The 72089-nt window shown below is 34.8% G+C and overlaps 2 protein-coding genes across 2 annotated transcripts in view; both read left to right on the plus strand.

Moving 5' to 3' along the window:
• Positions 1-17062: 17062 nt before the first annotated feature.
• LOC132179014 (UDP-glucose:glycoprotein glucosyltransferase) lies at positions 17063-51691 on the plus strand. Its single transcript, XM_059591627.1, has 37 exons — positions 17063-17381; positions 24387-24827; positions 24921-25074; positions 26397-26568; positions 29181-29254; positions 30066-30162; positions 30257-30369; positions 30470-30585; positions 31607-31664; positions 33721-33873; positions 33974-34072; positions 34181-34336; positions 34549-34617; positions 36555-36643; positions 36776-36938; positions 37179-37313; positions 37409-37508; positions 37597-37691; positions 37842-37954; positions 38074-38284; positions 38404-38472; positions 38592-38737; positions 43045-43146; positions 43375-43522; positions 43939-43995; positions 44078-44208; positions 44376-44464; positions 44579-44925; positions 45048-45122; positions 46241-46305; positions 47940-48042; positions 48182-48340; positions 48458-48598; positions 48713-48756; positions 48850-48964; positions 50661-50813; positions 51110-51691. The coding sequence occupies exons 1-37, from the start codon at positions 17218-17220 to the stop codon at positions 51281-51283; spliced, it is 4890 nt and encodes a 1629-aa protein (XP_059447610.1). The 5' UTR covers positions 17063-17217; the 3' UTR covers positions 51284-51691.
• An 11599-nt stretch (positions 51692-63290) lies between these two features.
• Positions 63291-72089, plus strand: part of LOC132168089 (potassium channel AKT2/3-like) — a gene marked incomplete at its 3' end in the record, with an annotated part of 9198 nt that continues 399 nt past the window's right edge. The window contains exons 1-10 of the mRNA XM_059579165.1: positions 63291-63743; positions 64262-64480; positions 67612-67770; positions 68049-68106; positions 68407-68724; positions 69546-69785; positions 69938-70255; positions 70546-70776; positions 70913-70988; positions 72082-72089. The exon at positions 72082-72089 is cut by the window's right edge and continues 399 nt beyond it. Coding sequence (XP_059435148.1) covers positions 63499-63743; positions 64262-64480; positions 67612-67770; positions 68049-68106; positions 68407-68724; positions 69546-69785; positions 69938-70255; positions 70546-70776; positions 70913-70988; positions 72082-72089 — 1872 coding nt within the window. The remainder of the gene's footprint in view (positions 63744-64261; positions 64481-67611; positions 67771-68048; positions 68107-68406; positions 68725-69545; positions 69786-69937; positions 70256-70545; positions 70777-70912; positions 70989-72081) is intronic.

Consider the following 72089-nt stretch of genomic DNA (forward strand, 5'->3'; position numbering starts at 1 on the left):
TTTTAAAAAAAAAATTTATGGAATTTTTTTTTCAATTAAAAAATTTATTAATTTAAATTATTTTTCAATTAAAATAATATATATTTTTTAATTCAGTTCACCTCTACCGTTTCTCCATTTTCTCCCGACCAGCTCTCTCCCTGCTCTTCTTTTCTCCATTTTCTCACTCTCTCTCTCTTCTTTTCTCCATTTTTTCAAAACTCAAACCCAAAATATCTTCAAAAAATTAAAAACCAAAATCAAAAAATCAACCTTAAAAATCAAAAACCCAAACGTCAAACCCAACAAATCTTCAAAAAATCTTCTTATCTTCTCTTCTTCTTCTTCTCTTCTCCTTTATTTTTTTTTTCTTCTGCTTCTCTTCTTCTTCTTCTTCTACTTCTCTTCTTTTTTTTTTTTTTTTTTTTTCTTCTTATTCTTCTCTTCTTTTTTCTCTCCTTTCTTTTTTTTCTCTTCCCCTCTCAGAGGGAGCTGGCCGGCTGCATGTATGTGCAGAGAGAGAGAAGAGGGAGATTCAGATCGAGAGAGAGCTCATGAGTCTGGAAATAAAAGAAAAGGGATGAAAGAAGTTGAATAAATTAAAAGAATTATAAAGGGAAAGAAGAATAAATAAAGAATAAAAGGGAATAAAGAATAATAAAAGAATAAATTAAGGGAAAAGAAGAGGAAAAAAGTTGAAAATCTCACCCAATTTTTTAGTGACATGCCAACATTTAACACGTTAAAAATTCTTGACGTACTAAAAATAGCACGTCAAGAATTTCTGACGTGCTAAAACTTGCACATCAGAAATAAACCAGATTTAAAAAAAAATAATAATAATAAAAAATAATAATAATAATAATTATTGAGCATAAATAATTTCTGACGTGCTAAAATTTGCACGTCAAAAAAATAAACCAGATTTAAAAAAATAAAAAATAAAAAATTATTGAGCAGAAATAATTTCTGACGTGCTGGATTTAGCACGTCAAAAATAAACCAGATTTTTTTTTTAAAAAAAAATTATTGATCAGAAATAATTTCTGACATGCTGGTTTTAGCAAATCAGAAATGGACTATATATATATATATATATATATAAAATTAAGAAATACTGACCTGCTGGTTTCAGCAGGTAAGAAATTTCTAACGTTCTAAAACCAGCACGTCAGAAATGGACCATGTATAAATATTATTTTTATATATATAATATAAATAGCTACTCACATCATGAACGACCACACAAAGCAACCTGATTTGTTCTAGTGAAAGAGTCCTCACCTGATGCATCAAGAGTTAATTATTAATACAAATTAATTACAATTTTAATTTTTTATTATTTTTTTTAAAAAATTGTTAATTACTTGAAATATTGAAGGGATTGGAAGCAAAATTACCTTTTTGACAATAGTCCACACAACATTTTGTCTACATGGGGGAATTGTGAGAGAGCCAATATATCTGTAATACTTTCTACTCCCTATCTTTATATTCTTTGGGTTCACAATGCCCGCTGCACTCACTGCTTCGCTGGTATCGGTAATAGCTGCTAAATGATCTGTCAACTATGTATTCAAAAACACAACACCCATAAGAGAGAGAAAAAAAGGCGAATTAGGAAAAAAAAAAATTTAAGGAATACTGACGTGTTGGCTTTAGCAGGTCAGAAATTTTTGAGGTGCTAAAACCAACACGTGCTAAACTTGATATAAATAAAAAAAAAATACTGACGTGCTGGTTTTAGCACATCAAAAAAATATAATATAAATATTTAAATATTAATTCCTGACGTGTTGAATGTAACACGTCAATAAATATTGACGTGTCATATTCAACATGTCAAAAAAAAAATTGTTGACGTGTCAAATAATTACTGACGTGGCAAAATTTGTTTACTGTTTGCCACGTCAGTAACCATCCTGTTTTTTGTAGTGAGACGAGCTTGCAGGCGAGACTCGTTGATCTGCATCACCCCCTTCAAGACGAAGCATATATGTTGAGGAGATTCATCTTGGAAGTGATTGTATTAAAAGAAGCAAACCAAGAGGCTTAGTAAAGATATCTGCCAATTGGCGTTTAGACTTGACATGTAATGTCCGAATGGCACCTTTCTGAATCTGATCTTGAACCAAATAAGAGTCAATGTCAATGTGTTTAGTGCGCTGCTTGTGCCAAATACCTATCTAAATTAATAGGCGAATACTCGGTACATTTTACTTGCAAGTGCACAAGATCAAACGATAGTATAGCAGGCAAATACGAGATTATTCCCACGAGGATTAGTAAATAATGCTTAGAATTGATTTCCCATTTAATAACAAATTGTCATGAATAGAATTGAAATAAAGGAATAAAATAAAGATAAACTAAAACTAAAAAGGATTAGGGTTTTGATATCCACCACTAATCAAATTAATTCAGATAACAATACGCCAATATTCCAATCATACGGTATATTTAATGCTTGTCAACCTAAGGGCATGGTATCTACTCCTTAAGCAATGAATTAGGCATGGTATCTACTCTAATTCGTTTCTTCCCCAAAGGATTTAGCATGGTAGCTACTAAGTTTTTTAAGGAAATATAAATCTATGGAAATCGACAAACACATGAAGCCTATGGCATGATATCTACTCCTAGTTCCCCATGTTAATTAAGCCAAGAACCCGTGATGAGGTTCTTTTGTTACTTTATTAAGCCTAAGACTCAGTCATCTAAATTGACTTAATTAAAAAATCCATACCATATGCATATGAGGAGTTCAATACATAAGAAATTAATCAATTAAAATACCAAAATGTGTTTGAAACAAAGGCGTAATTGAAATCCTAAAAAGACATGATTATAGCTTCAATCTAACCCTAATAAAAATATAAACTACATAACAAAATAAAAGGTGGAAGAGAAAAAAAACCCAAACTCTTATTGATCTAGCCTTCAGTTCCTTTCCAGAGCTTGTGCATTTTTCTCCACACTTTTTTCTAAAGGCTTAGAGGTCTATTTATAGGCTTAGGAAAGACCTATAAATCCTAGAAACCTTAATACAATCGTAGGTTAGTCTACCAATCCAACTAGTAGACTGGAAACCTAAGCTGAGGTGAAAAATGACACTTTCTGCATCTGGGCAGGTTAGTGCGCTCAATCGCACGCCTGCGATCAATCCTTGTGTTGGGCGCTCGAACGTATGCTGCACTCGCGCCTGCTTGATATGTGATCGAGCGCTGGTGCACTCGATCCTGGTTGTCTTGCACTTGAGCGCACTAGATTGGCTGCAATCGATCCTATGGCTTTTAGCTTTTTTCCAATTTGTCTTTTAAGTCTGAAACTTGTTTGAAACATTTGCTTTTCTTTAAATACCCTAAAGACATAAGAAAACACAAAAAAGAAGCAAAACATCGAATAATAACAAAACTAAGAGCTTAACATATGTAAATTAAGGGGCTAAAATATCACACTCTCCAAACTTACATATTGCTAGTCTCTTAGCAACACAAAACTGAAAATAAATGAAAATAAGATAAATCTTTCTTTCGTGAGAAGTACGATTGCATTTAGCGTATGCAATAAGCCTTTTAAATCTATAAGCATCCCTTGTAGGACGAGTGAAGTCTCGTGAGGTTTAACAGTAATGTTACCCACAAACATTTTTGCAAAATTTATGTTATCCCAAAGATTGAAGTATCACTTAAAACATTGGTTTTCATTCTTTATCAAGCTTAAAAAGATAAACTCCATCTTCACAATGAATTGGAATTCCAAAGTCTAATCACTTACAAAAGACAAGTTAAGGCATCACAAGTTCAATTTAGTGTAAAGTGAACTAACACATAACTATGAGGCTTCCAAATTATTTCCAATATGCAATGACTCAATACCTTAAAGTTCACTGGGAATCATAATGAATAACCAATGCATAACTTTCTTTTCTTTTCAGGCTCTACAATTTTTAGTTCCTTTAAACTTTCTAATTGAACAATGTAATAAGTGTTAAGCAAATGACTCCCAAACAAGATGGCTTTAGGACATTAAGTGTAAAGGCACACCCCTAAGGACTTACTAACTCGAGAAAAAAGGCTACAAAACTAAACTAGCCATGATATTAACCATATTAAAATTTTCACCTTTTGATGTGAACACTCATTGCTTAATGAAGCAAGATGTCCAGTTACTTAACAAAAATCTCACAATGATCAATTTCTTTTCTTTTCCTTTACTATTTTTCTCTTTATATATATATAAAGAGAAAAAAAAAAAGTAAAGAAAAAGAAAAAAAACAGAAGTTAATCAATTAAAATACCAAAATATGTTTGAAACAAATGTGTAATTAAAATCCTAAAAAGACATGATTAGGGCTTCAAACTAGCTATAATAAAAATATAAACTACATAACAAAATAAAAGGTGGAAGAAAAGAAAAACCCAAACTTCTCTTGATCTAGCCTTTTGTTCATTTCCAGAGCTTGTACCTTTTTCTCCACACATTTTCCTATAGACCTAGAGGTCTATTTATAGGCTTCAAAAAGACCTAGAAACCCTAATACAATCGTAGGTCAGTCTACCAATCCAACTAGGAGACTGGAAACCTAAGCTGAGGTGGAAACGGACACTTTCCGCATCTAGGCCGCGCGAGTGCGCTCAATCGCAGGTTAGTGCGCTCGATCACACACCTATGATCGATCCTTGTATTGGGTGCTTGAACGTATGCTGCGCTCGCCTGCTTGATATGTGATCGAGCACTAGTGTGCTCGAGCCTAGATTTGCTACGATCAATCCTATGGCTTCCAGCTTTTCCAATTTGTCTATTAAGTTTGAAACTTGCTAGAAACACTTGCTTTTCTTCAAAAACCCCAAAAACATTAGAAAACACAAAAAAGAAGCAAAACATCAAATAATAACAAAACTGAGAGCTTAACGTATGTAAATTAAGAGGCTAAAATATGTATATTTTAACACTTATTAGCGCTCATGAAAGATAGGATTAGCAACAATGTGAATGGTAGCCTTGGAATCACAAAATAGTAAAGTTGATTGTGAAAAAATGACTTGTAATTCTTTAAGCAGAGAAGAAAACCACATGATTTCACAACAAGCAACTACCATTGCTTGATATTTAGCCTCTGCTAAAGATCGAGATATGGTCTATTGTTTCTTGTATTTTTCAAGATATTAAAGAATCACGAAGAAACAAACAAAAACCAGTAACAAATTTTCGTGTGTTAGGGTAAGTAGCCCAATCTGCATCAAGAAAGCCTTGAGCTTGAAATTAGAAGAAGTAGGAAAGAACGGGCCTTGGCTAGGTGCTGACTTGATGTAATGAATAATCTTATAAGCTGCATCCAAATGAGGTTGTCAAGGCTGAGCCATAAATTGATTTAAAACCTGAATGAAATAAACCAAATATGGGTGAGTAATAGTGAGATGTAACAATCTGCCAACAATCTTCTATATGAAGTATGATCATCTAACAACAAACCTTCATGTTTAGAAAGCCAAAGATTGGAATCCATAGGGAATTTGGCTGGTTTATAAGCAAGAAAACCAGAATCTTCTAATATTTCAAGAGCATATTTTCATTGACAAAGTTAAATCCCAATAGACTTCTTAGCAATCTCTAAGCCCAATAAAAACTTCAAATCACCTAAATCTTTGAGCTTAAATTGTTGATTAAGAAGTTGTGTAAAACTTGAAAGAGCCAGAACAATGTCATCTACATAGACCAATAAAGCTATGAAAGATGAACCAACCAATCTAATAAACAAAGCTTGTTTTAATCCATAGAGTGATTTTGTCAATCTGCATACTTAAGAACCCCCCCTCCCCCCTTAGCACCAAAACCAAGTGGCAATTCCATAAACACCTCTTCATCCAACTCTCCATGAAGAATAGCATTATTCACATCCAGTTGGTGTAGATGCCAATTCTTGGCTGTAGCCACTATCAACAAACATCTCATTGTGATTAACTTGGGTGAAAAGGTCTCATAGTAGTCAAGCCCTTTACTCTATGTATATCCCTTTGCAAACAACCATGCCTTGTATCTTTCAATTGACCCATCAGTCTTAAGCTTCACTTTATAAACCCACTTACAGCCAATAGCCTACTTATCAGGTGGTAGGGCAGTCAGCTGCAAAGTATCATTAGCTTCAAGAACAGCAATCTCAGCCTTCATAGCATCACACCAGTGAGGAATTTTGACAACTTGATGGTAGAATCGTGGCTCAAAATGTGATGAGATTGAGAGGCTAAAAGATTTTTGAGTAGATGATAGTTTATCATAAGAAAGATAAGATGATAAACTAAAAGGAATACCTGATGTGGAAGGTACTGTCATGGACTTGGGAGATGATGGAATTGGTAATGATGTGGCAACCAGTTGACAGTGATATTCTTGTAGATAACTTGGTTGAGAACGTGATCTAGTGGACCTGCGAAGTAACCTAGGAGGAATGGAAGTAGTAAAAGATGTGTTATCATCATGAGAAGTGTTAGGAGAATGAGTTGGTATGGTATGTAAATTATGTTGGCACTCATTTGGATAAGAGGATGATACTAAATTAGAGAATGAATGTGGGAAGGATGTTCTGGTCTGGAATGGAAGACTGTAAATGAAATTTAGATGAGGAATAAGGAAAGGTATTCTCATGAAAGACAACATCATGGGAGACAAAAAAAAAAAAAAAAATTAATTGAGAGAAATATCATATAATTTGTAACCTTTAACACCATAAGGGTATCCAAGAAAAATGCATACACAAGCACGAAGGTCAAATTTGGATCTATTTCTAGAGATTGTGGAGGCATAGCAGAGATAACCAAAGACACGGAGATGAGTGTAATGAGGAGATGTTGAATATTGACATTCATAAGGAGTTTTATTTGTGAGAATTGGTGTGGGCATACGATTGATAATGTATGCAGTAATGAGTATATATATTCACCCCAAAAATGTAAAGGTAGGGTTAGATTGAAATTTTAGGGCACGAGCAACATTTAATAGATGTTGATATTTTCTTTCTACTACTACATTTTGTTGTGGTGTTTCAACACAAGTAAGTTGATGAATAATACCCTTGAAGAAAAGATATCAGTCATGCTAAATTCACTACCATTACCAGTTCTTAAGCATTTGATTTCGGTGTTGAATTGAGTTTCTACTAAATGAAAGAAAGACTTAATGAGAAATATGGTTTGGGATGTATTATGCATCAAATATACCCAAGTAAACCGACTGTGATCATCTACAATTGTAAGAATAAATAGATCATTCATTTTAATAACTATCTTGGCACAGTTTTGGTTCGTTATGTAGTAGGCAACCCGGAAAAATTTATCCTCAAGAATGTCAATCTGTGTGTTGATCTCGTTAAGTATGCCTATCGCACACTCAACAGGGTCTATCTTTGCGCTAGATGCACATGATATTCTCGATACACTTTCCTTGAAAGTATTAACATTGCCCCACATATCATCTAACTTGATTTTAAAAGCCTCAATGCCTTTGTCTTCCATGGACACATGCTTACTGGCACATGACTCACTATGTGATACTTTTTGCTTTCCTTTGAACATGGACGGTTTGTTTGGTGCCGATGTATCGTCAGCATCTGACAGGTCGGTGATGGGTGTTGGGGAATTAAGGTTGAACCCGTAGTCCCCCTCGGCTAAATCCGGTGGGGTGATAGTACATGCATGGCCAAACTCCCCAGTAGCAAATGATTTACAAAATATACTGCAAAGATAATCATAGTTTGGTGGTCCACCACCTCTAAAATGTGAGTACTTCTCATTGTGTTCCTACAAAATTTTATGTTGATGGTCAATTGCGAATAAGTAAGTAATTGATATTGTTAAGATTTGTATTGGAATACGAGAATTGAGATGAGAGGCTTACATATTTCAGCCGTTCCCAATTCACATCCGAGGCGGATACCACATTGGTCACTGGATCCCAGCCAAAACTAGAGATAAGATCCCCTTTCAAGAGTGTTGTGAAATCTGAATAATTAGCTTTCAATTTTAATTTTTTTTTTTTAATTTTATTCTTCACTTGGAGGAATGTGAATTCGTGTGGATGAATACTAACATTCAGTTGGGTTGTGATCTCAGCAAGCAATTTTTTGCTGTATGGCAATGTCATACCAACAATTGCCTTGTCTAGCAGAATATATTGCAATTGAAGTTCGTGGGCAAGAACCCATTTGGCAACCTTTTTTGGTGCGTGAACATTGACTGAGGTTGGGTGCTCACAGGGTGATTTTCGGGGTGTCCCATGCATGAACATCTATGGGATAGTGATGCAGGAGGAATTTTAGAAAATTGTTATTTTAATTATGCATGTGTGTTTTAGTTTTCCTTTTTCAATAAGGATTGGGTTTTTCTTTTTCTATTAGGATTTGTTTTCCTTTTCCTATTAGGATTTGTTTTCCTTTTCCAATTAGGTTTGCTTTTCCTTTTCCTTGTTAGTTTAGGAGGTGCCTAGCCTATATAAAGGCATCTAGTCTTTGTTGTTTTTCAATCCAGTTTATACTATCAATTAAATTTAAGTCTTTCAGAGTTATTTCTCTGTTTGCTTATTTGGGGCACTTAGGGATTTTCTCTTCCCTACTTGTTATTTTCTCTCTTCCTGAATTCCCTTTTCTATCTTCAAATCTTAGTTTCTGCTGCTTTTATACGCTGTCAGAACAATCCTAGTTCTGCCCGGCGTCAGTTGGTATCAGAGCTTAGCGTCTTCTTGGGATGAATTTTTTCATTAGTTTTTCATGACTAGTGGTCGTGGTCGACGTGGACAGGTTCCGAAGGAGGAAGTCCCTTACCATGAGCGCAGTATACAAGACGTGATGATTGAAGATTTGCAAAGGCAGGTTGCGGAGTTAACCCAGCGTCTAGCGGCGCAAAACTTGGAGATGTATTGCGATATTGACGGTCGCAATTCAAAATCCAATTTCGAGAACCCGTATCACAAGCCTGTTCTATTTCGGGAACAACGTGTTCGGGATGAACGACATGGAGACTTAGATTTTGGAATTAAGTTTGTTGATGAAGAGTTTCAATATGAGGAAGATGTTGAAGATCCTTCTCAATGTTTCGTGGATTGGAATTCTCCACCAACTTATGATACATATGTCGACGATGAAGATTTTATTGAGGTGGAGGAAAATTTTATTTTCAATGAGGAAGAAATAGTTGATCCTTTTTGGGAGGTTTATATGCCGCACGAATGGGAGAAGATAAATGAATACCGTGTGAGGATTGAATTATCTCAATATGATATGAAGAATTTTCAAACTATCATTCACAGTCATGTTGTGATGGGTTGTAAATTGTTTCTCTTCCAGTATCAAGTTGCATTGATATTGAGAAGTACAGGATGGAAGGGATTAATTGGACATCCAAAAGATAGAGGAAAAGATGATTTGAACTCGAGGGCGAGTTCTTTCCAACCTGGAGAGACTGATGCAGGAGGAATTTTAGAAAATTGTTATTTTAATTATGCATGTGTGTTTTAGTTTTCCTTTTTCAATAAGGATTGGTTTTTTCCTTTTCTATTAGGATTTGTTTTCCTTTTCCTATTAGGATTTGTTTTCCTTTTCCAATTAGGTTTGCTTTTCCTTTTCCTTGTTAGTTTAGGAGGTGCCTAGCCTATATAAAGGCATCTAGTCTTTGTTGTTTTTCAATCCAGTTTGTACTATCAATTAAATTTAAGTCTTTCAGAGTTATTTCTCTGTTTGCTTATTTGGGGCACTTAGGGATTTTCTCTTCCCTACTTGTTATTTTCTCTCTTCCTGAATTCCCTTTTCTATCTTCAAATCTTAGTTTCTGCTACTTTTATACGCTGTCAGAACAATCCTAGTTCTGCCCGGCGTCAGATAGTGTGATAGGTGTAAATATATTATAGACAGAGAATGAGATGACATTAAACATTAATTATATGCTACTAAATATTCATAACAGAATACAGTCACATGTAGGTCAGTAAAAGTAAGTAAGACGTACAAATGATGATACAAACGTATAAGTAATGAAGCTTATGGACTAATCAAAATCAAACCTCTGTGATTGATTTTCAAGGTCGTAGAAGACTTGATGCAGATGGTCTTGAGGTGGCTGGTCGGTCCTTCACTAATGATCAAAGGAAATGCCCCCCCATGCTGCACAATGACAACCGTCATTTTTCACATATTTTTTGTAAATAGATAGATGCACTTTATTTGCAGATTTCAGTTTTTTGTTTCTTGTTTTAAATAAGGAATCATAACGTGTTCATGTGAAATATTATGATATCTTGTTTCAAACAAGCAAATGTGGAATTGTAATGTAAACAATAATGAATTATTGAACTTGTTTCAATCCAGCAAGTATAGCCAAACAGAGTAAGTAAATTAAACATCCAAAATCAAGAAAGACCAATTCACATTAACGAAAATATGAATTGACATTAACCAATAACAAACTAAAAAAATAAACAAATTCACATTAATGAATAACAGAAAAAAAAAAAAAAATATACATATATATCAATTGACATTAACGAATAAGAATAAGAAACTAAAAAATACCAACTCACATTAACGAATAACAAAAAAAAAAAAAAAAACCAATTGACAGTAACAAATAACAAACTAAAAAAGACCAATTCACATAAACGAATAACAAATTAAAATATAGCAATTCGCATTAACGAAAAACAGAACAAAAGATTACCAATTCACATTAACCAATATCAAACAAAAAAATATCAATTCACATTAACCAATAACAAACTAAAAATTACCAATTCTCAGTAACCAATAACAAACTAAAACATACGTAATTTGCCAAATTCCATCTTGTGCATTGTTCTTTCTTAGTAAGTTTGCATCTCAAAAAGGAAAAAGAATGCTCTTAAATAATTTTAAAAAAATATTCTCATTTTTAATGCAAATATTTTTATAAGTAATTAAGCCCAAGGGAGAGGGATATTTAATGTGAAATTTTTATAACATTATCAGATTGAAGTTAAAAAAGGATTCATTTAAAATTTCCGCTTTAGGCGCTAATTTATATCAAGTTTTCCCTGAATGCATAGGATCCAACTTTCATGTGATAGAAATAAGTACTGCACCATCTGCTGTTAAACATATAAGTGGTTAAGATTGATTTTTAGCATATGACGTCATCTTTTCTTTCCAACCTACTAGACATTTCAAATGGCGTCGAACTATTATATTTCTCAGTAGCCAAACTTCACACACATTTATCTCTGCAGCTAAAGAGACCACTTAGACCAGAAATCAAATATAGCCTTTAGGATCACTTGTAGAGCAAATCGATGGCAAATGGGTTCCTTCCCACTCATCCACAAAAAAGAAATAAAGAATTTTGGGGAGTGGGTTTAGTTGCTCAGAAATTGATTCTCATAATTCACAAAGCAAAAACCAAAAATAGAAAGAACAAGAATTTTTTTAATTTGGGTTCGGTTTAATTATTTGTTTGCTTTTTTTTACGTAATTAGTTCAGGCGAGAAAAATAAATTTCTTGTAAGCATTTGCTTGCCATTTACCATTACAAGCCTAGTCTTCCTAGCATTGTGCCATTGCATCTCTCCTCCTTGCATGTCGCATTCATTCTGAATTTTTCTTCTCTTTCTTGTTCCGATTATATAAGCTTTCGAAGATATGTAGAAGAAAGGCCTGCTAAATGGTTGAAGCCATCTCTTGTCACTCTTGCGAAAAACGTGAAAGCATCACCTTGATTCTGGTGTAACAGACGGCGTCAAAACGTCTTTTTAAGAATAGACTTCATTGTTTGGTTAAAAAAAATCAAAACTTCATCTACACCATCCATTTTTAACCACGAATGGTGCTGTACTTATTACTACAATATAGAAGCCGGATCTGAATGCATAATAGCAAGATCAATCTTAAATTCTTTCCTTTAGGTTTAATTAATGTTAATATTTTAAACATACAAAAACTATAAACATTTAGACCTCTGAAATACTTTGAATTCAATGTACCAGCTACCTAATTGATCATAATTACCAATCCAAACGACCTTCTCAAAACTGACCCCCATAAATAAGAAACCAATCATATCACTACCATATTTAGCAATCTATTTTATTGTGGGGAAAATGAGCCAACTTTACGTTGATGAATTCTTAGCAACCAAACACAAATTACAAAGAAATAAATAATAAAAAGCTCAATAAAAAACGGGCAAGTGGGTGCTTATACAGAACTCAACAAAACTTACAACTAAACGTGGAAAAAAAAATAAAAAAAGGCCAGTGAAAGGAAATTTATGCCACTAACCTTGGTTGATGATCTGGTCTGAGGAGATTGTATGTCTAGTTTCGTCGAGCCCAAAATGAGGTAGTGCTCTTGAGATTGGGAGTGAGAGGAAGAAAGAATATTTTGTTTGTTGCTAGGTTGAGAGAAATCAAGAAGAAGACAAACACTGTTTTGAAAGACGAAAACTCACTAGCGGCACAAAGGTTCGGAAATGGAACACTTTGCACTTGCCGATGCAAGAAGGCGTTGCAGATCTCGTTGTCAAGATGTTGTAGAAGATAGGAACTTCTGCAACGCACAATTTGAGTTTCGTCTGAAAACAGAGTGGTCCAAGGCTTTGTGTTGGGGAGTAAATTCATTAACTAAGGTCATTAAGGTGGGGGTTAGGGGTTGGGGTTAATGTTAATTTGAGTACGTTGGGGGGGGGGGGGGGGTGCTTTGTTTGAGAATAGATGATGAACCCAACGACGTTGTTGTGGGTTGGTCCGGTAAACTCTCTACCCTAGTTGTAATTTCCCTCTCTCTTGCTTTCTCTGTCTGTTAAATTGGTCATTGCTGTGAAATCTCTACCATAGTTGTATAGGAAAAAGTGAGGAACCTTGCAGTTGAAAAAAAATATGGAAAAAGTGGGGGGGGTTTTGATCCTTCAGCCAAATGGATGTAATATTTCACACATTGGGAACATGCATCTGCTGAAGGCCACCTGCCACATGTCATATTAGCTATAGTGCAAGCCCACATACCTCCAGTCCACTCCTTTGCCAAACACAGCCAATGAGACTTTGAGGAGTTTGCCATCTCAAAGGTAACCTCTTGCCCAATTCCGTAACCCTCATGTTGTTCTTACTGTTTTCATAAGTATTTCAAATTCTAGAGATGCATTGTTGGGGTTATGTGCCTATTTCTTAAAAATATGAAGAAATGTTTTCAAAAAGCTTTAAACACCTCTTTGATTCTTTGTGTTGTATTTTCTTACAAAACATATGTCTAGTATCAGCCTAGGAAGAGATGTATCAATCCAAAGTTCTAGATAGGAGCCTAAAACACATTTTTGGGAGTTTATGGCCAAGCCTTAACCCTCTGGTAGAATGCTCACCCTAGGGAGTGAGCGCTCGCCCAGAAAGCATGGCATACGCCTTTTAGCCCGAAAATGTGATACAAAGGTTTTTAGCAGCCATTTTCGTTAGATGGAACCTCGTAGGGTTCTCTAGTATTGCTTATAATGATGAGTAGTGTTTTGTTATAGCGATTTGTGATGTCAGGACTCGAGCAAGTGCACGAGGTAAGTAAACACTTACGAACGCTTTTCTTAAAAATGTGCGATATGTCAGTTGACTAAGCACGCGTATGATATGGGAATGTCTACATTTTTGTTCAACTTTGTAACTTCTTTAATAACTAGTTGATAAGATGCGTTGTATGACATGGTACACTAGTATGTGCGGTATAATGGCCATGGACTTGCTATATAGATTTGATTCTATGGTCAAACGTGTGTGTGATTATATAGGCCTTGGATCCAATAGTTATTTCATGACCGGCGCAGCCTTAACGGGCGGGTCACTACAGGATGTACATCATTAGTAGTATGGGCCACCCGGGGTCGGACTCGGTTAGGCTACTAGTGTTCAGAACAGTAGCGTACAATGGTTGGGGCACTGGCATTGTATTATAGGTCCCTCAGGACAGCACCAACCTTGTTGAGAATGGGTAATATCTTGAATAGACCATATATGATACTTATGACCTATAAGCATTAGTTTTCTGCATTAAAAATACTTACGCGATTACCGTCGGAAGTACACCACCCCTTTTTATTAAACAAACAATACTTTTACGGTGTATTAACGGAAACAACACCTCTTTTAACTGTTTACCAAAACTACACGTTTATTTCTACTTAATAATAATGGGCTCATGTAATACTCTACCGTGAGGTTTACTTACTAAGTCGTTAGACTTACGCGATTATTACTTTTATGGGGAACCTATTTCTAGAACTCAAGAGTGGCACGGTTGCCACTAAAGACCTTGTTTAAGAAAGATCTTCATGCTGTTATTAGGTTTGCTTTATATTATTGTTAGTTGCTCCATGTTTTTAATTCGAGGATTATGCTTGTCTTTGTAATGATTAATATACTTCTCAGATTTATTTCACCTTCCTATGCATTAACTCTGATGATGCTTAGAGGGACGGTTCCCCATCTAGCCACCAGTTGGTTAAAGTGGGATAATTGCTAGTAACCCTGCCAGATTAGTCAATGCCAATTTTAGGGGCATTATAATGTACCTTCTCGAGTGGCTATAATGTGTTAGAACATGATGTATGGTAAATGAAGATTCTATAAACCCTTTTCCCATAATTTTGCAACCTACCTTTACATAATGAATATATTAATAACTAAAAGCACGTAGTATTCTTTAAAAAGAAAAACACATAAATTGGTTATGAGAAACATACATTTAATTTCCTTTCCCACTAATCATCTTTTGCACCTATTGTTCCTCTAACTATTTCCCATCCAAATTTAATTTCACTTCATTTTTTTTTCCAAGCAATCCAATATTTCTTCAATATGTCCCACTTATTATTGAACTTACGATATGTATATGATTCACCAGATCTTTTTAAATGCTGTTTCAATATTCCTCAAACCTTGTTTTGTAAAGTGGGTTTGGGGTCGATTAACCTGAAACACCCCATTCACATAGACTTTAGAAAAAGATTGTAATAAATTGTGGAGTCAAAAGATCTCTAGCATCTGATGTACTTTGTTTTCAAGGTTGGCATTGCAGATCATATATGTGTGTGTGTGTGTATATATATAGAAGGGAAAATACACTTTACTTCCCAAAGTTTGAGCCCATTTTTAATTCGACCCCAATGTTTCAATTTTTGCAATGTAACTCCCAAAGTTAAATTTTTGCAATTCGACCTATTCGTCAGTCACAGCTGTTTTAAGTGACAAAAAAATGATCATGTGACTCGCAAGTGATCACTGTTGTCATTTTGTTTCCCAAAATTGCCCCACCCTCATCATCATCCCCAAAATGCTCTCAAAATCGTCGTTTGATGGATTGTCTCATTTTTTTTGTTGGTGACACCCTCAGATGTTGTCACCCTGCAGTAGTAGTATCGTGGTGATCAGGAAAAATACTTTATTGCTTGCTTTCTTGGAAACTACTCTACTAATTTTCTCCATTGAAATGGGGTTTTGCCTTTTGAGAGGTAGTTGCGGTGGTGGGTTTATAAGGGAAAAGTACACTTTACTCTCCAAAGTTTGAGCCAATTTTCAATTCGACCCCCAATGTTTCAATTTTTGCAATGCACCCCCTCAAAGTTTAAAATTTTTGCAATTCGACCTATTCGTCAGTCAAAGTCGTTTTGATTGATGGAAAAATGATCACATGACTTGCACGTGATCACTGTTGTCATTTTGTTCCCCAAAATGCCCCACCCTCATCATCATCCCCAAAATGCTCTCAAAATCGTCATTTGATGGATTGTCTCGTTTTTTTCGTCAGCGACACTCTCAGATGTTGTCACTCTGCAATAGTAGCACCGCGGTGATCAGGAAAAAGACTTTTATTGCTTGCTTTCTCTGAAACTACTCTGCTGATTTTCTCCACTGAAATGGGGTTTTGCCTTTTGAGAGGTAGTTGCGGTGGTGGGTTTTTCTTGGGTTCTGCTACTTGAACTGACTTTTTGCCTGAGAAGGGGCATTTTCTTCGGAAAATGGACCATCTTCGACTACTCCCTTCTTTTTCTTCTCATCATGATGATGAGTGTGCACGGAAAGTGGGATTGCGCCGGGAGGATTCAATAAGAGACCACTCCGGCTATTCCAATTGGCTTCCGATGAAGCCGTTGGAGTTCCTCTGTAGTTTGTAACAATATTATTACTATTGTTACTCCCATCCATCCAAGAGCATCTGGTGGAATTGCAGAGAGATCGAATCGGTCGGAATTACGTTTCAGATTGATATATAAATGACGATTGCAACCTAGAAAAATAGACCTATAAACGACGATTTTGAGAGCATTTTGGGGATGAAGATGAAGGTGGGGGGATTTTGGGGAGCAAAATGACAACATTGATCACATGCGAGTCACGTGATCACTTTTCCGCCAGTCAGAATGGCTTTGACTGACGAATAAGTCGAATTGCAAAAATTTTAAACTTTGGTGGGTGCATTTCAAAAATTGAAACATTAGGTGTTGAATTGAAAATCGATTTAAACTTTGGGATGATAAAGTGTACTTTTCCCTATATATAATTTTATCTATTTACAATATTATAATTTTAAAGATCAAGTTGACACCGATTACAAAATTGAAGTTCACAGGTTGTGCCTCCACTCTTTATTTAAAAAAATAGTGCTTTTAATTTTTATCAAATAGATGCTTATGACTTTTTTTGGTTTTTTTTTGACATGTTCACATAAGGGGAGGAAAATAAGAGAGAAAGATTTAAATTAGTAACCTTCACTTTATAAGGGATAATTTTCAGGTGATTGAACTACTCGTTGGAGACAATAGATGCTTATGATTGAATACTAATAAATAAAGAGAAAATTCTAAATAGTATAATTCTATCTCAAATTCATTCAACAAGATTGATATGACATTCTCGATTAACATTTGAATTAATATTTGTTAAATACAAAAAATACATCAATTAATTTAAAATGTCACCTCAATATTATTAAAAAATTAAAAAATAAAAATATAATATCTATATTACGAATTTACAGAAACACCCTCCATATTCCACAGAAACACCCTCCATATTACGAATTAACAGTCTTCTCTCCAAGTCTTCTCGCTCTCTCAGTGCCAAAACCTCTAAAGTTTCGGTCTTTGATCCGTCACTTGCTTCTCGTATTGTCAATGGTGGATCTACTTGAACCTTTACAGTCGTGAAGGATTCGAACCCGGTTTGATTTCTCTGGTGAGCATTCAAATGGGGACCCGTTTAAGATCTGGGTTGTGGGTTCTGATCGTCCTGGTTGGCCTTTTGGGACCCAGTGAGATTGGTTCGGTTTGTGCCCAGAATCGAAGACCCAAAAACGTGCAGGTCGCGGTTCAGGCCAAGTGGTCCGGTACCCCACTTATTCTCGAAGCTGGGTACGTTGCATTTCTTTTCTATTTTGCTTTGTTCTTTCTTTTTTTACTTTTTGTTCTGTTATTATTGGTCGTTGAATTGGTCCGTTACTTTCATTTCTTGTTATCTTTAGCTGAATCCTGAAATGGGTATTTGTTTATATGCCTTTTTACTCATTGTAGTTCCTGGGTTAGATTTCTCTTGTTGAATGATTTTTACGGGTACATTACCTTGTACTTTGAGATGGGTTATGATAGGAGCTGCGTTATTGAAAATAGTTTCTTTCAATGCTGCAAACATGGCTCTGCAAATCAGCAACTACGTTTGGTAATGTCTTTGAGAGCACTTTTCACAAAATCATTAACAATAACTCAAAATGTAAAACACTTTTCAAAAGACTTTTCACACATTCTTGTAACAATATTTTGACAAAACAGGTCGTTATAGGAATATTTTAATAAAACAAGTATTTAATTTTTGCAGTGTTAGGCCTAACTTATTACTCTTTTGTTTTTGATAAGAAATGCTGTATATCAAAAGCGCAAAGGGGCGCAGCCCTACTATAAAGAAGGTATACAAGAGAACGCTAAAAAAATAAAAAGAAAAAAAGAAAAAAATTAAAATTAAAAAAAGCCCAAGGAAGCCCTAAACTCGCAAAACAATCTTGCCTTTACCCCGACTAGAGCCACTACCTCTAGCACCAAAATTAATGGAGCATTCCAAATTTTTAAGTTGCAAAATTAGGACTAACTTATTACTTAAAAAATTATTTATTTTTAAAAAAGAGTGGTGGTATGGCCACCCTCAATGCATGAGAGAGGGATGATTGCAAGGCCACCTTTGTCCTGCTCAAAGGTTGCCACACAGCCACTACAACAGCTACCACAACCAATTCAGGGTGGCACACAGCCACTCTCTCCTCCACTTAAGGTGGCCACATGGTCTTTTATCTTTTATTTTTATTTTTTCTGTAAGTAAGAATTTAGCTCTTCATCAGCTTATGTTTTTGCAAAAGAATCTAACTCATCTAAATTTCATGTAATAAACCCTCTAAAATTAATTTTTTACTCCACCAAAAGATGTTTTTTTTTGTCCCCTCACTTGAAATTCTAGTTCTGCCCCTGGTCCAAACACAATGATTCTAGAATTCTTGTACTCGACTGTACTTTAGAATGCTATCAAAAACCTTCTGAATTGGAGAGTGCATGTTAGTATAGTTCTGAGTTCAGGTTACGGCAAAAGCCCCAATGAGCAGTCTTTATTCCCATTACTTGGAGGCCTCATCCGCAAACAGTTTCTCCTATATTTTCTTTCTTAACACTTCTCTTTCTCTATGTTCTTTCACTAGTACTACTTTTCTGTTGTTCTATTATAGATCACATGCTCTCTTTCTTTGTTTGTGTGTGCATAAGAGTCTATTTTTTTTTCTTGTTCCCCTGCCCTGGGGGAGGGAGGGGAGGGGGGGCGGGGGTATGTGCAGTGGTTCTGATGGAGATCTTCAGAGTACTCCCTATGCAACCAGAAAATGGGAAACAATTCAGAATTTTTCTAGAGATATTATCAATTCTGTTTGAAGGGCTTTTTTAGTGCTGAACTGAGATGTATGGGTGACCACATAGAGTTGCTTGGTTAAATCCTTTGTATTTATGGTTTATGAATTTTTGATAGATTAGATATGGAAACAAAGTGTACAAGAAAATCTGAAGTAACTATGAAGACTTTAAGGGCCATATTGTTCTTTTTGAGTTTTTTTATTTTATTTATTATTTATTATTTATTATTTTTTATTGGCAGATTGATCTTTTTTATTTTTCCCAGTTATGGCTAGGATTTCCTTGAGATTTGTCTTGTATGTGAAATATCAAATTTCTATAAATAATGAAATCAGTAACCATTTGGCAATTGTATGACTTTTGAGTTTAGGCTTACTTGCCATGATTTCACATGTGCATATGTAGTGTTGGAAATTTCAATGCAGCTGTTAGATATGGCAAATTTTGTACCCCTTCTTTTAATTCTCTTTCATTGTTGTTCTTCTAACTTTTCTCTATGGGAGAATTGATTGTGGCCAATATGGGAGAATTGACTGGTGTTTTGGGTTGTGAAATGGAGTCTTTGCCTTTGAAATACCTGGGGCTCCTCTTCGGCGCACGCTTTAAGGCCAAAACCATTTGGGATGATATTTTGGAAAAGATTGATCGTAGGTTGGCAAGTTGGAAAAGATTGTATCTTTCTAAGGGAGGTAGGGTTACTCTTATAAAGAACACTCTTTCTAATCTTCCTACTTATTTTTTGTCCCTATTCCCTGTTCCTGCTTCGGTGGCCAGGTGTATAGAGAAGCTCCAACGAGATTTTCTTTGGGGAGGTTTAAACGATGAGTTCAAGTTTCACTTGGTTAACTGGGACAAGGTTTGCTCTCCTATCTCCGAAGGAGGTCTAGAGATCAGAAAGTTGAGACTGTTCAATCAGGCTTTGCTAGGGAAGTGACTGTGGCATTATGCACATGAGAGGGAGGCTTGGTGGAGAATTGTTGTGGAAGCCAAGTATGGTTCTGAGTGGGGTGGTTGGCAGTCTGCTGACACTTCTGGGCCTCATGGGGTGGGTCTTTGGAGGCATATTAGTATGGGGTGGCAGTTATTTTCCAGCCATACTAGATTTGATCCAGGTGATGGATCCAAAATCAGATTTTGGGATGATGTTTGGTGTGGAGAAGTGTGCCTTAAGGAAGTCTTCCCAGGCCTATACAACATAGTCTGTGCTAAAGACGTGTCTATCACTGACAATATGGACTTCACGGGTGGTGTTCTTCAATGGAATGTTAGCTTTTTTCGGTTGATTCATGATTGAGAATTGGAAGTGTTAGCCTCATTCTACACTCTATTGTATTCCCATAGAATGAATAGGGAAGGAGAGGATAAAATTTGGTGGATTCCGTCTCGTAAGGGGAAGTTCAATGTTAGATCTTACTATAATGTCTTGGCTAGCACAGAGGCTAGTCCGTTCCCCTGGAAGAGCATTTGGTGCACCAAGGCACCCTCGAGAGTGACTTTCTTTACTTGGACAGCGGTGCTAGGGAAGATCCCCACAATTGATAATCTTCGAAGAAGGAATCTTATTGTGATCAATAGATGTTGCTTGTGCAAATCAGACAGGGAGAAGATCGATCATCTTCTTCTCCATTGTGAGATCGCACGCTCTTTATGGTATGCTATTTTTAGCCGGTTTGGGTTGTCATGGGTTATGCCTAGTAAGGTGGTGGATTTGTTTGCTTCTTGGTGGTCAGGTGGGCGTTCTCGGAACGAAGTTGTGTGGAAGATGGTTCCCCTATGCCTAATGTGGTGTTTATGGTTAGAAAGGAATGCGAGATGCTTTGAGGACTTGGAGAGATCTTTGGAGGAATTCAGGGCGTTTTTCTTCTACACGCTTTTCACTTGGACTGCAGCTTGGCTTGCCCCTTTAGTGATTAGCTATCTTGATTTTCTTGTTCTTTTTTCTTCTCATTTTTAGGCGTTTTCTCTTGTATACTCCTTGTGTACTTGGGTTGCGCCTCTCTGCGCTTTTGTTTAATATAAACATTACTTATCAAAAAAAAAAAAACTTTTCTCTAAAAGCTTTATGATGTCGTGGTGGTTAGTGTTAAATGCTGTATGTGGGTGGGAATAATTTATAGATTTTAGGAGAAGGGGATAAAACTTTAGTACTGTTGTTATTTAGTCTAGGATTCTGTGGTTAAAAGAGGGTTGACAAACATACGGATTTTTTTTCATCGGGTGGCCAATTCGAACAGGAGAAACAACTCCATTGAGTCATTGTCTATCAATGGCTCAATATCTTCTGATCAACCAGCAATTAGAGATCACATTGTGCAATTATATGACAATCTTTTCTCAAAACAGTTTAGGTGGTATCTCAAGCTGGATGGCCTTGATTTCAATTCCATTGATGTGGAGGAGGCTGCCTGGCTAGAGAGACCGTTCTAGGAGAGTGAGGTCCTTGATGTGGTGAAAGGTATGAATAGTGAGAAGGCGCCAAGCCCTAATTGTTTTTTCTATTGCGTTCTTTCAAGTATGTTGGGAGGTGATCAAGGCAAATATTTTGGGAGTGTTCTGTGATTTTCATGGTAGTAGCAAGTTTGAGAGAAGCCTCAATGCCACCTTCATTGCCCTCATTTCGAAGAAAATTGGGGCCATTAATCCTATGAATTCTCCCTCTCAGTCTTGTGGGTGGAGTTTACAATATTATTGCTAAAGTCCTTAGCAATAGGTTGAAAAGGGTTGTCAAGAAGATTATTTTGAAGCCCTAGGACGATATTGTCCGAGGTAGGCAAATCCTTGATTTTGTGCTCATTGCTAATGAATGTTTGGATAGTAGGATCAGATCTACTGAGCTAGGCTGCTCTATAAGTTGGATATTGAGAAGGCCTACAATCATGTCAATTGGGATTTCTTACTTGTTGAGGAGGTGTGGCTTTGGGGAGAAATGATGTTCTTGGATAATGCATTGTATTTCTTCTGTGCGCTTTTTGGTTTTGGTGAATGACACTCTGTTCGATTTTTTGGGTAGCTCTCGTGGTTTGAGACAGAGGGATCCTTTGTCACCTTCTCTCTTTGTTATTGTTATGGAGGCCTTAAGTAGAATGTTTTCTACAACTGTTGATGGAGACTTTCTCTTAGACTTTTTTGTGGGGTCTAAACTCTGGTGTGGTTAACATCTCGTATATGTTTGCAGATGATACTTTGGTTTGCTGTGGAGCCAAGTCTGCATCCTTTATTTTTATGCTTCAAAGTTGTTTCCGGTGAAGATTAATCTTGACAAAATCGGGATTGGTTCTTGTGGGTAATGTTTAGAATGTGGATGGGCTGGCTGGCATTCTGGGCTGAGGGGTTTCTTCTTTGCTTATGACGTTTCTTGATCTCCTGTTGTGGGTCTCCTATTAGGCCAAATCTATTTGGGACAGTTTCATTGAAAAGATAGAGCAGCGATTGACTAGTTGGAAAATGATATGCTTGTCTAACGGTGGCAGGATTACCCTTATGAAGAGTACCCTTTTCAATTTGCTTACATATTTCATGTCTCTCATCCTTCTCCCTGTGGGTGTTGCAAACCGCATTGAGAGGCTTCAACAAAATTTCTTATGTGGAGGGCTAGGCCGAATAACCTTCCAAAAAATGGTTATTCGATGTTAGATCTTACTATAGTGTCCTGGTTTGTATTGATGAGTCTCCTTTCCCTTGGAAGAGTATTTGGTGAACAAAGGCTCCTTTGATGGTTGCTTTCTTTGCATGGTCGAAGGCCCTCAAAAAGATCCTTACCACATATAATCTTAGGAAGTGACATGTCATTGTGATTCACAAGGGGTGTATGTGTAAGAGGAATGAGAGTTTTGTGGACAATCTTTTTCTCCATTGTGAGGTTGCTTGCGCCTTATGGACTTTTTATTTTTTGATTTTTGATTTATATTTTTCAGGCGCTTTGGGCTGTGTTTGGTTATGCCTAGCAGAGTAGTCAACTTGCTTACTTGTTGGTGGACTACTAGTAGCACTTGGGTGCTGTTGTGTGGAAGATGTTGCCTCATTGTCTCTTGTGGTGCCTTTAGAAGGAAAATAGTGATAGAAATTTTTAGAATCTGATACGATGTCGGAGGAGCTTGACTCGTTTTTTCTTCTATACTTTTTATCTTTAGACAAATGCATTTATTTCTCTCTTGGTGTTTAGTTATCATGGGGTTGTTTGGTAAAGAATTTTCTTGTGGATTTTTTGTTTGAATAGTAATAAGAAGTGATGATGTGATATAAAGTAAAAATGAGTTCTGATTTTTTTGTGAGAGAAAAGTGAAAGTTGTTTGGTGAAAGGAGGTTGACTTTTTTTTTTTTTTGGGATAATTGAAAATAAGGGAGTGTTGTTTGCCAAACCGTTGATTTTCTTGTTCTTTTTTCTCCTTCTAGCTAGTTAAGTGTTTTCTCTTGTATACTTATGTGTACCTGAGGGCGCGTCACGCTTTTAATGATATTTCTTTTACTTATTAAATGAAAAATTTAGCAACTAGCACTTGGCATCTGTCGATCTTTGCGCCAAACGCTTTATATTCTTTCTTTCTTTTTGTTTTTTTGGTAAAAAAGATGGAGAGAGAAGGAAAAATTGTGGAGGAGAGGGAAGAGTAAGAGCAAAAAAATGTGGAGCAATGGAGAAGTGGTGTGGGTAGTTAAAAAGTAGTTATTGCCGATATTATTTATTATCATCCATAAAAGATTTCATATTTAACATTTTCTTGGAATACATGATTTTGTTGTACAGTGGTACTGAAGAAGGGTGTTTCAGATAGTTTTGTGCAAAAATTTATTGAGAACTGCCAAAGGGTCCTTTTTATTAGAGCATTGACATGTCCTATTTTGTTTGTGATTCTCTTCATTGAATTTTTTTTTTTTTTTTTTTTTGAGATTCTTGTTGTATATTGCATGTGTACGTATGGGGGCTTTACGCTTTTTATAAAATTTTTCATTATTTATAAAAAAAAAAAAAGATTCCTGTTGGGTTTTGGTTGTTGAAATCAGATGGATCTCTTATCAGTGTTGGGGCTTTTGGGGAGCGATTTGAATCATGAAACAGGCTTGCAATTAATCTACCTCTGCAAGGGAGGTGTTGAATAGGCCTGAGGATGCTCTTGGTGAAAGGGGAGTAGTGGGGGAGATTCGCAAGTTGAAACTAGCTTTGTGCTGGAAACGTAGGCATGTTTTTAGAGGCCAATTCTGTACCGGATTTTATGGCTGATGCAAGTAGCATTGGTTAGAAATGAATTCTATTCTCTGGATTGCTTCCTAGGGAAAAATGTAACTGGTTGTATACTTTAAATAATTATGTTATCTTTTCTTTGCATTTTATCTTTTAATTTCGTTTGGGGATTTTAGTGGGCAATTGGAAACAGAAAACAGATGTTTATCTACTGTTTGTACATGCAGTTTAGTTTAGGTAAACAGAATTTCCTTCCCTAAGCCTGTAATAACTTCCATTTTTTTTTTCTTCATAAACAGCGAATTACTATCTAAGGAATGGAAAGACCTTTTTTGGGATTTCATTGAGGTCTGGCTTCATAGTGAGGACGGCCTTGACTCTTATACAGCTAAAGGCTGCCTTAAGAAAATCGTAGAACACGGACGCTCTCTTGTAAGTGAACCATTGGCATCGTTATTTGAATTTTCACTTATGCTGAGATCAGCATCCCCAAGATTGGTGCTTTATCGGCAATTAGCAGAGGAGTCTCTTTCTTCTTTTCCACTGGCTGATGATGTCATCTCAAATAATGAGGAAACTTTAGAAACAAATTCAAAAATGGAGATTAAAAAATCGGATCTCTTGCTTGTTGGTGTAAACCCAAAGAGTCCTGGTGGAAAATGTTGTTGGGTGGATACTGGTGGGTCACTGTTCTTTGATATTGCAGAGGTGCTATTGTGGCTTCAGAATCCTACTGAACTGTAAGTTCTGCCATCATTTTCCTTTTTTCTATCTGATAATTGTCATATATTACAGTCTTCCTAATTTTTATTTGCTCATTTCTTGGTTGTCAGTGCTGGAGATTCATTTCAGCAGCCTGAACTGTTTGATTTTGATCACGTCCATATTGATTCAAGTCTTGAAAGCCCAGTTGCTATCCTCTATGGAGCTCTTGGAACTGATTGCTTTAGGAAGTTTCATGTTACTCTAGTTGAAGCTGCCAAAGAGGTCTATCACTTGTGTTAGAAAAGTTTCTGTCATTACATTTATATTAAAGTAATAATTTGTTAGTTTTGTTGCTTCTGTAATTGGAATGACTGCTTTAAATTGATTCGCAGTATATTATAACATAGGAAATAGTTGAAAATCAGGGGCATGGACAGTTTTCATTGGCCTAAAGATGTCTTAAGTTTGATTTACAGATCCTCATCAGGAGATTCTGTCATTACATTTATATTAAAGTAATAATTTGTTAGTTTTGTTGCTTCTGTAATTGGAATGACTGCTTTAAATTGATTCGCAGTATATTATAACATAGGAAATAGTTGAAAATCAGGGGCATGGACAGTTTTCATTGGCCTAAAGATGTCTTAAGTTTGATTTACAGATCCTCATCAGGAGATTCTGTTATTCTTTGATGACTATTTCCCATTCATCAAGCAATATGTGTTGATTCATTACTTAATACTTTTAGATTTTTGAGGCTCAAAAAATTAGTCCTTCCATCCTAAAATAAGTGTCTTTTGCTTTTGGGATATTCCAAAATAACCATCCACTTTATAAATGTGGAAGCACTCATATCTTCATTTTCCTATGTTAGCCTCTTTATTTTTTTGAAAGGCTAATCAAAGGTTGTGCCCACCTCTAATATAGAGTAAAAAGCATTTTAATAAGATTACATATAGCTGTTTCTACTATGAAGGTCTCAATATATCCCTAGTAAACGAGTAGCACTAGTGCGTCTGGCACTTGCTTTAATGACTAGAATTTTATAACTTTCTTTGCCTTCTTATTAGGTGCTTCTTTTTAAAAGTGGTTTTAAAATTTATCTTTTGCTAATCTTGCTTAGCTTCATGTATGCTTTTTTTTTTTTGTCTTGTTGGTTGTGTGGCAGATGATAAATGGATTTGTTTTCGGTAATGCTATTTCCTTAAATAAATGAAGGCCGATACAGTTCTAGAAAACCACATTTTTTTTGATAGGTAGAAAACCACAATTTAACTTGTGGGTCTAAAGCAATATGCATTTATACTCCCTAATTCTGAAATACTGTTGTTGGGTTCTCTTTTTCTCTGCTGATGTAATTGATGGCTTGAAAACTAGCTATCTGTGTTTTCTTTTAAATGTTTCTATGTATTATTCCCTATGTGTCTGCACCTTCAAGCATTATGGTGCCATTTATACCACCTAGTTATCAATCCAATACTATAATTACTCTCTCCTGTTGCTGGTATAATTAACGGCTTTTGAAGTAATCTGTCTTCTAGATTCTCCGCTTTTATTACATATTTGCAAGATAATTGCTGATGCATTGTCTCAATAACTTCCAGGGAAAAGTTAAGTATGTTGTTAGACCTGTATTACCTTCTGGCTGTGAAGAAAAAATTGGCCACTGTGGTGCCGTTGGTACGAGAGATTCCTTGAACTTGGGTGGTTATGGAGTAGAACTTGCCATGAAGAACATGGAATACAAGGCTATGGATGACAGTACAATAAAGAAAGGTTAGAATGATTGATTCACGGTGTAACCCTCTTTCTTTGTCAAACTTTAAAAGATGAAGCCTTTTGTCTGCTGCAAGCATTTGATTTATTGCATGACTTAACACCTTTACTCCTCCCCCCTGCCCCGGTGCCACGCACCTTTCAATAATGTTGAGCAAGTTTCTGATGCAATTCCATGAGACTTTTTTTTGATAATTAATCGAATATCATTAAAAGTGTTAGGAGCCCCTAGGTACACAAATAGTATGGAAGAGAAAAAACCTAGCTAGGAGAAGAAAAAAAGGGGAAATCATGATAAGTAAGCACCAAAGGAGAAACAAAAGCAGCTGTGAAGAAAAAAATCTTAAGCTCTTCTAATGTTCTCTTACGGTCCTTAAAACTTCAGTCATTTATTTTTCTCCATAAACACCACAAAAGGCATTAAGACACCATCTACAGTCAACCAACAAGTATACAAGTGCACTACTTGTCTAGGCATAACCCAAGACAGCGCAAAGCGCCCCAAAAAAACATTCCATAAGGCACAAGCAGCCTCATAATAGAGAAGAGATGGTCTGTGGACTCTTTACTCTTTTTACACAACAACACCTATCAAACATAATGAGATGTCGCTTCCTAAGATTGTTCATGGTAAGGATTTTTCTTAGTGTTGCCGATCAAGCAAAAACGGCCGCCCTCAAAGGAACCTTAGTCCCCAAGGAAAATGAAAGCCATCGTTACGAACTAGGACACTGTAGAAGGATCTAACATCAAACAACCCTCTTTTTGAGGGGGCCCGCCCAAAACTGTCCTCGCCTTCCCGTCTCTTTAATTGAACACATCAAATTAAAAAAATTAAGTAAAGATATCCACCTCCCAATTATGAGCCACTCTAGCAAAGCTTATGTTTCACTAATTGAAACCTACAGAAAGCTCCAAGTGAGCTGCTACGGAAGCATTCTTCGTGCAAGCAATACCGTATAGATTTGAGAGGGCTTCCTTTAGGGCATATCTCCATACTACAGATCATGCCAGAATTTATCCTTGGAGCCAACTCCCACATCAAATCTGGTATGAGTTGAAAACATCCTTCAACCCCGCCTAATATTCTTCCATAACCCCACTCTGTATGCTCCAAGACATTCATTAGAACACTAACCACCCCACAAACTACCAAATTTAGAGTCCACCACACTCTCTACCAAGCCTCTCTCTTATGCACATAATGCCACATCCATTTTCCCAAGAAAGCCACGATTGAATCCCTGGAAGTTCTAAACCTTCAACCCTCTCTCATAGATCGAAGAAAAAACTTTGGACCGGCTTATCAGGTGATATTTGAACTCTTCACCTAGTTTACCCCATTAGAAATCCTGTTGAAGCTTCTCAATACAATTTGTAATACCCGCAGGGAGAGGGAAGAAAGACCTGAAATACGTAGGCAAATTGGAAAGTGTGCTCTTAATGAGGGTGACCCTAACACCCTTAGAGAAATACATCATTTTCTAACTTCCCGACAACCACTCTATCTTTTCATTAACACTGTCCCAAATAGGCTTGGCCTTATAAGAAGCCTCCAACGGAAGACTAAGATACTTCAAAGGCAAAGAAGCAACCCTACATGCCAGAATGCCAGCCAACCCATCTACATTATGAACATTATCCATAGGAACCAATTTTGACTTAGCCAAATTAATCTTCAAGCCCGACGCAACTTCAAAACAAAAGAACAAGCACCGCAAATGACGTAGCATTCGCCGCTTGAATTAACTGAGGTGCACTTGCGGGAAACTCCTTGCCGAGGGCCTGTGCACCCCTGGGATTAGTCGGAGCGAAGCTTTGGATACCCGGTGCCAAATCAAAAAAAGTTTATAGCAGGTTTCTTGTTGTTTGATTAGATATTTATATGCACATCTTGTCTTTCTTCTCCACCGCTCTACGGATATATCTAACATCTTCCACTTGTGGCCCTTGGACAATTATCTAGTGATGGATTGGACAACTTTGTCATTCTACTGATCATCTGGATTTTAGTTATTCTTCTCTTGGTTTTCTTTTCATGGTTGGTGTTACTATATCTTATTTCTTAGTTTAATTTTAAGTTTAAAAAGATGAGGGAGCCACTTTAGATGGTTTGTTAATATGCAATGGAGACCGGTTAATGCACCGGTGCGAAAGTGAGTTAATACAAGTTCATGGAATTAAAAGAGGTAGAGGGCGGCCTAAATTTATTTTAGTAGAAATAGTGAAAAAAGATATATCAAATAAGGAGGTGAGAGAGAGAGAGTATACAATGATTTTATATAGGGACAGTGGCGGAAATGAACACATGGTCTGTTCTGATTAGTTGAGGAGGATCCATACTTGACCCTAATTTAATTAGGATTAAGATTTAGTTGAGTTAGATATTTTAATCTTAAAATAATTGCCTGCCAATGAATTAATTACTATAAGAGATATAAAATGCTAATCTTGTGTCTATATATATAAAATCCATATAGCCTGTTCAGGGGATATTGATGCTTATAATAGTAACAAATGGTTATATTTTGTATATGTTCTACCATGTTTTAATACTTGTATTTTTTTGGTTAAGAATACATGCATTTAACAATGTAAGGTTTGAGTTGCAGGTGTCACTCTGGAGGATCCTCGTACTGAAGACCTCAGCCAAGAAGTTAGAGGGTTTATTTTCTCTAAAATTCTGGTTGGTTATCCCTTAATGTTACACTATTGTTTAGATTGTTTCTCATGGTAATAATTATAATTGCTTTCAGGACCCTTTGTCTTTATTTTGAATATAATGAGTGCATGTGTGTTTGTGGATGGGAGTGGTGTGAGAACATATGTGAGGATAGTGTATTTATGAATAGTATGCTGTTATTTATTTTTTTGGAGTGTTTCCTTTGCTTTGATTGATGTGGAGCCTAGAAAGTGGTGTGTTCTTATTGTTGATTTTGTTTCGTTGGTGTTCTTATTGTTTACTGTTTTCCCACATGATTTTTAACTTGAATCTTCCCCCCTACTCTTATTCTGGTCCTGCCTACAGGGACCCTATGGGCATTCATGGTTCATTAAATGTTCCATTATTAACACTCGATACATGTAAGGGCGAGATTAGGATATGGCTTTGCCAAAAATAGGGACAATGAGAAAAAACGTTTTAGAAGATCAATTTGATTTAATGCTAAAAATGGTATTTATTAGCATTTTCTATGTCAATTGATGCGAATTTTGTGACATAAAAAAGGACTTTGCAAGGTTCTCATTGACTTTGAAAAACCCTGTGATTCATGTTGAAGGTGGCCCAACTGTTTGGAATTAGTAATTTTATAGAGTAGATTTGAGCTGTGTTTTTCTCTTTTTGACCTGGTGCAATTGGGAACAATTTCTGTTGTGCTAAAATGATTTTTTGTAATATGATTGTCCTTATTAATGTAGTTTAGATGATTTTAAAGATCAAAATGTCCACCCTGTCAATATAGACTCAAACGGCTATTGGGTTTGTTCACTTGCAGGAACGCAAACCTGAGCTGACATCTGAGATAATGGCTTTCAGGGATTCCCTATTGTCATCAACAATATCGGATACTCTTGACGTTTGGGAACTAAAGGGTATTTGCAATTTATAATTTTCTTTTGTCAACTTTAATAAACTGCAATTGCTATAATGGCTCTTTTCTTTATTTTTTTTGGTGTGTTCCAACAGATTTAGGACATCAAACTGCCCAGAGAATAGTTCATGCCTCTGATCCTCTGCAGTCAATGCAAGAAATCAGTCAAAATTTTCCAAGCATAGTTTCTTCCTTATCTCGCATGAAGGTAATGTAATGTTGTTACAGATTATCAGGTTTGATATCTAATATCGAAAGTAGATGTATGCTATTCATTTTCCTGATTAATATCCATTAATGTTTGGCAGCTCAATGATTCTGTTAAGGATGAAATAATTGCAAACCAGCGAATGATCCCTCCTGGCAAGTCCTTAATGGCTCTCAATGGTGCTTTAATCAGTATCGACGATATTGACCTTTATCTGTAATGCTTTTGCTCCCACTGTTACCTTTTTCCCTTTCCATCCTAAAGATCATGGCCATTCCCAAAGTTTTCATATTTATTTAACATTAATACATCATGTGGTCTGGTACTTTAGAACTTTCGAGCCTTGTTTTGTGTTGAGAGAATTGAGGCTGGGCTTTTAATTTCAAAATATGGGCTCATGTTTGTTTTTTTCTCTGAGCTTATATGTTAAAACTTAAATATATGTTGTGATGCTATTGTTATTATTTGCTGGTTTGAAGCATTTATTAGGAGCCTTGTAGTTCTATTTAATTTTGGATAGTTTGTGCTTTGATGTGTGGTTGCCTTAATAAGTAATACACTATATAAGCTATTTTTATTAATATATATGTACATATTAATAAATATATGAGTCAAGCTAACAAGCGGGTTGAGCCTTGTACAAGTTTGTTCATGAATGTTAACGGAGTCGAGTGGAGTAGTATACGAGTATGTATCGTTTAATAATCGAGCCTAGTTTCGTATTCATGAATAACTTGTTTAATAATCGAGTTGGGCTCGAGCCGAGTTTCACTGAGTCGAGCCTGAGCGAGTTCACGAGTAACTTTGTTTATTTACATCCCTACATGCATGACTTGCATTAAACTGCTAAGAAGGCTATACAAGCTTATTATAATACATGATTGTAGTTTGATAAACCCAAAATGACAAACCTAATGTGGGAACTTGTGTTACTTATATTTTTAAATTATTTATACACGAGTTATTTTTTTCACACAATCCAAAGGCAAACATTTGAGACAACAAAACAGTTGATCTAGTACACAGGAAATCTGTCTTATTTTTCCTTGTTTACATTCATTTTGTCTCATTTAAGTGTAATATTTTCAACAGTTTACTCTGCACGTGGAAAAAGAGGATTGGTTTTGTTAAGCTTGCTCAATAATTTTTCAGAGGCTTCATTTTGATGCTGCCAGAATCAAGATTTTATCATTTTTGGCTAACTTTTTGTATGATTTTTTATCTTATCCTTTCTTAGGTTGGTTGACATGGTCCATCAGGATTTATTGTTGGCTGATCAATATTCAAAGTTGAAGGTGAGCGATGTTAAATTTTCTTTGATTAGCTGTATTGGCAACGATGATGAACTAAGGTTGTGGTTAAATTATTCAAATGGCTTAATGGTTGTGGTTGGACAAAAATGCTGATTTTTATCAAATTTCATTGGATAATCTATACTGTATATGAGAAAAGTGTCAACTTATGGTACGAAATAATTCTTGATAAATTGTTATATCCAATATCTGATGGGTCCCACGTGATCAATCTCCTCAATGAATTCTTGGTGGAGTTAGGTTAGCCCATCACATTATTTTTTAAAAACTTTCTGAGCTCATGGATCCCATTTAAATCTTTTATTTCAAATCAGATTGTAGCATCTACATCTTTCGCAACGTGGAGCAATAGATCTTTTTTTGGTTGGATCTATATATTGCATACTTGCTAATGAAAAAGAAAAATTCTCTTCATTTGCAATTAAAATATAGAACCCTCACATTAGATAGTCCTCACTTTGTCTTTCAATTAAATAACTTTATGAAACAAAAGTCTATCCCTAGAGTTGCCCAGTTATTTGGAAGCTTTAATTTTATCTGTGACACAGTCAGTTAAATGCGCGTTAAGTTCCATGGCAAATTGTGATGTTATGGAATTACATGTGAATATAACCATATTTACATGGGCCGAGTAGTTTTAAACTAGGATGTTATAGCAAATCTGGCTAATCCAATAGTTGAACTAGGTTTCTCATTCTCCCCCACTTCATTTAAATTATTTTTAATAGCATTTAAAATCTTATGTAGATAAGATCATTTGAAGAATTTTGCATCCTTTTTGTATACTTCCTATATGCTTAGGGGCGTCTACGCTTTCTATAAAATTTCTTGATTATCTATCAAAAAATAAAAGATCATTTTAAGAATAGAGTTTAATACTTTCACAAATAATAAGGCCTTTTTCAATTTGTAATGTATTAGTTTTGATTCATTTGTTTTGTCAAATCCTCATGAATATTATCATCTTTTTTTTTTTTTTGATAAACAAGTAATTTATTGAAAAGCGCAACCCTAGTACATATGATGTATATAAAGAAATGCCCCACTAAAGGTGAAATGAAGAACAAAAAGCCACAAATTGAGGCATAATAGAAACTGAGGCACATTAAAAGCCCCCACCCAATGGAATAGTCATGATAAACAGCTTTTTGAGCTCGTCTAGCGTCTTTTCTTGATCTTCAAAATGTCTTGCATTCTGCTCTCTCCAAACATCTTATTTTTATTAGAATAGAAATAAGGTCATGTGCAAAGCATGTTCATCTTTCCTAGCATGTATTACATGTACATACTGAGTGGAATAGAAAAGCAAGAAGCTATGCATGAGGGGGTCTAGTCTTAATGAAAATCGAACATTTGCAGCATACTAAGTTCTATTTCTGACATGTGGTTTTTGAATGAGCATCAATTAGTTGCAAAATTGGATGAAAATTGCTACATTTGAAAAAATTGGTGGTTATTTTCCTTTTGAACTGCCTAACAAATAGTAGAGAAGAATAATTTAAGAGCTTTCTGTTACTGTTGTTTGTACGCATGAGATGCCAAGAGCTCAGAGCATAGATAACATAGGATGGTAATATACTAATTTATTCTTGCCCAATTTGACTGAAGTACTGAACTGAGCCTATATTTTAAAAAGAAAATTTAAATAGTTTGTGTCAAAAGGTTGTAGCTCAGCTGAGAATTATGGTCTGTGAATTCTTGGTTTGACTACACCTCTAAGCATTTCATTATGACCTGTTTCCATCAATGGGCGATCTGTGCTGGCCGAACCGTGTTAAATGAAAGGAATGTAACTAAGAGTCTAAAAGGAATGCAGAGTTGCTAATGTTATGTTATTCGGTTCTCTGTTTGCACTTTGTAAGTCTTTCAATGTGATTTTGTAAATTACTAAGACATTACAGAGTGCCAAAAAAAAAAAAAAAAACTTTCCAACCTTGTATATATCAGTTTTAGGCTACGGAAGTAAATATATTGTGTTGGATTATGTTAGCTTCTGACTAAGCTTGAATTGTATTATTGTTGTTGTCGATAATCACAGATTCCTCATACCATCATTCGGAAGCTCCTGTCAACTTTGCCTCCTCCAGAATCCAATATGTTCCGCGTTGATTTTCGTTCAACTCATGTTCATTTTCTCAATAACTTGGAGGAAGATGATATGTATAAGCGATGGAGAAGCAATATAAATGAGGTAGTTGAATCCTTCTTTCTGCCTCATTTTCAATACGAAGACTATTTTTATAAGATTTGGTTGTGGATAACATTACTTCTATTTATTTATTTTTGAGTAGATTTTGATGCCAGTATTCCCTGGACAACTACGCTATATTCGTAAGAACCTTTTCCATGCGGTTTATGTTCTTGATCCGGGTACCATTTGTGGCCTTGAGGCAAGTTTTGTGTCAATGATTTAATTTCCTTATTTTGCAATACCTTGCTGGTGAGATTTTTAATGTTTATTTTATTTTATTTTAATTTTTATAATTGGAATCTTGCAGTCCATTGACATGATTACATCTTTGTACGAGAATAATTTTCCTATGAGATTTGGGGTTATACTGTATTCTTCAAAGTTTGTCAAGCAGATAGAAATAAACAGTGATTCTTCTGCCAAGGAAAATGACAGTCAAAATGAGGAGGATATTTCCAGTTTGGTAATTATTTCTTCAACTATTCATATTGCTGTTTGTCCTACATTTTCTCAGAGTGAGCTACTGTGTATGCGGTCTGCAGATTGCATTGTATATTATTTATATCTTCGAGTAGTAACTCTTATAATGTTGGTAACTATTGTTGAAAAGTGTTTTTGTTCTGCACACCATGAAGGCTAATGAACATCTATAGTGACACCATTCTTTTTTTGCAGATTATACGTCTCTTCATTTATATCAAGGAGAACCATGGAATCAAAACAGCTTTCCATTTTTTGGGCAATGTATGGATTCATCTCTTTAACTATACTTTTCTAACATATTTATTAATGCCATTGAGAACATAAACTTGATCAGTTCTCACTCTGCTGCTTTTTTGTAACTTCAATACCGCACTGCTCTTTTCTAATATATTTTTCTTGCTACCTGATTGGTGTAATTTGAACCCCCTAATGCATTGTAGTTGCACTCCACAGCTCCATTTAGCCACTTTTTTTCTGTTTCTTACTTTTCCTTACGATGTTTGTGCTATACTGCTGTGCTCTTTGTCATTACTTGCCAATTTGGGCACTTTGTTTGTTTGTTATGACTTTCTTTTCCATTAAATTGAGATTCAATTCGATCATTTTCCGATCTTTTTTTCTTTCTCCTGTCCTCACAATGTTGATGCTACGCTGCTATCCTCGTTTACTCTCTTTTCATAGATTTTTGTCCTATTAAAGAGAAAGATCTACATGTAGTCTGTGCTTAAAAATGAAGAGTATATGTTAAGCTGAGAAGCATTGGGATTCAATTATTTTTTTGTGTTGGTGTGCGTATCTATGTTTGCATATCTTAACACTGGACATTAACTCATTGCCACCTAATCCACTGAATACTAAACCTCCTAATTTGGTTGAGTTGCAATCCACGACGTCAATGGCACTTCTTTTTTCTTGTTTTCTCCAAGTGTTGTCTGTCAACTTTTACTTTTGAAATTTGCGGATAGATGCTCTATCACCTGTCTTATGTGAGAGAAGAGGAGGCGCATCACGAACAAAGGAATACTCTTTTTTTGGTTAAATAACCACCTTGTTGTGGATCTATAAATTATTGTTTCTAGGATATTGGGAGCTTTCTAGTGGTTCCCCTCAGTGGAATGATAGCTTCATTACTCACAACTGGGAGGTGGATGTCTTTGCATCGTTCTTCAATTTATTGTATTCCTATAGAGTGAGATGGGAAGGTGGAGACAAGTTTTGGTGGGTGCCATCGAAAAAAGGGGTGTTAGCTGTTAGCTCCTTCTACAATGTCCTTGTCTGTAATGATGGCATTCCTTTTCATTGGAAGTGTATTTGGCGAACCATGGTTCCTTTGAGAGTGACTTTTTTTCACTTGGTCGGCGGCACTAGGGAAGATCCTTACTATAAACAATCTTAGAAAACGGCATATCATTGTGGTCAATGAGTGCTGTATGTGAAAGAAGAATAAGGAATCTCTGGACCATCTTCTACTCTATTGTGAGTTTTCTTGTGCCTTATGAAATGCTTTTTTCAGTCGCTTTGGGTTTTCTTGAGTTATGCCTAGCTGGGTAGTTAACTTGTTCGCTTGTTGGTGGATGGGTGGTAACACTTGGAGTGCTGTAGTGTGGAAGATAGTACCTTCTTGCCTTTTGTGGTGCTGTTGGAGGGAAAAGAATGATCAAATCTTTGAGAGCCTCGAGATGACGTTGGGGGAGCTTAAGTCCTTTTATTTTCTTTATATTTGGACACCTGCGTTTGCAGCTCTTTTGGAGATTAGTTTTCATGATTTCTTTGTTCCTTTTTCTCCTTCTAGCTAATTTTTTTTCTTTTTTGTATACTTCCTGTATACTTGGGTTGTGCTTCGCTTTTAATGATATTTTCAATTCCTTGTAAAAAAAAAAAAAGATATTTTGAAATCCTGTTCTGTCATAAATAGGCTTTGCATAAATTAGCGTGTTGGGGATTGATCAATGAAGGGAGAGTATAGAGAAAGAAGCCTCTCTTTTTTCCTTTCTTTGAATTTTACAATTTATTCGGTTCAGGTCTGTTCCCCTAACCTGCTTCTTGCTTAGTGGCAGCATGACATTATTCATGTTCTTATCATCTTCCTATACTATGTTTTGACTTGTCATATACATATTGCAATTTCAATGCTCTGGCAGTATCATCTGATAAACCTTTATGCATATCTAGATGAGAGTTATTTTGTAATGTGGCAGGTAAATAAATTACGGATTGAGGCAGATGGTTCTGCAGATGATGCACCTGAAATGCACCATGTTGAAGGAGCATTTGTTGAAACAGTATTGTAAGTTCTTAAAGAATTTTTATAGTTGATTGCCACAACTTGTATGCCAATGTGTAATGATTTATTTTCGTTTCTGCTGCTATCCTCAAGCATTCGGTATGTTTATTAAGTGTGGTCATTCTGTATCTGCAGACCAAAGGTAAAATCTCCACCGCAAGATATATTACTAAAGCTGGAGAGGGAGAAAACCTTTATGGAGGAGTCACAGGAGAGCTCCATGTTTGTTTTTAAGCTTGGTGTTGCTAAGCTGCAGTGCTGCCTTTTGATGAATGGACTTGTCTTTGATTCTAATGAGGTATTGCTGAAGTTTCTTTTTGCTTTTAACATATATTTCCCTTATAATCATAATTTTCTTATTTTCCATTGATTTAGGTACATAGGTCATGATTGCTTCCTTGGCATTCAGTTTTTACCTTGGAGCCCCTTTTTATCCATTTGACTTGGATTTGATATGTTGCAGGGACATCATTATTTATGTGTAGCGTATAAGCTTTTTGCCAACACTGTATAATTCTTTTGCGGTTATTTTGAACAGGAGTCTCTCATAAATGCCATGAATGATGAGCTTCCCAGAATACAGGAACAAGTTTATTATGGGCATATACAATCTCGCACTGATGTGCTGGACAAATTCCTTTCAGAAAATGGTATTAGTCGCTATAATCCACAGGTAAAGCATTTTGGTTATATTACATTTTGGGGATATTTTTCTAATAATGTTCTATTACTCATGGTTAAATATGTCTTATTAATGCGTTGATGTAGATCATTGCTAATGGCAAACCAAAGTTCATGTCTCTGGCTACATGTATTCTTGGAGGAGAATCCGTGTTGAATGACATTAATTATTTGCATTCTCCTGAAAGTAAGCTTTATTCAAGTTGAAACCATAAGCTTCATGCTTACAATCTTTTTGATTCACTGTAATCCTGACACGTGATTTCTTTGTCTAGCTATGGATGATTTGAAGCCTGTCACTCATCTCCTTTCTGTTGATGCTGCATCAAAGAAAGGAATGAAGTTGCTACATGAAGGCCTACGCTACCTGGTTATTCTTAATGACCTCAATGCAAATCTATCATATGTTTTCTTCATTTTATATTTACCTTTGCTATGACTATCATCACCATTATTGCTGACACACCATCACCACCATCATCGTTATTGATGTATTTGCAATTTGTGTGCTATGATGCAGATAGAAGGGTCCAAACGTGCTCGAGTAGGCGTGCTATTTAGTGTCAATTCGGATGCTCATTTATCTAGTCTCCTTTTTGTGAAGGTGTTTGAAATCACTGCATCCTCATTCAGGTTTGTTTAGTTTATGAAGGCATATAACTGTTGTAATTTTTTTATGGCTTTGGATGCAAAATTTAAGTCCCAAGTTTCATTTTTAATGTGTATGCCTGGTTTTTTATGGTATCATGCAGTCATAAGAAAAATGCATTAGACTTTTTGGATCAGCTTTGCTCATTCTACGAGCAAAACTACTTCTTTGCATCTCCCAAAGCAGCTGAGAACACTCAAGCTTTTCTGGATAAGGTCTATGAGCTTGCTGAGGCTAATGGGTTACCATCCAAGGCCTTCAAATCTGCCCTTACTGAATTTTCTATTGACCAACTGAAGAAACATGTAAATAAGGTATATGATTTTCCATTCTAGTTTGTGGGCCACCATTTATTTATTTTTTGGTTTCTTAAGGTTATAGATCATTATGTCAAAGGGTTCTTGGAAATTTAATTATTTATGACGGAATGCAGGTGTCAAAATTTGTGTATAGGCAACTTGGGCATGAATCTGGTGTTAATGCAGTCATTACTAATGGAAGGGTGAGTCTATAAGAGTTTTTATTTATTTATTTCTGTATAAGACATTTATAAATTCTATTCAATTTTTTTTTTTTTTTCTATGCAACTGTGTTCTTTAATATTAAATTGGTATGGGACAGGTAATGTTTCCCAGTGATGAAAGCACATTTTTGAGCCATGATCTGCATCTTCTAGAGTCTGTGGAACTTAAGCAGAGAATAAAGCACATTGTGGAAATTATTGAAGAAGTGAGCTGGCAGGACATAGATCCTGACATTGTAACAAGGTAAGTTGGCTTCTGTTACTTGTTCTTTTTTTTTTTTTTTTGGGGGGGGAGGGGATGGGGTGGTGATCATAGATCTGCTCATTTTACATTTATGTATCTACAATAATCTCTCTTTTTTTTCTTCTTTCCTTGAACTTGAATTTTTTGTAAATTTCTGTAACAATCTCTTCTCCCACTCTTGTAATACAACTATCTATCTCAGACCACAACCCATTAGCATCTTTATCTAAGTCCCCTTTAATGTATTTTACCTTTCTATTTTTTAAAAGAACTTCTTTCTCTCCCTTCAAGTTCCAGCCCTTAATTCTGTGTCTCTGTCCTCTATTGTTTCTTTTCTATCTCTTTTTGCAAACATCTAGTACTGCCATGTGTAGTTACGCTTTCTCCTGCTATCAATTAACAACATGATCTACAATCTAACTAACATTTGATCCACTCTTAAAGGTTTCAAGTGTGAACCCCATTTCTTAAACTGAGTGTTTGTCAATATCATCCCATACACTATTGCAAAATCTTAGATAGCATCACCTATCTTGTTCCCTTCTCAATATGACTGACCTCCACATACCCTCTTTAAGTCCTCTACTTTTCCCAACATGATCATTTGGCCTCCTCAAATAAATATCTTTTCTCCGTTTGTATCCTCTGAAAAACTAAGGAATTCATCTCTATCTTCATAAAATCATTGCATAATGGATTCTTCTAAACCTATTTGCGGAGCATAAGCACAAAATTTGTTATCCCTCTCTTCTCCTTACAAGTTTAATCAACAAAATCTTATCTCCTATCCTTCAAACCTCTTTGACTTCATCTTTAAGACTTTAATCTGCAGTTAACGCTTGCTTATCAAATTATGTTGAAGCTTATATACACAGAAGAGATCAAAAGGAATAGCTAAATTATTTCAGTAGTGCACAGACAGGAACAAATGACTATTTGAGGTTGGTGGGGAAGGAGTTCAATGGCAGGAGGGGGAGTAGCTCGGGTGGTGGCCTAGATATCAGTGTAAGAAAGGTTTGGGGGTGAATGGCCGATGGAAGGTGGGGATGTTCTTGGTGAGTGTTTCGGAGCAGAGGTTTGAATTTGTTGTGGGTAACCAAATTCTATATCAGGTGGTAGGTGGACAACAGAGTACAAGACCCATTTTGAACTTATATTTTGGGAATTCTCTGGAGCTTTTGAAGAATGGGGTGAGGGAAGGAGGCTAAGAGGGTGGAATATAAAAGGGATGAAGGTAAACTGTGTGAATGGAGATGGTTTTGATCCACCTTTGGCTGTGGTGTCCTGTTCAGATGAGGAGAGTAAGGGAAGTGAGAGCTCAGGCGATCCTTATGAAAGTCCAGGTGATCCCAGACAGTCTCAAGCGATGATGGAATTTTTAGAATTCATTTACGTTCAAAGCCTAATCGACATTCCTTTTGTAGGGGGAATTTTACTTGGTCTAATAATTGATATTATGAGGCATGGTCTAGAATTGATAGGTTCTTGCTATCTTCGGATTGGGAAGAATATTTTTTGGATGTATCTCAGAGATGCCTTCCTAGATTTTTGTTAGATCATTTTCCGTTGATGCTTGATTATGGTGCGGGGAGTAGGGGTAGTAGGTATTTACGTTTGAGAATATGTGGCTGAAGTTAAGAGGGTTTAGTGGGGCAGGTAAAAACTTGGTTGGTGTCCTATAGTTATACAGGTTCTTCTAGTTATGTGTTGGCAGAAAAATTGAAAGCATTGAAATTGGATTTGAATGGAATGAAGAGGTCTATGGTATGTAGGGAAGCGGGAGGAGATGGTAGATGGTCTTTGTGAGCTAGATATGATTGCCGAGAAAAGACCTTTAACTGAAGATGAAAGGTTGAGGAAGGAAGATATATCTAAAGAGTTGGAGAGGAGTGTCCTTCTTGAAGAAGTGAGCTGGAGACAAAATTCAAGGGCCCTTTGGTTGAGAGAGGAAGATAAATATACTAAATTTTTTCATCGCTTGGCAAATTCGCATAGAAGAAGTTACTTGGTGGAGTCCTTAGTTGTAAATGGAACCATGACTCACGATTCTGCAGAAATAAAGGAGCATATTGTGAACTTTTATAAACAGTTGTATGTTGAATAGTATAATTGGAGACTTTGTTGGATGACCTTTCATACCTTTCAGATGATGCGGATGAAAGAAATTGGATAGATAGAGAATTTGTGGAGTGTGAAGTGTTGGAGGTGGTGAGAAATTACAGATTAGAGGTAGACAAATTACGAATTCAGTACTAGTGGCGAATGAGTGTCTGGATTATTTGATTAGATCTGGGGAAGTGGGAGAATTGTGTAAATTGGATTTGGAGAAGGACTTTGATGATGTTAATTAGGAGTTTCTATTATACTTGTTGAAGAGATGCGCCTTTGGGGAATTATGGCAAGATTGGATAGAGCATTGGATAACTATGGTGTGGTTTCCTGGTTTCCTTAGTAGCTCACATGGATTACGATTGGGGGATCAATTGTCTCCTTTATTGTTTGTGGTCGTTATGGAGGCATTACGTAGGATGTTGCTTGTTGCTGTGGACTGTGGACTCTTATCAGGATTTTTAGTGGGATCGAGGAATCATGAGGAGATGATAATGTTGCATTTATTGTTTGCAGATGATACATTGATTTTTTGTGATGCTAATTGTGAACGACTTTGTAACCTACGGTGTCTCTTATGTTTTGAAGTGGTGTCAGGGTTGAAGGTGAATTTGTCCAAGTCGGAGATAGTTCTTGTAAGCGATGTGGGTGATGTAGAGGTTCTAGCTAGCATTATTGGTGTAGTTTAACTTTGCTGCAGATGAAGTATTTGGGTCTTCCTTTGGAAGCTTCTTACAAGGCTTCTACCATTTAGAATGACATTATTGAGAAAATAGAACATAGGTTGGTGGGTTGGAAGAGGCTTTATGTATCTAAGGGAGACATGTTAACTTTGATAAAAAGTACTGTCTAATTTACCAACATATTTTGTCTCTTTTCCCTATTCCAGAGAAGTGGCTAATAGATTTCAGTTTCATTTACTGAAGTGGTCAAAAATATGTTTGCCGATACTTCAAGGGGTTTGGAGTTGAAAAATCTGATTCAGCTTAACCGAACCCTTTTGGGTAAGTGGTTATGGTAGTATGCTCCGGAGAGAGGCTATGTTGAGATCAGTAGTGGTCACTAAATATGATAGCTTGAGGGGAGGTTGGTGTTCTAAGGAGGTTTTCGGGAGGTTTTCAGGCCCTTATGGTGTGGGGGTGTGGAAATGTATAGTGAGGGGCTGGGAAGGTTTTTTTAAATTTGTTAGGCATGAGGTGGGAGATGGATCTACTTTGCGGTTTTGGCATGATTTATGGTGTGTAGAGCAGCGTTTGAATTTTTCTGATCCGAAACTGTTCAGTATTTCATGTTGTAAGAATGCATGGGTGGTGGATTATATGCCGTTCCAGAGTGGAAATATTTATTGGAATATTTTCTTTACAAGACTTGTGGTCTTTGTTTTCTTTAAGTTGTATTCTCAAAAAGTAAGGCAAGGAGTTGAGGATAAAATTTATTGGATTCATTTTAAAAGGAAATTGTTTGAGGTGAAGACTTACTATAATTTGTTATTTACTTTGGTAAGTTCCCTTATCTTTGGAAGTGTATTTGGAAAGTTAAGGCTCCTTTGAGAGTGGTGTTCTTTGTGTGGACGGCGGCTTTAAGAAAAATCTTGACTTTGGACAATTTTGGAAGATGAATGTTATTGTGCTAGGTTGGTGTTGTATGCGTAAGAAAAGTGGGGACTCTATTGATTACCTTATGCTTCATTTTAAGATTGTAAGAGAATTATGGAGTTCGCTTTTCCAGTTGTTTAGTGTTGCATGGGTTATGTCTTAGAGGGTGACAAAGTTGTTGTTGAGTTGTAGAGGACAAAAGGGACACCATACTGCTTTGAAAGTGTGGCAACCTCCTTTGTGTTTAATATGGTGTATTTAGAGAGAACGGAGCACAAGTAACTTTGAAAATAGTGAGACTGTGATGTTAGAGTTGAAAAAGATGTTCCAATCACTTTACATATGGATAGTAGCTTACAATAGTTTGCCCATTTCTAATTTCTCTGAGTTTTTGGAATTTTGTTCTTTTTGTCTAAATTAGGGATTCTCTTTTTTACTTCCTATGTACTATGGTTGCACACACCCTATGCGCTTTTAATGAATTTGAATTAATTATATATAAAAAAAAGATATTATACTGGATAGAATTTTGTAGTTCTTCAGCATCTAATTTTCTTAAGCACGCACGAGATTCCGTGATGATTTTCTAAATGTTACTTGCAGCAAATTCATTAGTGATGTTATGTTGATTGTGTCATCTTCAATGGCTATGAGGGATCGAAGTTCAGAAACTGCAAATTTCGATATTTTGAATGCACAATATAGGTAAAAAAACTACTGCTTCTTTGAGTAGACAGATTTTTGCTAATGTTTCATTCTCATTACACAAGAGTAATCATACTATGTCCTGTGAGCTATGAAATAAGGACAGAAATTTACAGATGTGGTTTCAGTGGAAATAAGTATTTTTTCTTTGCTATCGATTTTGAGATTCTTAGAATTATTTTTCCGTAAAGCCTTAACTGTTTCTGTTTTGTTCTTTACTGTGCACAGTGCTGTTGTTTTTAGTAATGAACATTCTACTATTCATATCGATGCGGTTGTTGATCCTTTAAGTCCATCCGGTCAGAAGCTGTCCTCAATTCTTCGGGTTGTGCAGAAATACATTCAGCCTAGCATGAGGATTGTACTAAATCCACTGGTTAGTTAATGCTGATAGTTAGGTACATTTTTATATTCATTTTTCATTTATGAAAAAATTGTCTAAAATAAAGGAGCCAAGAGCCAAGTAAATTGATGATTTAACATGTCTTGATGATCTCTTATATTCGTATGTCTCTTCTTTTAAGGTCTTCTTACATTCGTGAAACATGTTGCATAGTCTATTTCCCATTTCCTCTGGGCTTTAGATTTTTCATAGAATAGTCATCCCCATCGAGTGTACTGCAAGAAGGGATAAAGGGGACAATTGTATCTTTTATCAAAAATTAAATAAATTATATTTCTTGCATATTCAGTCAGCTGTGTGGTGTCTCTTCCTGTACTTGTATAAAATAATTGGGTAAAGTTCTATCTACTATTTAGGTGACTGACATTTATTTATTTATTTCCTGCCAGAGCTCCCTTGTTGATCTTCCTCTCAAGAATTACTACAGATATGTAGTACCAACTATGGTATAGCCAAGATGTCCAATTCTTATTAACTCTTGCTTTGAGTTCCAACACTTGGTGTCTTACTTCTGCTATGATTTTGCAGGATGACTTCAGCAACACTAACGATATGATAAATGGCCCTAAAGCATTTTTTGCTAACATGCCATTATCCAAAACCCTCACCATGAATCTTGATGTTCCTGAGCCTTGGCTTGTTGAGCCTGTTCTTGCTATGTATGCTTTCTCCTTATTTAACTTATTTTTCACTGAATACATTCCTTATTGTTATCTTTTCTGTCTCTACAAAATGTAGAAGCCTTGATTTTCATGTATACAACATAAGTTTATCAGTGATGTTTTCTTTGACATTTTCCTCTCTTAATTTGGTTCTGAATTTTCAGCCATGACCTGGATAATATTTTGCTTGAGAACCTTGGCGACACAAGGACATTGCAAGCAGTGTTTGATCTTGAAGCTCTTGTCCTTACTGGTAAGGTTTTGTTTATTTAAGAGAATTGAACTTGGTGCTTTGCATGACAATGCTAAGGTGAGGGATACACGGCCAATTCTGTCATCATTTATATTAATGAACCGCCTTATCCAGGTCATTGTTCTGAGAAAGGCCATGATCCTCCCCGGGGCCTTCAGCTGATTCTTGGAACAAAGAGTACCCCACACTTGGTTGATACTACTGTGATGGCAAATCTGGGTTATTGGCAAATGAAAGTCTCTCCTGGGGTTTGGTATTTGCAACTTGCTTCAGGTAGGAGTACTGAGCTTTATGTTCTGAAGGAAGATGGTGATGGAAGTCAGGAAAAACCATTGTCAAAACGTATAACGATAAATGATTTGCGGGGTAAAGTAGTTCATTTGGAAGTAGTGAAGAAAAAGGGAAAAGAGCATGAGAAATTGCTTGTTTCTGATGATGACGATCATTCTCAAGACAAGCAAGTAAGTGCTTCTTGTTTTGGCCGCAAATTGTTGTCCAAATATCATGTTAGTGAATAAGGTTTTCCAGAGATTTATGCACTACTCTGTAGCCTTATAAATAAATGCCTTTTGTCTTATAATAGGGAAATAGCTGGAACTCAAATCTCTTGAAATGGGCTTCTGGTTTTATTGGTGGTGGTGGTGAAAGCACTTTAGTGGTGAGAAATCTGTCTCTGTTCGACTGATCTCACTGTAGCGTTAGAACTTATTAGTGCCTTGCCATGCCTTCTTATTGCAAACATGACAATGTGATGGTTCTTCTCAATTTCTATTCAGATATCTCAGCTCGCCCATCATCATATGGTGAAATCAACTGTCAATCATGGTCTTAAATTCTATTCCTAATTTTCCAACTGTGCTATGTGAATGTTGTTCTCTTATGAGGGCATACCTTGGTAACTTGAGCAGAAATTTTTTGATAAGTAATTTAATCTCAATGAAAAGCGCAAAGGTGTACAACTCTAGCACAGAAGAATTATACAAGAGAATTTTCTATTCAGTAGAAAAAAAAAAAAGAACAAAGGTTCAAAAAGTTAGAAAAACTAGAAAAAAGCAAACTATTATGAGTTGCTATGCATGTGTAAAGGGAGTTGAACATAATCTTTTTCAGCTCCACCACTGAAGTTTCTCTAACTTCAAAGCTATGTGCATTTTGCTCTCTCCAAGTACACCACATTAAACATAAAGGAGCCAACCTCCAAACTTCTAAAATGTCACGATGCCTCACTTGAACTCCTTAACTCATTAACAACTCTCACCCTTCTAGGGATAACTCAATCAACACGAAACAAATTACATAGCGAGCTCCAGAAATCTCTTGCTACTTTACAATGAAGAAGAAGGTGCTCGATAGGCTCTCCACATATTTGTACTGATATTGTGTTTCACTGTAACGTAGTAACTTCTTGGGAAATTCTATGTTGTTTATCTTGACAGTTGTCACTTGCATCTTGCATCTGATTCATGTTCCCCTTCTGCCATTATGCATTATATAATCTATAATACTTCACATGACCTAGCTTCTCTTTTATTAATTTTGATGAATAAAAGTGCTAATGACGTATCCTCACCAATTTTATACACCAAGATCAAAATAATTTATTTTTAAATGACAAAGATAACTAATGCATCCAATAGGAATGAAGCCCTGATCTCACCCCTTATTAGAAAGGTTGGAGATGCCATTTGGTACAAAGACCATTGACAAATGATATATTGATTACCTGGTCTTTTGTGATTAAGATGGTGATAAAACTAGACCTCTTTTTCCCTTCAGGAGCAAGGAAAGGGTGGGCGAGTTGGGAAAACAATTAATATTTTTTCTATCGCTTCTGGACATCTGTAAGTGTTTATTATTCTTTACCTTTCACCTCTAATTTTATAGAATCCTCGAAGTAATTTTCTGGTATCAGTTTATAATTTTGATCTTCTGTTTAAATTATACTTACATATTGGTCTTCTGTTTAAAATATACTTGCATATGTCTGATGCATACATATACATGAGGTTTCAACTTTAAGTAATGACTTTGCTCTGATTAGTACTTCTGTCATTATCAAGATGTTTTGTAAGACACACCCAAAACAGTAAAATTATTTAACTTAAAATAGATTGTTTAAGTTCATTAACTATGTAGTAATCCAACTATTGATATTTGGTTAGTTTGATTCACTGAGTCACTGTTAATTCAAGGACAGCCTACTGCACCAACCTTAACTTTTCAAACTTTGCATTATAATTGTTAATAAAAATTTCTAAATACAGGAGTATGAGAAGCTAAATGAAAGGAGTATTTAAATAGAGTATGATTGATGGTTTATTGTATCTTAAAATCTATAGAAAGTTCATTTATTTTTAAAATATATTTATTGCTTTTGTTATTGTTATTATTATTATTATTATTATTATTATTATTATTATTATTTATGTATTGTGCTCCTTTTCAAGAGATACTGTGGATATTGGCTGGTAAGTTGTTCTTTAGACTTCTCTTGTTTAAATGAACTTTGTTTGAATTTGAAATTATGTTTGGCTAATATATGAGTGTTACAATAATAATAATTTAGATTTTTTGAAAAGCATGGTAGCACATTGTGTAACTACAGACAGTATTTGTACTGCATAATATTTATTCATATTCTGAAATGCACTCAAACACCTTTAATTTTTTTTTTTTTTTTGAATTAAAATCGAACATCTTTTCGAAATAGTTATGGGTACTTCCATATTTGACCACCTTTGATATCTTTGCTGATATCATCTTCGATGCCTTGTGGGCAATGAGATTGCTGTACATTATTTGGCTAGTGGTAATGGTCAGATTGTGTGTGCATTGTGTGTGTGTGTGTGAGAAAGAGAATTTGGTATCTTTACAAAAAAATGCATTCTAATGGAGTTTGAGGTAGGAGCATGCATTTTGCACTTTTTGGCTTGTTTTGGTATCTGTATTGTGGAACAGGTTCTCAAAATCAATTCCCTGTAATCTCATTGAAAAATTAAAGTGAGATGTTTTGAAATTTGATTCTCATTCTCCACATTTGACGACCCTGGATATCTCCGCTGATACTGTTAGTTAATTCCTTGAGGGGATGCAATTGTTAGACTATTTGGCTTGTGATAATGCTCAGACCATGTGTGTGTCAGAGAGATGGAAACAACAACAATCCACTCATTGCCAATGCTTTTACAATCCACTCATTGCCAGTGCTTTTAGGTGGTAGATAGCAACCCTTTATTTTTTTTGATGAATAGACAGCAACCCATTATTTATTTTTTATTTTTTGATGAATAGACAGCAACCCTTTATCCCACACATAACAGCTGCATATTGAATTGAAATCCATATTTCATTTATTGACAAATTTTTCATGGTTTGACCAAGTGATTCTCTCTCTCTCTCTCTCTCCCCCCCTCTTCCCCCCTTCACAAACTGTGTTTGCTTTTTTGGGTAACGTTCTCATAATATGTTTTGGCAGGTATGAACGTTTTCTGAAAATCATGATTCTAAGCGTCCTAAAGAACACACACCGTCCAGTTAAATTCTGGTTCATTAAGAACTATCTCTCTCCTCAATTTAAGGTTGTATGTCTATCTATGATCATTTTTTTCTGTCAAATCTTCATATTATTTTGCCAATAAACTTAATTGAGAAAAAATAATATAAAAGAAAATCGTCTTAACGTGCATGCACTCTGTTGGTGGTTTATATAACATGCAGAATGTGATTCCACATATGGCACAAGAATATGGTTTTGATTATGAGCTAGTCACCTACAAGTGGCCCACATGGTTGCATAAGCAGAAAGAGAAGCAGCGAATTATTTGGGCCTATAAAATCTTGTTCCTTGATGTTATCTTCCCAATTTCTTTGGAAAAGGTGTTAACATTTCTTGGTTCTACTTAAAATTATTTTGCTTTATTTTTGCTTCTTTATCTTCTCTTGCTTGCCAACTTCACATATACGTTATGCTTAAAAGTCCTCCGTTATCTGCAGGTTATTTTTGTTGATGCAGATCAGATTGTCAGGGCAGACATGGGAGAACTCTATGACATGGATATTAAAGGAAGACCTCTTGCATATACTCCTTTTTGTGACAACAACAAGGATATGGATGGATATCGATTTTGGAGACAAGTAGATTCCACTTTTTGTTTTTATTTTATTCATCTTCTAATTTTTTTAGGTGATCCGTCATACACATGTTAATACACTGCTACCTATTTTTTCCCTTTATTTTCTGTGGAACAGGGTTTCTGGAAAGATCATTTACGTGGCAAACAATACCATATAAGGTACGTAACTGCTTTTGTTCATTGTGTTGCTAAATTAAATAACCCTTTCCAAGAATAGCAGTTGGGCTTGACAAGCAACTTACTTTTGTTCAGTGCTTTATATGTTGTTGATCTGAACAAATTCCGAGAGACTGCAGCAGGAGATAATCTAAGAGTTTTCTACGAAAGTCTTAGCAAGGATCCAAACAGTCTATCTAATCTGGATCAGGTAGGTGGTTTAAGTTCAAGATGTTCAATGTCTTCAGTTAATTTTTTTTACCTTAACAATTCCAGTTCCTCTTATGTTAGCAATATCATGTTTTCCCATTGTTTATTGAACAGTTACTTACTATTAGCATTTCTCTGACTCTGTATGACTTGTGAAAATGATAAGTTCCATTTTTTTCTGTAATTTTGGAGTCATATCGTATTCATCCGATGTTATGAGATTGTGGAGTCTTCAACTTTAGTGTAATCAACATCATGTTATAAGCTATGAATAAATCATATTCATTCCAGCCAAAAAAAAAAAAAACGATCATGCACATGCAACAAATAAGCCTTTTAGGATTGTGAAATGCAAATTAACCAATTTTAAAATACTATGAGAAACTATAGATGTTTAATTTAGTATTAACCTTGCCATTTCCAATTTTTACCCACAAATAGTGAAAAGCTAATTAATGATTTTCACAATTTAGGGAAATGTCAAGAACTTGCCTCCTAAATTTGGAAATTAAACTCTACCCCTCGGTTACTGTAATTTTTTTTTCCCTAATTTTCCTTGTCATCTGACCAATCTGCTTGGTAACCATCACTTGAGGTTACTTTAGATGGGAATATAGTTTGAGAAAGAAATATTTTGTCAGTTGATAATGATGCATGAGTGGTCATAAAGGTGTATTTATCGTATGGATCACAAATCTCAAGGGTTAGAATGTCATTTTTCAGTATAAGAGGCAAATTCCTGACATTTCTTCAAACCTTGAGAGAGGTTTGCACAATTTACCATTATTATCATAAGATTTTTTATTGAATCCTTGGTGGAATGATGGCAGAGATGGCAGAGGAATGAACTACGTTAAGTGTATTGAATTTGTGATTTTTTCTAAGTAATTATCTGAAAATTAGTTGTGCTGAAAAATAATGTCTGGTATTATTCATAAAAATAATAATGATCTGAAGCAAAAGGCAATTATCTGAAACTGAAAAGTAGTTCTGCTAATTGAAAAATCAACTTATTTTTTACAGTAGTTAGAAAAATTACCATTTTTCATATTGCTATAGTTGGAAAAGTCATTTTTTTCCATCTTTAATTTTTCCTTTTTCCTTTTTTTTTTTTTTTTTTTTTATAAAAAAAATAAAAAATAGTCCTTTAATTTTTAAGTGGGCCAAAGTGAGGGCTGGGCACCGGAGATCACAATGTTTTGGGGTGACAGTGTGGGTCGAGTGTCAGAAGAGCAAGAGAGAGAGAGAAGGCTTTGGTTGAAGGAAAAAGAAAAAATAAGAGAGAGAGAGAGAGAGAGATGGGTTGAAGAAAAAAGAAAAGAAATTTTTTATAGCCAATTTAAGTGGTTATTTTGAAGTAGAACTCATTTGAAAATCACTTCTTAGGGGCATGATAAGTGGTTCTGTATGACCACGATTTTTAAGAGTTAGCAAACATGATGGCAAGTTTTAAAACCAGATATTTTGAGTCATAAGCAAATAAGTCCATTAAAGTAGTGATACCAAATGGAGGCTAAACAATGCATTATTAGAGCTATTGTATTTCAGCGGAAACGATTTTTTTTTTTTGGTCAAGTTATGGTCTGTACAAAAATTTTACTTGTGTATATTTCATGAACATTCAAATTCCCCATGATTTTCTTTTTTCATTTATGCTTGTCTTTAAAGTTAGATTGCTGAGTGCCTTCGTATTTCAGGATCTTCCAAACTATGCTCAGCATATGGTACCCATTTTTTCACTGCCGCAAGAATGGCTGTGGTGTGAGTCCTGGTGTGGTAACGCCACAAAATCCAGAGCAAAAACCATTGATCTTTGCAACAATCCCATGACAAAGGAACCCAAGCTTCAGGTAAATGCTTCTTCATTGGAGTTGTGCTCCCTCTTCCTTTAGACAGTTTTTTTTTTTTTTTTTTTTTGATGTTGGGGAACCACTCCAAGGCAGAGCCCTTCAGATCCACCCCTGTAGAGTAAACCCCAGTCCTGTGCACCGCACCCTTGGAAGTTTCCCTACAAATCATTAAACATGGTCCTTTAGATAGTTGAAACCACATAATCATTAAACATGGTCTTTTTTCTTCTTCTTCTTCTTTTTTGTCTTTCACTTTTCCATTTAGCTTTTACTAACTTTAGTTGTGATTTTCACAGGGTGCTAGAAGAATAGTTTCAGAGTGGCCAGATCTCGACTTGGAAGCAAGACGATTCACCGCAAAAATCTTAGGTGATGAAGTGGATCTCCAAGAGCTATCTTCTACTCAATCACAGAGTTCAACAAGAGACAGTTCTTCAGAGGAAGACCTGGAATCAAAGTCAGAGTTGTGAATATAATTTACATACAGTTTCAGCTCAAAGTTTATAGAACCTTCCAAGGAGATCTTGAGGCATCATCTGAGGTAGTGTTCCTTTTCACCAGAATTTATATGCCAAAGGAGGGATTTTAAGCTCAGCAATTCTTTTTTTCTGCAAAACAAGATGTAGAGCTGTGCTGCCCCTATCTAATATAGTTCAGAAAGTAGAACTTCAAGTCATGACTTTTGTAGAACTAGTTAGCTGTTGATGTTATTATCATTTGCCCTGGGGCTTATGATCCCTATACCAGCTACTCTAAAAGCTTTGAAGAAACTTTTTAAAGCTAATTTATATGGAAACACTAGGGAAAACATGAGAAATATTGTTTCCATTTACAAATTTTGAGGCAATTATCTGATTTGAGTTGGGATTTGCTTCTAAGCCAACCCTTTTTCTTTTTCTATTAACAACTGAGACTTGAGTTGTGAGTGGCATGCGTGCTTGGTGCTTAGTGCTTCATGGTATTGGGCATATCCCACAAGTGGGTACGCGAGGGAATGAGGCAATTTAAGCAAAACAATTTTTGACACGAACTTAATATGAAATTAGTGGGTTAGGGTTAAGGGGTCTCATCTAGTTAATTTAAATGGGTTATGTTATGATTGATGTATATAGTATTATGCTCGTCTTGACACTACTTGAACTCGGTACGAACTCAATACGAAATTAGTGAGTTCGAGTTGAGTGGTCTGACCCACTTAATTAAATAAGTCGGGTTATAATTGACTTATATACTTTTTATACTTACGCGTCAACTCAATATGAATTCAATATGTGAATACGAACTGTCACACTTAAGACATCCTAGTGCAATTGATAATCTGTTAGATTGAACTTCGCCTTTTATGAATCTGCAATTCAATTGAGGTTTAAAAGAGGCTGGTGGCCTGCATTGGCTTGGCTGGGTTGTGAGTCTTGTGACCAACGTCAATTTGGAGGTAAAATACCATGCGCCAAATACTTGTCCCTCCTCCCGGCTCCCACACGCCGGGGTGTGGGCCACAAGCGCCGAGTAGATTCCTCTTGACGCCTTCCTCCATCGCAGTGGCTATTTTTTGAGTTTTTCTTGTTATTTTATATGTTTTTCTGTAGTGTTCCGTTGCTTACTATTTAAACCGAACTAGTTTAGCTTTAGACTCTGTGTGAAGTTTATCTTTTTTTCACCTTTTTGGTCTCCATGTAGTTCTTTTTTTCTAATCAATGCGGGAGAGGGGCTCCTTCTAGTTCTTTGAGGTGCTAGTGGTCTGTCTGGATGAGGTTTTTAAAAATAACCCGAACCGGTTGAGCTTCAGACTCGCTATTTGTGAAGGGAACCATTTTTCCTTTGTTCATTTTCATCTAAATCTCCACAAGTTATTTGGAAGCTTCTTTTTTTTTTTTGTTTAATCAAATGCGGGAAAAGGTTACAAGGGTATTATTTGGAAGCTTGTTTAGATGTAATATAGAGGTATTCTTACTCTAGATGGTAGTATCCATCATAGTGCGCCGTAGCTTTCATTGACTGCATTCGCAAGTGACTTTCATTTTTTTGATCTCCTTTCAGTTCCTTGAGGTGCTAGTGGTCTGTCTGGATTGGGTTTTTTTTTGTCTATGCTTGTATTAGTTTTATGTCTGTGCTGTCAAAGTTTGTTTTGTAACTTCCTTTGGTTTAATGAATGCTGGATTGTGACGACTATACATTCATCAAAAAATGTGGGTTGCACACTAAATTATTTCATTAAATAAATAAATAAAATTATTTATTTTGAATATTTTAAATAATTATAAAATGTATTTTCTATCCAAAGTATTAAGTGCATTTATTTGAAAGAGTTACATTATTTATATCAATCCAAAATTTTGAAGTGTATGGAGAAAAATTGCCCCACATTAGCTAGAGATAGTGAAGACAATCATTTCATTATCATTATCATTTTAACTATAACTTGAGTAATAGAGAAGAGAGCTAGCCACTTAGCAGCGACAACGCTACCCACATCATGGGCGCATGCTTGGGCTTTGGGATTATGAAGCACACTTTTTTCACTTCACATTGAAAGTGATAGGCTCTAAATTATTTTAAAAAAAACCAGGCTGAGATGAGTCCAAGACCATTTTAAATATGACCATATGGTCATCTCCATAAACACAACACAATAGCCATCATTCCTTCTCCTATAATCTTTTTCTGCTATTCTCATAAAAAGGGTGTTTTAGGTTACTCTAGAAAGTTCAATTCTAGAGTAACTTCTTGGCTTCATTGTATCTTGTAAACTATTTTGTCCAATCCTTTTAGGACTTCAGAAAGGGCACAAAATACGTTCTAAAGAAATCTCATTGTGGTCGAGCCCTCGAAGTCCTTAATTTTTTTTCCTTCATATTATACCTTTTCCATACATATTTTCCAACAAATTTAGAGCGTTTTTTCGGTTATGGAGACTAACACAATCAATTAAAGTGATGAATTAGGACTTGGTTTGTCTTAATTGCTTTGTCAAACAAAATATGTGTACCAAATATCTTCATCAGCAAAAGAACTTTGGAAAAGCTTAGAAACAAAGTACAAAATTAAGGAGGCAAGTAACTTCACTTTATACCACTGAATTATCACGCAATTTGATAAGCCTTCTCCCACCCCCTCCTCCCTACCCAAAAAAAAACTTCAAAACCTTTCAATTTGAACTTTTGAACTTTCAATTACAGTCAATTTGAACCCCTCCGTCAGATTTAGCCATTAACTTCTAATGACAATACCTAAAAAGACCCAAATATCCTTGATTTTTTTTTTAAAAAAAAAATCTGGAATTAAGGTTAAATTTGGAATTTTATTAAAAACTCAAGGGTATAAATGTCATTATCTCACTTTTAATGTTTAAAATCTGACGGAATGGTTCAAATTGATTGCAATTGAAAGTTCAGAAGTTCAAATTGAAAGGTTTTAAAGTTTGAGGAGGGCTTGTCAAATCGTGTGGTAATTCAGGGGTCTAAGAAGAAGTTACCCCAAACTTATACCATCTCTAATTTTTTGGAGTTCAAGATGTCTAACATTAAGCTGGTTTTAAGCCAAGTGTATGAATTATTGCTTATCGTTGGAGATTTTAAAACAATGAGAATAGAATTGGGCAATTATAAACAAATTTTCTTCGACATGGAATGACAAAAGACAGCTTTTAAGCATAATGATACAAAATATTCCTTTGAATCTCTTCAACGCTACTTACGCAATGAAGAAGATTCTAGGAATAGAGATAGAAATTATGATAATTATGATGTGAAGACTTGAATTAAAAAAAAAAAAATGTTTCAAGCATAGAACGATAAAAAGTTCAAGAAGAATGATCCTAACCTCAAAAATCAAAACAATAATAAGAAAGAACATTATTTGGTTTGTGACAAGTATGGGAATCGCTCCTATCAATGTTGGTATAAGAAAGAAGAAGTAAATGTCGTGAATGAAGATGTCGTTGCAATGGTAACCAAAGCCAATCATGCGATATCTGATAATGGATGGTAGCTCGATACTAAGAATCTGTTTGTGATTGCGTTTGAAAAATAGAGCTTTTAAGTTAAAAAGTGTTTTTGGGCAAAAGCTTCATTTTTTAGTTTTTGCCAAAAGTTCGTTTTGGCTATTTTTAGGCTTTTTGGACCCTTAAAAGTGCTTTTAATTTTTTTACCAAACGAGTTTTTTTTTCTTCAAACAGACTTTTTGAGTGTTAAAAGTACTTTTAGGCCCCTCCAACGCAATCCCAAACAGGCCCTAAAGCTACAATTCATATCTCAAAGGATATAAGCGTTTTCCAAGACTTATGAAATGGTTGATGATAGACTGAGGTGAAAATGGGGAACAACATTCGAACCAAGGTCATTGGAAAAGGAACCGTTGTGCTAAAGTTCATCTCTAGAAAAGTGTTGACTCTTGTAAAAGTACATCATGTTTCTAAAATGGAAGATAATTTAATTTCTAGCAATCTTTTGAATAAGAGATGCTTCAAGGTGATGTATGAATCGATTAATTTTTTTTAGTCCAAGAGTGGGATTTTGTGGAAAAATGTAGAATGACATGGTGCTAATAAGTATTTTCTAACATTCATGGGTGATTGCACTAGATATATCCATGTTTATTTACTTAAAAAGCAAAGATGATTTTTTTTTTTTTTTTTTTTTTTTTTTTTTTTTTTTTTTTTTTTTCAATTACCAAGTCACAACACATTGTATACCTCAAAAAAAAATGGCATTGTAGAACAAAAAAAATAGAACTCTTGGAAAATTGGTAAATGCAATGCTATTGAATGTGCTTTTATTGGAAATTCACAAAATAGCATGACTTCTAGATTTTTAAACTTAGATTCAAATGATATAATATGAATCTAGCGAAGTTGAGTTTTTTTAAAATTTGACTAAATATCATTTTCGAAAGGATGATAGTACTATTGTTTGTAATCCTACTAGTGTTGATAATGAAAATAAACATCCTAATGAATTTGAACTAAGAAGTAAAAGACCTTTTGGAGTCTTGGACCATATTTTCTTATCTAGCTTGTAGAATGGAGGGCAAAATTAATATATATATACATATATATATATATATATATATATATATAAAATTGGGAGACCACCGTATGGCTTGTGGGGGCTGAATGGGTGGTTCCGCCCCTGGAAGAAGATAGAAATGTGGTGAAGAAGGAAATTAAGTTTGTGCTTAATTAATGTTGATAGTGATCCTTCATCTTATCAACAAGCAATGTCCTCACAAGATGTAGCTTTCTGGAAACCATTATAAATGATGAAATGGAATCAATTATTTCCAATCAAACTTTGAAACTAGTTGATTTACTTTCTGGTTCAAAAAACAATATAATGCAAGTAGATATTTAAGAAAAGCTTAATGTTGATAGTACTCTTACAAAGTTCAAAGCCTGTTTAGTTGCTAAGGATTTAGACAAAGAGAAGAGATGAATATTTTGACACATATATACAATTTGAAAAGATATCCACTGTTAGAGTTTTAATTTCTCTTGCTACTCTTAATTCTCGAGTAATTCGACAAATGGATGGAAAATTACTTTTTCTTGGAAGTGATCTTCTACACAAATCTTCAATGTGTAGAAGAAAACTAAAGCGAAATGCTAGGTGATGGATGAAGAGCTTCTCACATACATTATGCAGCCAGACAATAGTTTTTTTTTTTTTTTTTTTTTAAGTCGATCACAGCATACAATGTGTTCTGATGAACAAATTTTTGATGCCCAAAAACCCTCAAAGGTCCGGCCACTTCGTGTATCCACCGTGTTTGATTAATATCTTCTTTTCTGTATTTGATGATAGAGACATGTGAGTATGGATGTTAGATATGTTTAATATGAATTGATAAATAAATTGTGTGCCTTTGCACAGCTTTTGTACGTACGAGTAGTGTACAAATTATTCATGGTGGCCATGACAAAGTGCATACTGCAAATATTCATTTGAATGCAAGTGTATATGCATGAGTGTCCACCATCTGTTGCTTGCCATTCATGCATGATTTGTGGAGACACAAAATATTCAAATCAAATGAGTGACAGCCAATTAAACAAATGGGTGTAGAGATGGATGATGATCAATGGATGCATGGATATAGTGCACTCATTGTCACCCACCTTCAACGACAAGATACAAGATTTGAAATGTATGACAGGATCCATAGGAGTATGGCAATCAATTCTGTCACTCTAATTTCCCCCTATCACCAAGGTTACACAAATTAAGCTTCACATTATTAATAGTAATTAGGGGTACATGCATTTTTGGTCCATGTAGTTTGGAGTTTTGACAACTAATTCACCAGGTTTTAAAAAGTAATTAAACGCTCACTGGGATAAGCAAAAAAAGAAGAAGAAGAAACAAATTAGTCACTAGTGTTAGAAAAAGTAGACAAAATTTGTTAATGTGGTAAATGAGGGTGGTCAAACAACCCCAATAGTCGGCCACCACAACTGACCATATCTTAAGGTGGCCGAATCACATCAAAATAATAATAATAATAATAATAATAATAATAATAAATTGAGGGGATGGCCGAACCACTTTCAATGGCAATGGGAATACTAGTTTGGCTACCTTTTTGCTAGTCTGATTTGTGTTGAGGACCGGGTTATTTTTTTGCCAATTTCTTACTATTATGTTGTTTTTTCTATACTCTATTTCTGTTTTGAGTTTCTTGTTAGGGAGTTCATTTTTAATTTTTATTTATTTTTTTATTAAAAACAAGCATGTATTATATATATGAGTAATGCAATATATCACTTTTCTTTTCCCACAATGATGACGTGGCAATTCCATGTAACCCTAACAAGAATTGATCCAAAGATTGATTGAGATTTCAGGTTAACATCATGGGATAATTATAAGATAAAAATGTAATTTCATGCATTATGCCTATATATATATATATATATATATATAGAAAAGCAATTATAAAAATCTTCAATTGTGACTAATTTTCTTATAATATTGTGGTGCAAGCACTAAACAAAGAGGGAGGGAATTGTCACAGGTTTGGACACCTAATTGATGAAGCTAGAGGGGTTTTGAACTCCTTTCAATATTGGGAGGTAAAGCATGTCAAGCGTTGTCTAAATGGAGCGGCACATAGGCTTGCTAAGGAAGCGTTGACGTTGCGGAATGAATATATTCTCCTAGAGGAAATTCCCTAATATATTTATGCTATTATCTTTTTTTATTTTTTTATTTATTTTTTTAAATTGAAGAGGGGAAAAGGTTACAAGGGGTTTATGCTATTATCTTAGTTGAGCGTTGTACTTGATTTGATTTTCATATTTATATAATTGTTCGACTTCTTTAAAAAAAAAAAAAAAAAAATTGTGACTAATTTTCTTATAATATTGTGAAAACGCAGTTAACATATTGTTTTAAGTAATCGAACAAATGATTTCAAAACACAAACAAATATAATCAAACAGATGTAGCTCAAAATCCGGATATAGAGTTTTTGTCCTATACAAAAAGTAGAATAATGCTATATAAAGTGATTCTCTTCTCAAATACAAATTCAATGATAATTTTAAAAGTTACATCAATCTTGAAGGAATAAAATAACAAAAAAAAAAAAAAATGGTCCCTAGAAAGTCCTTCCCATCCGGATTGAAATCCTTCTGAGATGGTGACATGAGGTGCCCTATTCGAGATGCTTTTCGAAATCAAAGAAGAAAACATTAAGAAAACGTCTGAGAAGTGATATTCCAAGCGGTGGAGAATTTAGGGAGTCACCATCATTGCAGAAGTTCGAAGATTGTGGGGCAACACTTTTTCCTCTTTTTATCTCAATGCCCACACCATTAACTAATCTATATGCAGATGCTCTGGTCCCAACCGTAATTTACAATGAGCCATTTTGAATGTTTAAGGTATATTCCTATATTACAATACAAACTAATTGGCTGAGAAAGCTTTTTCAGAGGATTTTTTTTTTTTCATTTTTTGTTAAAAAATATTTTGATCTGATCTAAAATGTTTGGAGTTGTTTGTTGATATATATATATATTTGTTAAAAAGATAAAAAAACGTTATCAAATGAGACCATACTTTTTTCTGGTAAAATAGGTAGCACGTTTGAGATTGCGATTTCATAGACAAAAAGTGCGATTTTAATCTAAATTGTAGAAAATAGATCGTTTGTGATTGTGTCTTTTAAAAAATACGATTTGAAATTTTCAAAAAGCATTTTTCTTTTAAATGCACAATTTTAAAGGTTAAACTGGAATTTTGCTAAACACTTAACTACGTATTTAAGAATCACATTTTGAAATCGCAAACCTAAATCAATCCTTAGTTAGCGTAAGAAGCTTTGGATTTGTATGTATGGTTAGGGGAAGATGCACAAGTAAAATTTAGCCCTTTTCAGCTTAAGGATCCGGATTTTGATGAACATTTTCGAATGCAGGGAATCTTTTCTTTCTGTAAAGGTATTAGCTGGCTAGTTGGTAATGGAAAAGATATCTTTCTTTGGATTGAGGATTGTGTTTTAGGAAACCATATCCTTCGGCATAATAGTAGCGAAAATATTTGAATATATAAATAATGATTTGACTTTAAGATTTAGTATGTAAAATATTTCTAGCGAAATTATTTTTCAAAAAATTTACTTTAGCTGAAAATATTTTTCGGCCTTTGATTTGTACGGAAAATTTGTGACAGAGATGGAGAAGGCAGCCGGTAACCTCCGTCGGAAACAGAGAATGAACTGCAACAAAGAGTGAGTGTGCGAAAGAAAAGTTCAAGCTCGAAAAAATGGTTTGCAAAAATAAAAAAGAAAACCATTTTTGGCAGCTTAAAGAACGTTGTTTTGGTCAATCAAAAATGATTCGGTTTGACCTTCAATCGTATCAAATACCCAAAAAAAAAAAAAAAAAAAAATAGACAACATTTTCCCAAAAAGTTTTTACATCACAACAAACATTGCCTTAATGATAGTATTCAAAGACAATTCAAGGGTGGGATGTGCATAAATTATATTTTAATTTAAGAACATTTTGTCCTAATAGTAGTGTAAAAGGGGCAGAGTTGTCCAATAAAATTTGCCATCTTGGGTAAATGGTATTGGTTGTAGATGATTGCCATAGTCCTTTTTGTTATTTAGCAATTGGCATCTTTGTACAGAAATTATTGTAATCCTTTCATAAGGTTATTTTCACTCAATATACTGCTTATACTGATTAATGATAATAATATGCTCTGAAAAAAAATTAATCAATAGAATATTATTATCCCCCGGGTCTCCCCGATAACCTAAAAAGCAAATCCACGAATCAATTACATGAATTTTTTGCCCCCATCTATCCATCACGAGGCTTAAAGCTCAATTCCTTGCTTCTTCGTTAGCGCAAACTAAATTTTGATAGTTCGAATAAAACTAGAGCTAGCTACTCCAATGCATGGCATGAATGGAATTTGGGAGGAGTCGGTTCTTTATATTTGAGGGGCAAATTTGTGTAGAAAAAGTAAAATGACAAATTTGTCCTTCAAATGTAAGGGATTGAAAATGAATTGAAGAGGATCCAATTCTGTCTTATTTGGAGGTATATACTACAAATAATTGCTTCAAATTAAAATGGGAACCAGTCAGAAATTGCGAATAGGAGGAGTTGTGAGGTGTCTTCTAAGAATCTTATGACATAGGCACTCTATATGATTGTCATATCAGATTACTGGCTTTCCCTATTATTGCTGAAGCTTTGGCAGCGTTACATGTGGTGAAATTTTGCAAGAAGTTGAGATTCTATGATATAATTGTGGAGGGAGATGCCTTGCAGATTGTAAATGCAATTAAAGTGGGGGACAAAAATTTGAGCAAATTTGGTCATATAGTAGATGGTATTAAAGAGAGAATGCATCTTTTGTGAAGTTATAGGTATAAAAAGAGACGCAAATTCAGGAGCTCATGTCTTAGCTAAATAAGCTATTAAGTGTGACATAGATAGTATTTGGCTTGAAGAAATTTCAAACTGTATTTATGGTATTGTAGTCGGGAAGCAAATTGCCCCGGTTAATCAATGATTTTATCAATAAAGCATAAGTTAGGTATGCGAGAAAAACATGTTGAGAAAATAGAAAGCAGAATTAGGGCTCAACAGTAGAAACTATCAACCACTAGAAAGGTGAAAAACGCGTTTAAGATAAAAGAATGGGAAAAGTACATTTATTCCTTTCAACTTTTTGTAATTTGTAATGTTTCACCCTTTAATTTGTGTAATGTCCCACTTATTTATTATTGAGTTTGTAATGCCCCATTGTTTTTAAAGTAAAAAAATAGCAAAATTAATCCGGATAAAAATTCTAAAAAATGGAAAAAGACCAACAAAAAAAAAAATGACAAAAAAACAAAACAAAACTCATAAAAAGGGACAAAAATCATGAAAATTTATCTTAGATAATTTTTTCTAAATTTTTTTTTTTTTTTATAACAAATTCAAAATTCAAATACAAATTACTTGAAAGTTAATGGGAATAAATGTACTTTTTCCTAAAAAAATTCTCTTGGCCCTCCAAATGCTGGAAAAGCTGCATTTTTTTTTTTTTTTTTTTTTTTTTCAATCTTGGTAATCCTAACTACAATGATGCGGACCTCATTTGCTGATTAAAATATAAACATGCATAAAAGGAAATGATTTTAACATATACAACAAATGTTCAAATTGATGAAGTAAATGATTTTAACATATACTAGAGTTTTTTTATTTTTTTTATTTTTAATTTTTTGTTTTGTTTTAGGTCTGTTAAGCCTATAAGGTAAGCAATGCAATTCATTCCATCTTAGGTAGGATCGAGATTCATTATAATTTGCTGCGTGAATTGTGTGCAATTTGAACAATCTAACAAAAGAAAGGGTCGAATGGCCATCTATTTGCAATTTCGAACTGCTCAGACAAGAGCAAGCGAGCCCTGCAACCTTGTCTCTTTAAAACAACCAAAATAGTATACAATTGGGACAACCCAATTTGAAGCGATCCTTAACCCTCCAAAACGACATCAATGCAAGATGTGTCACCTAACGGTCTAATACCGACAATATTTTGAGAAACTTAGCAACTCATTGCCTCTCTCTATTATATATGCAAATAATGCAATCCTTTATTACTCATAAAAAAAAATATATATATATATGGAAATGCTTTGGGTCAAAGTAAACCTCACTGATGTGAGTGGGGGACCCGAAATGAATACGAGTCTAAAATAATTGAACAGCCGACCTGTTTTAGGCTACCCCACGAAAAAGTGGTGGCAGCTGGGACCATAATTAAAATATGAATCATATAATTTGTGTCTGACAACAATATCTGATACATAAAGGAACATGGGGAGGCAGCCTCGTAGAAATTGAGATTTCTGGTAGTTGTCTGTTTGAATTGCTAGCAATTTGAGAAACTGAACTAATTTGCTTGGGTAATTAAGTTACTAGACTGTTAAGAAATTAATCATATTTTTCAGAATTGATGAGGTGCAAAAAATTAAGAACTCAAAAAACAAGCAATCACAAAACACAGAGATTTACGCCGTTCACCAATAAAGAATAAGTTTATAGAATTTCAGCGAGATTTTACTATTTTCGAGAAAATAATACAAAAGTTGCACAAAACTCAACTACAAAAGCGACTAGGAATAAGACTCCCAACTAGGTTAGAACACCAAAAACATGCCAACAAACTGTACTCCATGGACTAAGAGCATGTTTGGGATTGTGTTTGAGAAATGGAGTTTTTAAGTCAAAATGCGCTTTTTGGCAAAAGCTTCATTTTGCGAAAAGTACATTTTGCCTATTTTTATGTTTTTTGGACCTTTAAAAGTGCTTTCAATTTTTTTTACCAATCGGTTATTTTTTTCTTCAAACAGACTTTTTGAGTGTTAAACGCATTTTTAGGTCCTTCAAACGCACACCCAAACAGGCCCTAAGCCTCCGAAAAAGAAAAAAAAAAAATCTTATTTAAATCGTAGGGCTTCTAATGTCAAAATGGGTCAAATACAAAATTAGGCTCTACATTATTTGAACAGATAAATCCTATATAAAATCTCTCACGTTACTAGATCAAATTACTATAAATTTAAACAAGTAATTGCTGTAAATCTTTATCCGATACATAAACTAGCCAAACTAAAAAGCCTAAAGTTTGGTGGGGGTGGGGTGGGGTAAGAGACATGTACATAAAGTTATAGGTGAAAGTGTGATTAATAGAGAATGGGAAGATGACAATATCATCTCACCAAAAAAGAATTTCCATCACATCTTTAATGCATGCCAAAATAAAGTGATATTCATCGATGGTCATGAAAGAGGAGATGGGTCTTCACATTCGTGGACATTTTCTAGTGGGTCACATCTTCTTCACCTTGTCACCATGTAGCATATATCTATCATATAATAATTAATTATATGTACACATATTATGGTCCTTTTTCTCTAGAGAAAGAGAGAGAGAGAGAGAGAAGAGGGCTTTATGGCCCTCACACAAACAAGGCCAAAAATTGCACACCCCACCATTTTCATGATTTTGAGATCTTATCATCATCATCATCATCAAGCATCAACCATATTTTCCAGAATATTACCACAACAACCAACCTACTACTCTTCCAAATCCTCACAAATCTCTTAACTTCTACAATATATTCAAAAATCTGTTAAAAACACAACACTGGTTTCCGAGGGCCGGAGAATGGAGACGAAATTAACTACCCCATATGCTCTTCACCTACCCTCCGACACCAGGCCGGCTAACCGGAAAAACAAGCCGGAACAGAAAGAAGAAAGCGGTATGTCGTCGTCGTCGTCGTCGTCGTCGTCTCTGAATCTGCGTAACCTGTCGAAGGTGATCCTTCCGCCATTAGGTGTTTCTGCTTCTAATCAAAATCAAATAGAGTCAAAAGGGTGGATCATATCACCCATGGACTCCAGATATAGGTACGTTATATATATATATATATATATATATATATATATAGATATAGATATATATATATATTAACTCCACAAAATCTTTTTTTTTTTTTAATTATTTATAATTACCAAAAATCAATGGTTATTTGTTTTTCTCAATTATGAACGATAATGGCTGCAACTAATTCATTTCTCAATTTTTTTTGTGCTCATGTACATTTGCATGTCATGTCACCATCTTTTCATGACAGCCACTATATTTTAACGAGCTACTTTTTATATCTATCTACTTAAGTACCGTTTGTTTCGAAGTTTGGCTCAACGGCTAGAAATGGCGGACGGTCAATGACGGCGATGAACAACTAAGGAGAAGCTCAAATTCCAAAAAAAAAAAAAAAAAACTCATTTTAAGTAACTTAAAAGAAGTTTTTCTGATCAATCAAAAATATTTTGGATCTAATCAAGATTTTGGGCAGTACCAAGTATCGAAAAATGGGAATTTTTTTTTTTTTTTTTTTTAAATATGGTGTGGTGTGGTGCAGGTGGTGGGAGACATTTATGGTGGTTTTGGTAGCATACTCTGCATGGGTTTACCCGTTTGAGGTTGCATTTCTGAATTCATCTCCAAAGACAAAACTATGGATTGCAGACAACGTTGTTGATGTGTTTTTTGGAATCGACATCTTCTTGACATTTTTGGTTGCATATATTGATCCAATAACTCTACTTCTGGTTCGTGACTCTAGAAAGATTGCCTTCAGGTTAGTACACTCTTTTTTTACTCGTCGCTTTCATGCCAGAAGTTTCCAGGAAAATATTTTCTGTTCTTTCTATTATTACAATATTTTTATTTGTATCTTCCAATTTTAAAAAGTGATACAGAGCTTACGTATCACTATCGCATGTTAAATTAGTCATTTTTATATTTTTCTCTTTAAAATGTATTTAAATTAAGTTAATTATTACAAAAAAAAAAAAAAAAAACTATAAATACCAGAAAGGTGCGACTCTTTTCATATTAGCCGCCTTAATTTTTTTTATAAAAGTGTTTAATTTGATATGAGATGATAGTATGGGACGATCCGATGTAAACTAAAATGCTAAGGTAATTCAAGGATCAAAGTATATATTTTTTTCTCAAACTTTAATAACATGTCAAGTAATTTTTTTTTTTAAAGAAAAAAAAAAAAAAAAAAAAACAGAACCTTTTTGGAACCACTTTTGATTGATTTCTCAAACAAAAACTGTTATCCTTATCTCAAATAAAGTGAAAATAAATAGGTTAATTTAGACATTCAGTGATGCATGTGCATATTAAATTGATGATTGGAGTAAGAACATGTTCAACTTGGTAATGGGAGAACAAAATCACACGCGTTTGCTGAAATTAGCTTTCTTGGTATGGTATGATTGATTCTCCCAGGTCGAGATTCAAGCAGTCTAAATTGCTAATAATTTAAATATATAATATGAAAAAAAAAAATTATGTAGAATATATTCATCTGTTTGAATAGGTAGTCAAACAACTCACAATTTTTTTTAGCCATGTAAGCCTCATATAAATTTTTTTTTTAATATATATATATATATATATATATATATAGTAAAGTATGTCGGTGCGTTGCATGCAATAGGATCATCTTAAATTGAAGAATATTTAGTTATTTATATTATAAGAGTAAAATTGTCATTTTACATTTTTTTTTTTTGATAATTTTATCCTTGTAATATAAACAACTGAATATTTCTGAGTTCAAATAGATCTAAGTATGTGTTGGACCAACTTTTTATAATTATTATTTTAGTGGCCCCAAGAAAAATCACACAGTGAAGAGAGAGAGAGGGGGGATATTCTGCTTTTCTTCATAACTTTTTGTCATTAAAATAATCATGAAGGTCGTATAAAAAGGAAAAAGAAGTCCAAAACGGAGGTCATCAACAAAGTAAGAAGAATGATTGCGAAGAGGGTAGAGTTGGAATTTGGTGCACAAAAATTATATGTTATCGCAATGCCAATCATGATTCATGGCGGTGCCCTCAATTCCCTTTATGCCTTTATCTACACCACGACAAGCTGTAGAAATAAGGGAACAGATCGTATCATTTTAGACTAGAAAATATTTAGTCAATGGTCAGGATCTCTTTACAGAGATTCTAAGGCTATGAATAAGACACTTATTATTTCATTAATAAAAAAAAATTAAAATAATTAAAAATAATAATAAAAAATTAAGAGGTGGCTGGCCACTCAGTAAGGGTGGCAAGACCACCCTAGTTGGAGCTGGGGGTGGCTTTGGCCACCCGATGGCCCTTGGGGGTGGCACGACCACCCTCAAGGCCAAATCTTAAAAAAAACAAAAAAAACAAAAAAATCATTTGGCCCTTGGGGAGATGGGGTGGTTGGCCATCTGGTGGTCACACTCCCCATGCCCACGGTGTTCAACACCCTTGGCAAACGAAAAAATTATTTGGCCTTTGGGGGTGGCCGGACTACCCCGAGGTGTTCCGGCCACCCCCAATGGGTGGCCAGCCACTCTTTAGTTTTTAATTATTTTCTTTTTTAATTATTTTTAAAATATATATAATTTTATTATTTTTTTAATTAATAAGACATGTGTCTCATTTATGACCTTAAGATTTCTATAGAGAGATCCTGACCATTAACTAGATATTCTCCAGTCCAAAATGGACTGGAGAGGATACTGTTCCAGAAATAAGTATATGATTCGTGATGCAAATGAGTTTGACATGTTGAAAACTAAAATTAATTTCTTCGGCGTAGATTTCTACATTTTTTAGCTCGTTAGATGTAATGAACGGCCGGATTTAAAAATTTGAGAACCTTATATTTAAAACAAAATATGAGAGAATCTTAATCAGCTAGTATCTTGTGCATCTATCATTTTTATTTTATTTTATTTTTTTATTAAATAAAAATAATCACAAAATATTTAAAATTACTTTTATTCTTATATTACGTCAAAATACTTTTTCAAACAATTTCTAAAAACTAATAATAAAACTAGTTCTGAATTTATAATGTTAAGAATAATATTTGATCTACCTGAGAAGCACATGGTCAAGTAAAAAACATGCTACTAATGTGAAAATATCATTTCTTTTAAGATAGATTAATAACAAGTTTACAAGTGAGCAAATTGCTAGTTTAGAAAAATATTTGATAAATAAAGCATCAGTCATATAAATTGCTACTTTTAAAAACTATAGGTGGACAAATGGTTTTGAAAATATTTTGCTAGTTTTCAAAATAATTACAAGTCCAATTGAGTTATTGATCGTAATCCGCGGGCTAGTGTGTCAAATTTATTTGGGAAAACTTCACGTAACCACTATGAACTTTCATTATTTACACATTATCTTTCTTAAAGTTGAAAAATTCTCAATTTATTATATCAAACTTTAAAAACATTGCAATCTCACAATTTCTGTTAAAATTTAGGGTTAAATTAGACCGTCAAATGATGAAATGACCATTATACTCCTATAAATTTTATGAAATTGAAAAATTATCCTTAAATTATAATTATTATTTTTTTTAAAAAAAAAAATTAAAAATTGCAATATAGGGGCATTTTGGAAATTTCTTACTCATCCATTAGGATTTAACATAAAATTCTAAGAGAATGGTGATATTGCAAATTTTTTTAAAGTTCATTACAGAAATTGAGAGTTTTTGAACTTTAGATAAGGGAGATATTACAAAAGTGATGAAAATTTAAAAGAGTTAGGTGACATTTTCCCAATTTATTTTTATTTTTATAACTATTTTGCCCTCGAGTAAGAGTCGGGCTAACATATATGGGCCTGTAAATTAGTGATCGAAGATGATTGGGATTAACGGAGTGATGGTGATGATGTTGTGATAATAAAGGTACCTGTCAACATGGTTCATTATGGATGTGGCATCAACAATCCCATTTGAAGCTCTAGGATACCTCTTCAAAGGCAAACGGGAAACGGGCCTCACTTACTCCCTCTTGGGCCTGCTCAGATTCTGGAGGGTTCGACGAGTCAAGCAACTCTTCACCAGGTTTTTCTTTTTTTTTTTTCTCTCAATCGAGTAATGATATAAGAAGGACTAGAGTCCTCCAAAATGTGACGTGTTTTGTAAAATCACCATTGAATTTGAGATGATTATTATTGAATTTTGATCTATTAGTGATTTTAAATGACACATTATATTTGGGATGACTCTACAAGAACTCTAGTCCTCTTTATATCAGTACTCCCCCCACTCATATTACCCTCACAATCTGGAGACACATTCTAAACGTAACTCCTTCTGCCTTTCTCTTACTCATTTGCTAGGCTTGAGAAGGATATCAGGTTCAGCTATTTCTGTGTAAGGTGTGCTAGGCTATTAGCTGTAAGTAATACATGCTCCACCCGCTCCGCTCAAATTGAGATTTTCAGCAATTTGTTGCTTAGATTGATGTCAATTTGGATAGTAATTATGAGAGGTTTCATATAAGACTCACCTGACCAACAACTAATCTGGACAGTGGGTCCCATATAGACAGTTTTCTTCTAAATTGGGTTGGAGAAGCTTTCTTTAACTCAGTCTATAAAAATAACATATATCATTTGAATATGTGAGATGTACATATGTTTTTATAGTAAGGACAAAGTTATAACTAACATAAGGAATTGTAATCGGTGGGTGCAGGTGACGACGTTTACGGTGCATTGTGCCGGGTGCCTGTACTACTTGCTAGCAGACCGGAACCCACACCAAGGAAAGACATGGATTGGAGCTGTGATCCCTAATTTTAGAGAAACAAGCCTTTGGGTACGATACGTTTCAGCCATGTATTGGTCCATGACTACCATGACCACAGTTGGCTATGGAGATCTCCATGCAGTGAACACCACGGAAATGATCTTCATCATTTTCTTCATGCTTTTCAACCTTGGCCTAACGGCTTACTTGATCGGCAACATGACCAATTTAGTCGTTGAAGGAACTCGCCGTACTATGGAATTTGTAAGCACCCCTTTTTGCATCTCTTAAAAAATGCTATTTAGTAGACTGCTACACTATTATCATACAACTATAGAACGACGTGATAATAAAAATCAATCATTGATTTTTTAGAAAGTTTCAGAAAATTTCATTGAACTTCCACTCGTTAACACTATCCCCCAAAGTTAAAAAAAAAAAAACTTTCAATTAAGAGTATCAAACTTTTAATTTCTTTCAATTATCTCATTCGTTAAGATTTTCTGTTCATTTTTGTCATAATGCCCAAAATACCCCTGTTTTTTTATAATAAAAAAACTAAAAAGCATTTGCAAAGATTTTTTTTTTTTTTTTGAATTTTTTAACTTTGGAGTGTATATACTTTCAAAAGGAGTGGAAGTTCAAGGAGGTTTTGTGAAGTTTTCCCTTGATTTTTCTTTTTACATGCCCTTACTGATCTAAATATTGATTTTCACTGCCACATTATTCACGTTGTATGGCAGTCGTACAACAACGTACTAAATAGCATTACTGCACATTTTCCAGTCCCATATATATATATATATATACACACAGAGAGAGAGAGAGAGAGAAATGCTAGGCTTACAGAAAAACTTTTACAAACTGATGTGGCATAATATGATTGGATATAAGATAAGTTCAAATTTTGAAAAACTTAATCATGTTATACCGCATTAGTTTATAAAAGTTTTTCTGTAAAATTTGTTTATAAGCTTAACACTCCTCATATATATATATATATATATATATATATATATATATATATAATCATTTTATGGATTTCTTATATTGAATTTGGTGGAATATATATATATTGGATGCAGAGAAATAGCATTGAAGCAGCGTCAAATTTTGTATGCCGAAATAGGCTGCCTCCAAGGTTGAAACAACAAATACTGGCATACATGTGCTTGAGGTTTAAGGCTGAGAGCCTGAACCAGAACCAACTGATTGAACAACTGCCAAAGTCCATCTGCAAGAGCATTTGCCAGCATTTGTTTTTGCCTACCGTCAAGAATGTCTATCTTTTCAAGGGCTTTTCTGCAGAAGTTCTATTAATCTTGGTACGTACGCAAACTAAATATAATTTATAGCTTTTGAGACACGAATATCATTGGGAGTGAATCCCAATTTTGGTTGCCTTTTCTTGCCTTGATCTAACATATATATATATAAATACACACACACACACATGTGGTACATTGAAATTGACTAGGTTGCCAAGATGAAGGCAGAGTACATACCACCAAGAGAGGATGTTATAATGCAAAATGAAGCAGCCGATGATGTTTACATCATTGTCTCTGGTGAAGTTGAAATCATTGATTGTGAGGTGGAGAAAGAACAAGTTGTGGGAACTTTGCAATCTCTCGACATTTTTGGAGAAGTTGGTGCACTTTGTTGTAGGCCTCATGGCTTCACATATCGAACCAAAACTCTTTCACAGCTCTTGAGGCTCAAAACCACCTCTCTAATGGAATCAACTCAGACCCATCTTCAAGACTATGAGAAAATGCTCAAAAACTTCCTTCAGGTCCATATAGATTTTGTTGATTCTACGGAAACTTCACTTTTTTTTAGGGAATTACTCCGAAACATAAGTGTTTTTATAATGTCAGTATCTCATGTACGTTTTAGTCCCTTTTAATTTCACGTCGTAGGTCAGAATTAAAAGGAGCTGAAACATGGGATGCTAACTTCGAGGTTATAATTGTAAAACCGCTTATATTTTTTTCGTGGTGTAAGTGAAGATTTCCCCAAAATGTACTTATGTTTACTTTGACCAAGGAGTTAAGGCTTGTTATATGGTGTAAATTAATGCAGCATCACAAAAAGCTAAAGGATCTGCATATTGGAGATTTGATGGTGGAGAATGGGGAAGATGAAGAGAGGGATCCAAACATAGCTTCGAATGGGGAAGATGAAGAGAGGGATCCAAACATAGCTTCCAACTTGCTGAATGCTGCTGCTACAGGAAATGCTGCTTTTCTGGATGAGCTTCTCAAGGCCAAATTGGATCCTGATATTGGAGATTCCAAAGGAAGAACCCCATTGGTATTTTTTTTATAATGTGTTAATTGATTAAATTACCTATGACATGCATATGAGTGAAATTCATGTACATCATCATTGACAGATCAAATAATGTGATGATGATTACATCATTGTTGTTTGTGTTATGATGCTTCAGCACATAGCAGCATCAAAAGGGCATGAAGAGTGTGTTTCGGTACTGCTTAAGCATGGATGTAATGTACACTTACGAGGTAATACCCTATGCTCTACCCTTCCATTTATTACATAAATTTTTCTGCTTTAGCGATAAAAATTGGGAGAAAGGGTTTTGCAATCACGACCTCAAATTATCAAAATTTGCAATGTAGGTATCATATTTTTCAGTCCCTTTTAATTTTACCCTACGGTTAGAGTTTAGAGTTAATTCAAACGGAAAATAGATGAAATTTCTCTTCTACTCCTGTAAAATTCAAAAAATACATATTTACCCTTAATTATTATTTTTAAAATAATAATAAAAAACCTAAACCAGTGTGGGTCTTGGCCATGGGTTAGTCTAGACTAGCGGTGGCAATTCGTGTTCACTTGTCAGGTTTAGGTTGTGTCGATATATGTATATATAAGACCATATAGGTCAACCCTAACCTGACCCATTTAGTTAAACGAGTCATCTCAACCCTAACCATCTAATTTTGTATCGAGTTCGTGTCAAGTTTGCGGGTCATGTCAAAAATTGCCTATAGTATATTATGTAGCGTGTTGAGTTTGAGCAATGTCAAAGCATAGGTATAAAACGATATAGGTCAATCCTAATCCAATCCATTTAATTAAACGGGTTAGACTCGTCGACCTAACCCTTTAATTTTGTGTTGGTTTGTGTGCAGTTTGCGGGTCTGGTAAAAAATTGACTGCCCTAGTCTAAACCACATCACCAGAAATTGTTTTAAAAATATATTATTTTGGGCATTTTGGCATTATACGTTAGGATTTAATGGGGATGAAACTTGGGATACTGACATTACAAATTTTGATAATTTGAGACTATAATTGCAAATCCTAAACACGCAATGAAGTAAGTGAAGCTTTTCCTAAAAATTAATTACGCTCTTCAGGTTCTTCAATTTGAATTAGGATCTTTTCAATTTCATTTGAACTAAAAAATATCCAGTTAGTTATAAAAAATTGATATTTTTGTCCTCTCAAAAAGTAAAAAGATATAAATATCCTTCTACTATTACTAACTCTGGATATTCTCCATTTCATTTGAAGTGGAGAGGATCATGCTCCCTTGAATTTACTTCAAACTATTTGGTTAATTATGATAATTAATGCCGTAAATGGCAGACATGAAT

Source organism: Corylus avellana, chromosome ca1 (genome assembly GCF_901000735.1).
Source record: "Corylus avellana chromosome ca1, CavTom2PMs-1.0".
Taxonomy (NCBI): domain Eukaryota; kingdom Viridiplantae; phylum Streptophyta; class Magnoliopsida; order Fagales; family Betulaceae; genus Corylus; species Corylus avellana.

Coding starts and splice junctions, on each gene's coding strand:
- LOC132179014 (XM_059591627.1), top strand. CDS start 17,218: ATGGGGACCCGTTTAAGATCTGGGTTGTGGGTTCTGATCGTCCTGGTT. Junction 37,314..37,408: donor TTAGTCGCTATAATCCACAG/GTAAAGCATTTT, acceptor GCGTTGATGTAG/ATCATTGCTAATGGCAAACC. Junction 43,523..43,938: donor GGATTGTACTAAATCCACTG/GTTAGTTAATGC, acceptor ATTTCCTGCCAG/AGCTCCCTTGTTGATCTTCC.